Here is a 71,104-nt window from a genome sequence, read left to right as displayed (position 1 = left end):
TGTGTAGTTGTTTGTTGTCGGGCCCACCCATATGTGCGGTTCTTGGTAGCGTTGGATTCCATCTGCACGTAGGGGGAGTGGTATTGTTTGCTGTTGCTGTCCGCAACGTGTATGCCAGGCTGGTCCACATACGACCTCTGGGTGCTGTCAGGGGCACCATTGTCATTTGGCATGCCTTCATTTGCATTAGGTCCAGCTTTACTGTTGTGTATCTCATGAGTGGTCCATGTTGGGGATCGGTGGACCCTTGTGTGCTTGGGGAGGTGTAACGGCACTTGCATATGTGGCCGCATAATGGACAGTTGTGACATGCCACTGTGTGCTGGTGGGTGCCTTTGGTATGGGTGTGGGGTACAGGCAACACCATCACTTGTGCCAGGTTGGCACTGTACATTTGTATGGTGCTCGCTTTTCTTGTGTCTGTGGCGCAATATGGTGGTGACGGTGTCACAGTCTAGGTGGTCAGGGGTGTCTATCTGGTAGGACTTCTCCTAGAGCTGCCGGACATGCTGCATGTGCATGGGGGCTGCTGGGGTGGTAACGGAGGCTGCACTGGTGCTGCATGCAGGGCCTGTCCCCCCCCTCCTTCTACCCCTGTGTCTCCTCAGTGGGGGGCGTGGTGTTGTTGCAGGGGTTTGTGTGGTTGTGGCCTTGCTTGTTCGATTGGTGTCATCTTGGTGTGGGAGGGGGGTGGTGTGTGGGTGTGTTCCTTTTCTGCTGCGGCAGACTCCTGGCCTCCGTCTGTGTTGCATGTGTGCACCTGTGGCTCTGGGTCCCAATGCTCAGGGTTCTTTACTCCTTCTCTGAGATGCCTGTATGTACTCCATGCCGGTAAGGTACTTTACGGCCTTGGGGAGGCCGTAATTTACATGTGCTCCTTACTTGAGATCAGCTCCGGTTTACGCCATGCCGTTAATTTCGGCATGTTGGGGCGCGCGCGCGACCCAAGAATGTAAATTACGGCATTGTAGTTTACGGTGCCGTAATTTACGGTCTAAGGGGTCGGAATGGCATGGAGCGGAAAACCATGCCGGTAAATCATTACCGGCATGGTTTGTACCTTACCTCCATGCTCGGAATGACCCCCGTGATGGCTGAAAGGTTTAGAATTCATCTTTACCTCTTGCATTGCTCTGGACAAATCTCTAGACCATTCGCCAGAAAAGACCATCACCCTCATTACAACCCTGGCGCTAAACCATGGCGCTATTAGCACCATGGTTGGTGCCGGTGTTGTAACGAGTCCGTCATGGTGGAATGGGGAAATACCGCCCCATTCCAAGGTTGGCGGGGCGGTATTTCCCCATTTCACCATGGCCCTTCCCCATTCCCATTTTCGCCCCATAGGGCTCAATGGGACTGGGGAAGGCGCTAAGTACGGTACCGCAAATTGTGGTACTGTAATTAGCACCGAGGTCCCTTTGCGACACCCTACTTTAATGGCTGGTAAAACCAGCCGTTAAGGTCAGGTCCCGCAAAGCTACCTCGTAATCAGGCGTTAAGGGTTTAACGGCACCGACACCTTTTACGGCGCCGTTAAACCCTTAACGCCAGGGTCGTAATGACCCCCCATGTGCAAATAGGGCTTGGTCCCACACCCAAAAGGGGCAGTGCAGCCCAAAATGTTTGGTCACACCCCTTCTGCACTAGATCACAAGTATCCCCAGACATGTTTCGACCTCATTGGGCATCATCAGTGAGGAGCAGCTTGGGTCTCTAGGCTCAACAGGCTTGGGACCCATGTCTGGGCATACAAAGACTTGGGGCATGTTTATAAGGGGCAAACATTTTGGCTTTGTGTACCTGGAAAAGGCTCTCTTTCCAAATTCGGCCATCTACTAGAACCCATAGTTCATGCTCCCAGGAAAATAAAAATCCAGGTTTTGCTCTGCTGAGGCGACAAACTATTGCCTGGGGCATATTTTAGCCAAGGGCCTAAAAATGATTTTTCCCAACTAGCAGTGTGGGCAGCGATACACCTCGAATTGCTTAGACACAGAGTAGTAATCTGCATGCAAATTAACCGCTCAGAAGTAACATTTTTGATGGTCAGTAATGCAAATAATGTTTACAAGAAACTACCCACTTTTGCCATCTAACATAACTACTTCCTTAAAACCATATCTCAGAGTTCTGCAGAAACAGAGCTCCTATGCTGTGCCCTGTAGGATTTGAGATATTTTGCTGATGTTAGTGTTTTTGCTAATATCATTTTGCTTTCTTATACAATACTGCCATTTAATGTTCCCATTACTACTGCAGGACTACAAGCAGGTGGTTTGCAGAGTGATATGGGCGTGGGTGCCAGGACTGTTAGAGTGTCTTCTAAACTGAGATGGCAAAGCCTGAAGTTCTAGCAAGAGTGGGCTGAAGTCCAACAAAGCTTTTAGAATTATTACGTGGATCTGTGTAAACTCCATAGAGCCCAGGCCTTCTAGGCAACAGCCCAGTGCATTCTGGGACTTGAGGTTTTGCTTTCCCCATAAAGTTAGACACACACAGCTCCAAATGTAAAATGCTAGTGCCTAAAAAAGAGAAATATGGGCCTCTGCAGCTACTTTTGTGCCACTATAAATTCCAGACTGTGTGGAATGTAGGCAGACATGGAAGTGCTACCCACACATAGCATGGGGAAACTGGAGATGTTTATAAGCTGTCCAGTGTTCAATTATGAAAATAAAATTGATGCTTTGATCATTTGTTGACAAAGGGATTTAGCTTGCTGCACATTTTGTGAATAAATTCAGCAGTTCCACAAACAAAGTCATTTTTTGGGTTTTAGAAAATGGCACTACACGAACACATAGTTAAAAAGAAAACGAATTATTGAAATGATCGGATTTCGGCTGCACCAAAATTATGTACAGATGAAAATGATGAACATTTCAACCATTTGGTTTTCATTATAGCGAACAAGGGAAGCGTGGGTGGCGGGGGGGTCCCCACACCCTTGTATGTTATAATCGAATCAGGGCTGGCAGGGGTGTTCCCTGCATCCAAAACAACAAAGTTTTCGAAAGGAAAAAAAAGAAAAAAGAGAAAAGGACCCTGCAGCGCCATTTCCCATCCACTGAAGTAAACGGAATTGGCGCTGCAGGGACTCGGTGGCACACAGCGAAGTGTGTCGCCAAAGGTAAGTCAGTGGGTGGGGGGAGCCGGGTCTTCAAAGGCCAGTTAACTGTGGGGTGCTTATTTCGAATACGAACATTTAGAATTCGACATTTTCGTCTTCGAAATGTTCGTATTCAAAATAATCACATACATCCGCAGAAACTATACGAAGGCTTGCATGTATCTTCTTTACCTTTTGTGCCATAAATTAATCAACTGTAAAAGGGTCCCTTAAAATGACCTGGTCCTCACAGGCATTTCGCATTAATTGCTGCTTGTGGGGGGGTGGGGAGGGGCGTCGACAGACAACAGAACTGAGCAAAACATTAAGGCATTGGAGCCATAAATTGGCTCGCACTTAGCCGAACAAAGCCTTCCAAACCTAGGGTGACCAGATTTAAAAAGTAAAGAACCGGGACGTGGCAACTAACATAAAAGTAGGATTAGGGGGGTCATTCCGAGGAGTGCAGTAAGGGGTTACTGCCACCAGTAAGGATGCCGGTGGTGGTAACCCCTTACCGCCCTATTCCGAGGTTCCCTAGCGGGATGCGCTGAAAACGTCTGGTTAACGCCTTCCACATTCCCATTGAGCCCTATGGGGGCTCGAATGGGAATGGGGAATGGTATTCGGCATGGGGACTTACTGGGTCCGCATAGGTCGGAATGTCCCGGTAAATCCCCATTTCGCCTACCCGGACCCGAGTTTGGAGGAAGCCATGGTGCTTATAGCACCATGGCTTCCTCCAAACTCGGAATGACCCCCTAACTCTTGAAAGTGGCTGTCAAGGCACTGCACTTATTTAGGGGTTGGAGGAGAAGGGGGTTTAAGTGTTACTCTTCAAATAAACATATTATAATTAATGTATCACTAATTTATCACAAACTAAAACTATCATAAGTTGTAAAATGTAGCATTTCTTCTGAACGAGCTGTGCCTGCCAGCTATGAAGAAATACTACTAAAAACCGGGACCATTGCAGTTTCCAATGGAAACATTGGGCCTCATTACAACTTTAGCGGAATGGGTTAACGGGCTCCGCTAATGGAGGCGGACCCATTGAACCGTCCCGCAAAATTACGAGGTCCCCTTGCGGGACCCGGTAAAGACACCTGGCAAAATTACGAGGTCCCCTCGCGGGACCTGGTAAAGACACCTGGTAAAACCAGGCGTCTTTACCGGATCCCGCGAGAGGAAGAGGGAGCTAACAACAGGCCGGTCGTAATCGGCCCGTTGTTAGCTCCCTCTCCGATTCCCATTGAGCCCTATGGGGGCTCAGATACGAATGGGGAAGGTCCGGGCCCGGGTTCCCAGAGGGAGGAATTACCGGGCCCTCTGGACTCGGAATGGCCCGGTTATTCCCCATTCTGGGAACCTGGTAAAGGAGCCCGGTTTGGCGGCAGCCATGGAGCTAATAGCTCCATGGCTGCCACCAAACTCTTAGAGGGTAATTCATAGAAATTTGCACAAAAGTGGCGCACGCGGCTGGCGCACAGCGTGCCCGTGCGAATGTCTGCGCCAGCCGCGTGCGCGAAAATCGATTTCCGCGCACATCGTATTCATGGATTTTCGCATCCAAAACCAGCTGTGGCGCAGCGTGGCGCAGCTACCCTACAGCAGCGCCAGTTACGCCCCCAAGAACACCCCCGCGCAAGGAAAAGCCTTCAAAATCCCCAAATAATCGCAAAGGGCTGCGCTAACCCTGGACCAGTTCACAGGGCTGGCAAACAGCAAATGCCAAGCGGGGAACTTGTATTTCAGTGGTTCGCGGGAAGTTCCACATGCGATTGTCCTGTGTACGTGTGCATCAGGGGTGCGTGGGAAGTAACACACGCAAAAGCAGCAGGGTACGTGTATCTCAGGGGTGCGCGGGAAGTATCACACGCGATTCCATCAGGGTATGTGTATTCCAGGGGTGCGCGGGAAGTATCACACGCAAAAACAGCAGGGTACGTGTATCTTAGGGGTGCGCGGGAAGTATCACACGCGATTCCATCAGGGTACGTGTATTCCAGGGGTGCGTGGGAAGTATCACACGCAAAAACAGCAGGGTACGTGTATTCCAGGGGTGCACGGGAAGTATCACACGCAAAAGCAGCAGGGTACGTGTATTTCAGGGGTGCGCGGGAAGTATCACATGCAAAATCAGCAGGGTACGTGTATTTCAGGGGTGCGCGGGAAGTATCACACACGATTCCATCAGGGTACGTGTATTACAGGGGTGCACGGGGAGCACCACACGTGAATTGCACGTGTGGGTCCTCCCAGGTGTTCCCTCTACACCCTCCACGGCCCCTGCAGGTGGCCCACACCACAGGGGCCTACCCTGCACATGTCCTGCAGGCACCCCATCCACCATGGCCATGTCCGCCAGCCAACCCACATGTCACCTTGCCCTACTGCCCACCAACGCATGTCCCCCTGCACCCCCAGCCACCGGGGGCAGCCTCCACCAGGCCCCCACCCATGTATCCCATCACCCCCATCCCCCAGCCACCAGGGGCAGCCTCCACCAGGCCCCCACTCATGTCTCCCATCACCCCCACCCCCCAGCCACCAGGGGCAGCCTCCACCAGGCCCCCACTCATGTCCAACTCATGTCTCCCTGCACCCCCACCCCCCAGCCACCAGGGGCAGCCTTCACCAGGCCCCCACCCATGTCTACCACCACCCCCACCCCCCAGCAGTGCAGGGGCAGCCTCCACCAGGCCCCCACTCATGTCTACCCCCACCCCCACCCCCCAGCAGTGCAGGGGCAGCCTCCACCAGGCCCCCACTCATGTCCCCTATCACCCCCACCCCCCAGCAGTGCAGGGGCAGCAGGACCCCACCGATGTCTACCACCACCCCCACCCCCCAGCAGTGCAGGGGCAGCCTCCACCAGGCCCCCACTCATGTCCCCTATCACCCCCAGCCACCAGGGGCAGCCTCCACCAGGCCCCCACCCATGTCTACCACCACCCCCACCCCCCAGCAGTGCAGGGGCAGCCTCCACCAGGCCCCCACTCATGTCTCCCACCACCCCCACCCCCAGCAGTGCAGGGGCAGCCTCCACCAGGCCCCCACCCATGTCTCCCACCACCCCCACCCCCCAGCAGTGCAGGGGCAGCCTCCACCAGGCCCCCACTCATGTCCCCTATCACCCCCACCCCCCAGCAGTGCAGGGGCAGCCTCCACCAGGCCCCCACTCATCTCTCCCACCACCCCCACCCCCCAGCAGTGCAGGGGCAGCCTCCACCAGGCCCCCACTCATGTCCCCTACCACCCCCACCCCCCAGCCACCAGGGGCAGCCTCCACCAGGCCCTCACTCATGTCTCCCATCACCCCCACCCCCCAGCCACCAGGGGCAGCCACCACCAGGCCCCCACCCATGTCTACCACCACCCCCACCCCCCAGCAGTGCAGGGGCAGCCTCCACCAGGCCCCCACCCATGTCTCCCACCACCCCCACCCCCCAGCAGTGCAGGGGCAGCCTCCACCAGGCCCCCACCCATGTCTCCCACCACCCCCACCCCCCAACAGTGCAGGGACAGCCTCCACCAGGCCCCCACTCATGGCTCCCTGCACCCCCACCCCCCAGCCACCAGGGGCAGCCTCCACCAGGCCCCCACTCATGTCTCCCACAACCCCACCCCCAGCAGAGCAGGGTCAGCCTCCACCAGGCCCCCACTCATGTCTCCCACCACCCCCACCCCCCAGCCACCAGGGGCAGCCTCCACCAGGCCCCCACCCATGTCTCCCACCAACCCCACCCCCCAGCAGTGCAGGGGCAGCCTCCACCAGGCCCCCACTCATGTCTCCCACCACCCCCACCCCCCAGCCACCAGGGGCAGCCTCCACCAGGCCCCCACCCATGTCTACCACCACCCCCACCCCCAAGCAGTGCAGGGGCAGCCTCCACCAGGCCCCCACTCATGTCTCCCAGCCAACATGTCACCACAATGTAGATCCCTGGCCCTTATGGTCAGCCTCAAAATGGCAAACACCCACCCGAGTATTGCATCGACCCACTTAGAAATGGCAAAAACATGATAGAAGCCCAATTGCAAGTTTGGAAATGAACACATGTCCCTCACATACACCCAATGGGTGTCAGTGAATGTCAAAACCCATATCATGATATGCATGAAACCAATGAAATGATACTACACATTGAACTTTGAAGAAAAAATATGTATTAAAAGCAACATAAATTGAATCAAAAATAAACAAACAATAATAGAAATTTAAAAAAAAACAGCAGGTCCGTGAAATAATGCAAAACCACAAATCATAATGCAAAGGAAAGGTATCCAAAGTCACAGTCCACAAAAGTAAACCCAATGGAAAATTAAAATCGAAAACCATTGCTCCATGGCGAAATCATAATAAAATTTGAAAACCCAAAAGTCAACTATGTACAGATAAACAATCCAGGGTCCATGATCCCAACCGAAGAAATGAAACCTATCTAATAACACTACCTAAAAAAAATAACTATATACAAAAATGTGGCCCATTGTCCAAAAGGTCCAAAAAAAATGCTAAACCACAGGAAACCTAACATTAACTATATAACTATTTACAAGGGCAGCGGGCTAGTCCGACGGCTCACTTCGGGATGTTCCGGGCCAGGGCATCATCGAACTCCTGCTCAATGTCCCGGAGGCGCTCCTCCTCCATGGCCCCGTGGGTCCGCAGGGCCGTCCACATGTTCCCCCCAAACTCCTTGCGGATTGCCTCGAGGCACTCAGCACATCTCCGGGCCCTCCGCATGGAGTTCTCCGCCCTGACCATCGTGAGCCGTGCCTCTTCCGCCCGCTGCAGCTCCGCATCTATGGCGTGGCCTAACCGCTGCCACACGGAAGACACTTCCCGTCCTGGGTCCTCCTACCATCCGGCTGATGCCTGCCCCTCCGATGTGGAAGGGCCCGAGCCATCATGGCTCCCACCACGTTGCTGCTGCTGCTGCTGCGCCTCTGCCCGTGCACTGCCTCCTGCTGCCTGCACATCCTACGCTGGCTGGGGTGCAGTTGTTGATGTGGCCACCCCTGCTGGACGTCCGACTCCCGACTGTGGCAGGGATGCCTCCTCCACCAGCCTGGCCGCACCGTCAGAGGCAGCTCCACAGGGCACCCAGGTGACTGATGGGTGGGAAGATGGCACGGAGGACGACTGCGCATAGGGGGTTCAGTTGAGGACGGGGTCGTAGCAAGCCCCATCAAACGGAGGAATCCAGCCTGGGTGACCTGTCCCAGTAGGCCGACGCGGTCAACGAGCCATTCGAGATGACGTGCAGTCTCCTCATGAAAAGACTGCAGGTCACCTCGCATGGCCCGTTGACGCAACGCCACACCAGTAAGGGCAGGCTCAACCCGGACCCGGATAGCCACGTCCGCACGCAGAGGAAGGCCAGTTGTCGTGAGCTCATCCCCTGCCTGAAAACGGGTCTGGACGTAGGCCTCCCTGCTGGTGCAAGATGATGCAGTGACAGGATCAGGGAAAGGATTGCACACAGGCACCTCCGCGGCGACCTGTGCTGCTTCCTGTCCCTGGTCCTGCACTGCCCCACTAGCACCAGTGGAATCCCCACCTCCAGACCCCGTCTCTGTTGCTTGCACGGCCTCCTCCTCCACCAAACCCCCCACCAACCTGGATGACTCCGTGCCATCTTCCCCCGTTAGGCCCTGTGGGGTCCCAGCTGCCCCTTCTGCTGCCGAGGAGTCCAACTCCGACCTCCGCCTCTTGGACCTCCCCCCGGCAGCTGCGGCCTGGGACGCGGCACCGGACTCCTTACTCCCCGACGAGATCACAACCTGGGAGGGGAGCCGGGCCTTGCGTCTCCGGCTGGCGTTGCGATCCCCGCCGCTGTGCTCCACAGCACCTTCTCCGCCCTCTTCATCAGTTGACGCTGCAGACAGGGAGAAATAAAACACAGGCATCAGGGCACTGTACAATGGACACATACACACATGACAGTTGCACATGAGTGGCATTGGCAAACCTCAGACATGGCATCACAATCGGCAACACACATGTCATTTCAACTTGCACACATGAGCCATACCACAGCCACATCGCAACTGCCAGCACCATCCATACACATACAACAGCATGAGCAGGCAAAGGTGAGCCAGACATCACATGCAACACAGGGAGTGCACTACACATGCACGCACACCACCAACCACACTTGCATGCATGTGTACACCTCAGCCAACTGTCGCAGTGTTCCGATGGGCATCCATGTCACATCTGCCAATCAGGCTTCCACATCCCGCTGTCACATGCATCCATGTTGCCTCACTGTTGCACCCTTGTCAAATACACACACATGCAAATGTACACAGTGCTGATACATGCAGCTGAAAACAATATACATGCGTGACATCACGAACATGCCCACTTACATACACATTCATCCAAAAATGTGTGCCCACACAACTGCATTTGGCATGCAAGCCTACACACACAAGCACCATCCATGTCTCAGACATGACAGCCCTCGCATGTGTTAGCCTCACGGTCCTGTACACCCCCACCCATACTCGGCCCCATACAAACAGATGTGCAACCGGCACACTACTGGCACATCACCACACGCACAGCTTACAATCATGATGCATGTACACTTACCGCTCGACTCCAGACGGGTCTGCCTCTCAAGGACCTGGACGTGGAGCGCTGGGGATATGCGTTCCAGGACCCTTATCTGATCTTCCGACAAGTGGCCCTGGCGCCCCTTAGCATCCGCTGCCTTCAAGAGGCGCCGGGCCTTGTTCAGGGTCCTGGACCTGAAGTCCTCCCAGCGCTTCTTGACATGTTGGAAGTCGCGAACTGCCACCCCCTCCGCGTTGATGGCAGTCACGATGTCCGTCCAGATCCGAGTCCGTCCTTCCTTGTCGGCGCGCACACTTCCGCAGAGGGCATCATACTGCCCCAGGACTTGCTCCACCAGGACACCAACTTCCCTGGCACTGAAGCTGGTGCCCCTCTGCCTCTCTGGCCGGGGGTTGTCAGTGGTGCCAGATGTTGCAGTGCCCGACATGACAACCCCAGAGGCAGGAGTGGGTGGGCAACTGGGTCCTGGGGCTGGGCTGTGGAGCGATGGAATCCCAGTCGGGAGTCTTCAGTTCCAGCAGGGGTGGTCACAGCAACAGCACCCCTGGCTGATGTGCAGGCAGCAAATGGCAGGGCACGTGGGCAGCAGGCAGTCAGGCAGCAGCAGATGGCAGGTGGGAGCGTGCTCGGGGCTCTGGGGGGCAGTAATTCGGCCTTGTGGGCAGGAGCGTGGTCTTCCGTGTGCTTACGCGTGGCCAGCTTGATACAGAGTGATTTGGCACGTGAAAATCCTGCACGTCTGTGTGTAAATCGAGGAAAGGCCCTTAGCGCGTATGCACGTCAGCACGCATATGCAATTTCATTGGACCAAAGGCCCTTAGCGCGTAAGCACGTCTGTGACGTGACGCGCGCGGGTGTTTCCCTCATTACACGTGATGACAGAGCACACGTGGATTTCCACCAATCGAGTGTGAAACTTCCTGCGCACCCCAGAAATACACGTACCCAGGCCAATCGCGTGTACGCTCACTTCCCTCCGATTACACGCGATGACACTCTGACGTGCAGTTTTACCACGTGTGCTCGCATATGCGATTTCATTGGCCCAAAGGCCACCATGCGCAGCTGTGACGTCACACGCATGGCCGTAGAGAATGGCGCGTGTAAAAAAAAAGAGATACACGTCCGAGTGTCAAAGTGCGTAATTGGTGGAAATGGCCTCATCGCGTATGCGCGTCTGTGACGTGTGTATAAAAGGTACGTGTAGAACGCCATTTCCTTTTACGTGCTTTTCGTGGAGAGCGAGTGGGTGAAATCTGTACTTCTTGTCGGTTCACACGCGATTTACTTCACGGCGTTTCCAGTTCGTACTCCCTGTTACCTCTGACAGCTTTTTCTCTTTTCCTCTTTTTCCGGGGCCTGTTTCCTCAAACAGCGTTCCCTTCTACTGTTGTCCTGTCTCCTCAGACAGCGTACAATTCTTCTTTTGGCGGGGGTGTTGCCAACGCACACACGCGCCTTTTTTTCACGCTTTTGTTCCTGGCAGATGGTGAGTCGCACACGTATTTAACATCTGTGCTTGCCCCGTGTGTCGCGTACCCCTTCAGAGGTCATTCTAGGCTGCGTGTGGCACGCATATGTTCATTCTTGTGTTTCTGGGTGCCACAGCGTAGTGCAGGTTTATTTTTCCACGCATGTGGTCTAGGAGGGGTTGCGTGCACCTTACTTCCCTTTTTTGGGGTGCCTGTGCGTTGCGTGACCCGTCATCTTTCCCCAGGGGTGATATACAGCCTTGCTAGAGCACTAGGGTACGATTACCATCTGGTACCCAACCCCTTTGACCCCCAATTTCCCAGGACAATAGTTCACATCGACTCCCATACGCACAATAACATCAGTGCCATGGCTGGGCGGCGACCAAGCCGTAAGGGTGGCAAAGGTGGCCAGGCCCCAAATGGTGGCCGTGGTGTATCCGGTAGGGGACGTGGCTGTGACTTGCAGGGTGCCCCTAGCCCCCCATTTGTGGAGGAGCAGTCAGGGACACCCATGCCCCCCCCTGTTTGAGGTTAACGTGGCTGACACCATCCATGCTCAGCCCTTGTTGGACCAGCCCACTGTGGAACCAGACCTGGCACAGGGTGACTCCATGGCTGACTTCCAGGTCAGCAGGTCTAGGCCACGTGCGCCGGTGAACAGTGGTGTCATCAGGCCACGTGGATCAGGGGCAGCTAGCTCATCTGCTGCCCCGCGTAGGCAGGCTGGGGAGGCTGCAGGGGCAGCTGCGGCTCCATCCACCCCACCTCTCACACACCCAGCCAGGACAGTGTCGGTCCAAGTCCATCATGCTGACATTCCCCCTGACACCATCACACTTGAGCTAATGCCTGCACCAACTCCCATGCTGAGTGTGCAATCCCACGCTCCTGCCCCTAGTGTCCAGAGCGGTGTAGGACACTCAGGATGCCCACCACCTTCCAAGCGAAAGAGGAAGAGTGCTTGTCCTGTAGAGGCTGATGCCCCAGACACGGCTACACAGTCCGGCCCATCAAGGAAGCCAAGCTTCAATGAGGCCGAACTGAATGCACTTGTAGAGTATGTGTCCGCACATGACCGCGAAATGGTGATTGTTGCAGGATCCAAGACCACACCTGCACAACGTCAGGCACACTGGCAGACCATTGCGGACATCATAAGTGCCCTTGTAATCGTGAGGCGCACAGCTAATGAATGCTACAAGCGCTGGAATGACCTGAAGCGCAGGGCAAAGAATAAGCTGGCCTCAAGTCATGCCGCAACTCTAGTGACTGGAGGTGGGTCTCCAGCAGACGACATAGAACTCACTCCACATGAGCAGGTTGCTGGGACCTACGTCACGGAGGAACAGATCCAAGGCGTGGGAGAACTGGCAGATTACGAGGCATTGTCCGGTGAGTGCACATGCATGTGTGTGTCATCCATGTGCATGGTGTGTGTGGGAGGGCTTCTGTTTGGGTGCCAGGTGAGGGTGTTTGTGCCTGAGTGGTTCGGGTCACCCATGTGCCTCTTCCTATACATTCTTGGCGCCAGCATTTGGGTATAGCAGCATCCCTTCTGCCAACATTAGACATCCAGCCCAACACCACGTCAGTTGCCCTTGGAGTGTCATCTTGCCACAACATTGTTGCTTATTTACCTCTGTTTATTCAGGCAGATTGTTTGCATACCACCACTTTTACTCGGGATTTCTCACTCCTATTGTCACATGTCTGACATGGCTATGGTACAGTGGACTGGCTTAGTTTCCTGGACATGATTAGTTTAGACATGTCCCTGTGCTATAGGACCATTTTGGACTGGCAGCTGCAGGTTAAACATTTGAACCATTTCAATGAAAAAATCAATTATATGAGCAAACTGGACTGAATGAACAATTGGTGACCTCCTCTCCCTCTTCACTTCTTGGCTAGGGTACATGCCATCTGTGTGATGGCATGTGTATTTGACCTGCCAATCACTGGCCAATGTGTGATGCCACTGCTAGGCAGCATGCAGCAAATGTGTTCATCTTCCATCTTGGTGTCATCAATGTGTGCCATCTGCCTCCCCATCACACGCAGTGACGGTGCATGCATGGGAGGGTTTTAGTCATGTGGGACATGTGTCAATCAAGTACTGTTTCTGTAGCCTCTCTGCCCTAATTGTGTGCCATGGTGCTAATGCCTGTTTCCATTTGTTTTCTTTTATGTCTTTGCAGGGGATGACGCACTTGATACTGCTGGGGTTGTGGAGATGGTGCAGACCCAGGAGGGTCTGAGGGCCGACCGACCACCAGTGAGGGACGTGGTGTGGTGGTGGGTGAGAACCCACAACTGCTGCAGGTCGTGCTCTCAAGGGGTGTCTCTGGCTGCACCTCCCCCGAGCTGTATTCAGGTGTCGATTCGGATGATGAGACCTATGTGCCGTCGCAGGGGAGTGTTCCTGGGAGGGATTCTGTTCTGTCCGACCCACCTGCACCAGGGTTAGAACCCTCAATGGGGATATCAGTGTTGGCAGCTACGCCTTTGGTGGTTACGGATGCAGGGTCACACTCCGTGACATCTGATCCTGTTCCTGGGCCAGCAGATCAGAGGGGGAATGCAGTACTGCAGCCTTAGGCAGTGCCGGCACAGCAAGGCGCAGTTCGCCTTGCCCCAGACAGGTGTGGTGCCCGCCCACGTGGTGGCCGTCAGCCACCTGGCAATACCGCATGGGAGCAATCCATATACGGTATGGCAACCCAACAGGCAGCATCATCAGAGATAATGGCTCAGGCCATGGATAGGGTGGCCACTTCCATTGTCCCCCCTGAAAGGCTGATGGAGCGACTACAGCAGGCAACCGACTCCATCTGCCAGTCACACAGGGCGGACATGTTGGCGTCCGACAGGGACAGCCGGGTGGCACTGGCGACTCTGCAGGAAGCCATTTCCATAGAGTCCCAGGGCCACAGGGAAGCCCTGAGGGTGGAACTCCTTCACCTCAGGACAACTCTTGTTGAGCTTGAGGCTTCAACAAACAGAAGGACAGAACAGCAGCAGGAGCGTCTCACATGTACGCTCTCAGCTGAGATGCAGGCAACTAGGGCGGCTGTCCGGGCATCCCGTGAGTTGTTGCATGGGGATCTCCGCACACTTATCCTCCAGAACGAGACCTACCACACCCGCATGCTTGCAGCCATGGAGGAACAGACTAGGGCTTTGCGTGGGCTGCCTCCCATAGTGCCACCACCTCCTGATGCAGCTGCAGAGGGTGAGGAGAGCGACAGCAGTGATACTCCCACAATAGGGTAGCCGTGTAGGCCATGAGCCCATGGAGGTGTTTTTTTTTCGCAAGATCCACACAGGTGGGTTTTGGTGTGCACCCTGTCCTCGGACCTCCTGGGTGGCCCCCCCCCACCCCCCCGGGCCCATTAATGGCCATTTTTGATTTATTTTTTGTTTTTTTATTTTAATTTTTTAATTTTTTATTTGGGACAGTGTGTTGCCTTGTGTGGCTCCCGTGGGCATACGCTGCATTGTGGCTGGGCACATGCAGGCTTGTCATGAATTTGGTTCAGATGCTTGGGTTTTTGTGACACACACCCCTCCTGCTTCCCGTTTCCATGGGCTTGCAAAGGGTGTTCCCAAGTGACATTGACGTACATGGTGACATTGGACTCCCATGAGCTGTGTGGGCAGTCTGTAGTCAATACTGTGTATACATTCATAGTGCATATTGTTGTTGTATTGTACACTGCATGGTGTATTGATATGTGCCTCTGCATCCATCTCATCCTCCTAATTTGCAGGTCCATTCCTCATGTCTTCACAATGCGGTCCACCTTGGAACTGGAGTCCATGTTGTAAGCAGTGCACCTACACTCTTGCGTGGCGCTAACACTGTATACTTGGAAGTGTTCGGAGGGCTGGCATCATCAGGTAGTGAGGCTAGCACATTTTTAAGTCTGTAATGTCATGTTTAAGGTAGGTTGGATGTTGTGTAGGTGATTGGTATTCTTGGTAAGTATTTGGTAATGTGTGTTGTAGGTCCTGCATTACTGTGAGCATTTCATGTGTGGACATGTTTCCATTAGGGACACTGTAGCTGGTGACACTTGGGCATGTTGTGGGGATTAATTTCTTTCCTCTCACATTGCATGACATGCCATGGTGTGTTGTGTGGCCGTGCCGGGGAGGGGTTGGGTGACATGGCACTGTTTTCATGTAGTATTTTGTGAGTCGGTATTCATTTCTGCAGCATGGAAGTGTCTTTTGATGACACTGCATTGGTGGTGTTTGTGTAGGTAGGGATGCACACATTGTGACACTTCCACATGAACAATCTCAGGCTGCTATGGTTCTGACAGTTGACTGTCCCTTTGTTCGTCTTAATTGTCAGGTCGAGTCATCATTGCTTATCAGATGGTATGTGCCAGGCATGTGTGCACTCCACTGGGGTGTGATTTCTATGTGAAGTAATTAGCCACCAGCTGCGTACGGGCTGCCTCACCCCGTTACCTCTCCCCTCCCATGCGCAGCGGGCGTGCATGTGGTTGGGGATGTGGGGGCACCACCATGTCCACAGCCAGGCCCCGGCGTGTTGCAACATTGTGCAGGACACATGCTGTCACTATGATCCTGCACACTACTGGGGGCGCATATAACAGCTGCCCGCCAGAACGGTCAAGGGAGCGAAAGCGTGACTTGAGCACTCCGAATGTGCGCTCCACTATGCCCCGGGTTGCAATATGGGCTGTGTTGTATCTTACCTCTGGAGGCGTGATGGGGTTCCGAATTGGCGTCATCATGTGGGTGCTCAGAGGGTAGGCACTGTCCCCTGGTGAGGAGGTGATGGGTATCATTAGTGGGGTAGTGACATAACTCTGCATCTGACATGCATGCATGTGCAGTGGCATTCATACTCACCAAGCAGCCATGTATCGCCATGCCGCCCAGCTTCTAGGTCCCGGCTTAGGGTAGACATTCGGTAAATGAAGCTGTCGTGGGTGGACCCTGGATAGTTGGCATATACTGAGGTGATGATTCCCTTAGCATTACATACTACCTGCACGTTGATGGAATGCCAGTGCTTGCGGTTCCTATAGATGTGCTCAGATGCCCTGGGGGGACATAGTGCCACATGGGTGCAGTCAATGGCACCTAGCACTTTTGGGAATTGTGCCACACCGTAGAAATCGAGGGTGGCAGCCTGCCTTTCTGCAGGTGTCCTGGGCAGGTATATGTGCCTACGGACTGATGGGCGTGCAGTGATGATGTTCAAGACCTGGTGTAGGCAGCGTGACTGCGTGGCCTGTGACACCCCACCCACTATGGCACTTGTCCGCTGAAATGATCCTGTGGCCAAGAAGTGCAGTACATTGAGGACCTTCTGTAGGGGGCTGAGTGCTTCGGAGCACAGGGTGGGTGATGTGAGGTCATCCTCCCACTAACTGACCAGGTCCAGTATTATGTGTGGTGGAAACCTGTACCTCCCATACACCTGGTCATCAGGCATCCCAAAAAGGCTGGTTCTGGGAGTGAAAATTCTGGCCCTCACTATCCTCCTCCTCCTCCTCTGGTAACCCACGGCCACTGCTGCTAGGAACAGTATATTCATCCTGGCGTATGAGCTTGTTTGTTGTTTGCGCGCACTTTAATGCTGCGCGGGTCGACGTACGCCTGCTTCATGCTGGCGTACGTGTTTCAGGATTGGATCATTTATTTTTCGGCACGTCGTAGGCGAACGTGTGAATCTTCCCGCCCACCCCAGGAATACACGTAGCACGCTCTCCCAGGCCCAGTCGCGAGTAAATAATCCCGCCCACCCCTGGAATACACGTACCCCACTCTCACAGGCCCAGTCACGTGTGGAAGTTCACGCGCACCCCGAAGTACACTTACCCAGGCAAATCGCACGGCTGGGGGGTGGGGGTGATGGGCGACATGAGTGGGGGCCTGGTGGAGGCTGCCCGGGGTGGCTGGGGGGTGGGGGTGGTGGTAGACATGGGTGGGGGCCTGGTGGAGGCTGCCCCTGCACTGCTGGGGGGTGGGGGTGCAGGGGGACATGGGTGGGGGCCTGGTGGAGGCTGCCCCTGCACTGCTGGGGGGTGGGGGTGGTGGGAGACATGGGTGGGGGCCCGATGGAGGCTGCCCCTGCACTGCTGGGGGGTGGGGGTGGTGGGAGACATGGGTGGGGGCCTGGTGGAGGCTGCCCCTGCACTTCTGGGGGGTGGGGGTGGTGGTAGACATGGGTGGGGGCCTGGTGGAGGCTGCCCCTGGTGGCTAGGGGTGGGGGTGCAGGGAGACATGAGTTGGACATGAGTGGGGGCCTGGTGGAGGCTGCCCCTGGAGGCTGGGGGGTGGGGGTGCAGGGAGACATGAGTTGGACATGAGTGGGGGCCTAGTGGAGGCTACCCCTGGTGGCTGGGGGGTGGGGGTGATGGGAGACATGAGTGGGGGCCTGGTGGAGGCTGCCCCTGGTGGCTGGGGGGTAGGGGTGGTGGTAGACATGGGTGGGGGTCTGGTGGAGGCTGCCCCTGCACTGCTGGGGGGTGGGGGTGGTGGGAGACATGAGTGGGGGCCTGGTGGAGGCTGCCCCTGCACTTCTGGGGGGTGGGGGTGGTGGTAGACATGGGTGGGGGCCTGGTGGAGGCTGCCCCTGGTAGCAGGGAGGTGGGGGTGTAGGGAGACATGAGTTGGACATGGGTGGGGACCTGGTGGAGGCTGCCCCTGTACTGCTGGGGGGTGGGGGTGCAGGGGGACATGTGTGGGAGCCTGGTGGAGGCTGCCCCTGGTGGCTGGGGGGTGGGGGTGATGGGAGACATGCGTGGGGCCTGGTCGAGGCTGCCCCTACACTGCTGGGGGGTGGGGGTGATGGGAGACATGAGTGGGGGCCTGGTGGAGGCTGTGCCTGCACTGCTGGGGGGGTGGGGGTGGTGGTAGACATGGGTGGGGGCCTGGTGGAGGCTGCCCCTGGTGGCTGGGGGTGGGGGTGCAGGGAGACATGAGTGGGGGCCTGGTGGAGGCTGCCCCTGCACTGCTGGGGGCTGGGGTGGTGGGAGACATGAGTGGGGGCCTGGTGGAGGCTGCCCCTGCACTGCTGGGGGTGGGGGTGGTGGGAGACATGAGTGGGGGCCTGGTGGAGGCTGCCCCTGGTGACTGGGGGGTGGGGGTGGTGGTAGACATGTGTGGGGTCCTGGTGGAGGCTGCCCCTGCACTGCTGGGGGGTGGGAGTGCAGGGGGACATGTGTGGGAGCCTGGTGGAGGCTGCCCCTGCACTGCTGGGGGGTGGGGGTGATGGGAGACATGAGTTGGGGCCTGGTGGAGGCTGCCCCTGGTGGCTGGGGGGTGGAGGTGCAGGGGGACATGTGTGGGAGCCTGGTGGAGGCTGCCCCTGGTGGCTGCGGGGTGGGGATGATGGGAGACATGAGTGGGGGCCTGGTGGAGGCTGCCCCTGGTGGCTGGGGGTTGGGGATGGTGGTAGACATGGGTGGGGGGCTGGTGGAGGCTGCCCCTGCACTGTTGGGGGGTGGGGGTGCAGGGGGACATGCGTGGGAGCCTGGTGGAGGCTGCCCCTGCACTGCTGGGGGTGGGGGTGATGGGAGACATGAGTGGGGTGGGGGTGGTGGGAGACATGAGTGGGGGCCTGGTGGAGGCTGCCCCTGCACTGCTGGGGGGTGGGGTGGTGGGAGACATGGGTGGGGGCCTGGTGGAGGCTGCCCCTGCACTGCTGGGGGTGGGGGTGGTGGGAGACATGAGTGGGGGTCTGGTGGAGGCTGCCCCTGCACTGCTGGGGGGTGGGGGTGGTGGTAGACATGGGTAGGGGCCTGGTGGAGGCTGCCCCTGGTGGCTGGGGGGTGGGGGTGCAGGGGGACATGAGTGGGGGCCTGGTGGAGGCTGCCCCTGCACTGCTGGGGGGTGGGGGTGATGGGAGACATGAGTGGGGGCCTGGTGGAGGCTGCCCCTGCACTGCTGGGGGGTGGGGGTGATGGGAGACATGAGTGGGGGCCTGGTGGAGGCTGCCCCTGGTGGCTGGGGGGTGGGGGTGGTGGTAGACATGGGTGGGGGCCTGGTGGAGGCTGCCCCTGCACTGCTGGGGGGTGGGGGTGGTGGGAGACATGGGTGGGGGCCCGGTGGAGGCTGCCCCTGCACTGCCTGGGGGGTGGGGATGGTGGGAGACATGGGTGGGGGCCTGGTGGAGGCTACCCCTGGTGGTTGGGGGTGGGGGTGCAGGGGGACATGAGTGGGGGCCTGGTGGAGACTGACCCTGCACTGCTGGGGGGTGGATGTGGTGGTAGACATGTGTGGGGGCCTGGTGGAGGCTGCCCCTGGTGGCTGGGGGCTGGGGGTGCAGGGAGACATGAGTTGGACATGAGTGGGGGGCTGGTGGAGGCTGCCCCTGGTGGCTGGAGGGTGGGGTTGCAGGGAGACATGAGTTGGACATGAGTGGGGGCCTGGTGGAGGCTGCCCCTGGTGGCTGGGGGGTGGGGGTGCAGGGGGACATGAGTGGGGGCCTGGCAGAGGCTGCCCCTGCACTGCTGGAGGGTGGGGGTGATGGGAGACATGAGTCGGGGCCTGGTGGAGGCTGCCCCTGGTGTCTGGGGGTGGGGGTGCAGGGGGACATGTGTGGGAGCCTGGTGGAGGCTGCCCCTGGTGGCTGGGGGGTGGGGGTGGTAGTAGACATGGGTGGGGGCCTGGTGGAGGCTGCCCCTGCACTGCTGGGGGTGGGGGTCCAGGGGGACATGTGTGGGAGCCTGGTGGAGGCTGCCCCTGGTGGCTGGGGGGTGGGGGTGATGGGAGACATGAGTGGGGGCCTGGTGGAGGCTGCCCCTGGTGGCGGGGGTGGTGGGGGTGGTGGTAGACATGGGTGGGGGCCTGGTGGAGGCTGCCCCTGCACTGCTGGGGGGTGGGGGTGCAGGGGGACATGTGTGGGAGCCTGGTGGAGGCTGCCCATGGTGGTTGGGGGGTGGTGGTGTAGGGGGACATGAGTGGGGGCCTGGTGGAGGCTGCCCCTGCACTGCTGGGGGGTGGGGGTGGTGGTAGACATGTGTGGGGGCCTGGTGGAGGTTGCCCCTGGTGGCTAGGGGGTGGGGGTGCAGGGAGACATGAGTTGGGCATGAGTGGGGGCCTGGTGGAGGCTGCCGCTGGTGGCTGGGGGGAGGGGGTGCAGGGAGACATGAGTTGGGCATGAGTGGGGGCCTGGTGGAGGCTGCCTCTGGTGGCTGGGGGGTGGGTGTGCAGGGGACATGAGTGGGGGCCTGGTGGAGACTGCCCCTGCACTGCTGGGGGTGGGGGTGATGGGAGACATGAGAGGGGGCCTGGTGGAGGCTGCCCCTGGTGGCTGGGGGGTGGGGGTGCAGGGGGACATGTGTGGGAGCCTGGTGGAGGCTGCCCCTGGTGGCTGGGGGGTGGGCGTGCAGGGGGACATGAGTGGGGGCCTGGTGGAGGCTGCCCCTGCACTGCTGGGGGGTGGGGGTGGTGGTAGACATGTGTGGGGGCCTGGTGGAGGCTGCCCCTGGTGGCTGGGGGGTGGGGGTGCAGGGAGACATGAGTTGGACATGAGTGGGGGCCTGGTGGAGGCTGCCCCTGGTGGCTGGGGGGTGGGGATGCAGGGAGACATGAGTTGGAGATGAGTGGGGGCCTGGTGGAGGCTGCCCCTGCACTGCTGGGGGGTGGGGATGATGGGAGACATGAGTGGGGGCCTGGTGGAGGCTGCCCCTGGTGGCTGGGGGGTGGGGGTGCAGGGGGACATGTGTGGGAGCCTGGTGGAGGCTGCCCCTGCACTGCTGGGGGGTGGGGGTGGTGGGAGACATGGGTGGGGGCCCGGTGGAGGCTGCCCCTGCACTGCCTGGGGGGTGGGGATGGTGGGAGACATGGGTGGGGGCCTGGTGGAGGCTACCCCTGGTGGTTGGGGGTGGGGGTGCAGGGGGACATGAGTGGGGGCCTGGTGGAGGCTGACCCTGCACTGCTGGGGGGTGGGGGTGGTGGTAGACATGTGTGGGGGCCTGGTGGAGGCTGCCCCTGGTGGCTGGGGGGTGGGGGTGCAGGGAGACATGAGTTGGACATGAGTGGGGGGCTGGTGGAGGCTGCCCCTGGTGGCTGGAGGGTGGGGGTGCAGGGAGACATGAGTTGGACATGAGTGGGGGCCTGGTGGAGGCTGCCCCTGGTGGCTGGGGGGTGGGGGTGCAGGGGGACATGAGTGGGGGCCTGGCAGAGGCTGCCCCTGCACTGCTGGAGGGTGGTGGTGATGGGAGACATGAGTGGGGGCCTGGTGGAGGCTGCCCCTGGTGTCTGGGGGTGGGGGTGCAGGGGGACATGTGTGGGAGCCTGGTGGAGGCAGCCCCTGGTGGCTGGGGGGTGGGGGTGGTTGTAGACATGGGTGGGGGCCTGGTGGAGGCTGCCCCTGCACTGCTGGGGGTGGGGGTCCAGGGGGACATGTGTGGGAGCCTGGTGGAGGCTGCCCCTGGTGGCTGGGGGGTGTGGGTGATAGGAGACATGAGTGGGGGCCTGGTGGAGGCTGCCCCTGGTGGCGGGGGTGGTGGGGGTGGTGGTAGACATGGGTGGGGGGCTGGTGGAGGCTGCCCCTGCACTGCTGGGGGGTGGGGGTGCAGGGGGACATGTGTGGGAGCCTGGTGGAGGCTGCCCCTGCACTGCTGGGGGTGGGGGTGATGGGAGACATGAGTGGGGGCCTTGTGGAGGCTGCCCCTGCACTGCTGGGGGGTGGGGGTGGTGGGAGACATGAGTGGGGGCCTGGTGGAGGCTGCCCCTGCACTGCTGGGGGGTGGGGTGGTGGGAGACATGGGTGGGGGCCTGGTGGAGGCTGCCCCTGCACTGCTGGGGGTGGGGGTGGTGGGAGACATGAGTGGGGTCTGGTGGAGGCTGCCCCTGCACTGCTGGGGGGTGGGGGTGGTGGTAGACATGGGTAGGGGCCTGGTGGAGGCTGCCCCTGGTGGCTGGGGGGTGGGGGTGCAGGGGGACATGAGTGGGGGCCTGGTGGAGGCTGCCCCTGCACTGCTGGGGGGTGGGGGTGATGGGAGACATGAGTGGGGGCCTGGTGGAGGCTGCCCCTGCACTGCTGGGGGGTGGGGGTGATGGGAGACATGAGTGCGGGCCTGGTGGAGGCTGCCCCTGGTGGCTGGGGGGTGGGGGTGGTGGTAGACATGGGTGGGGGCCTGGTGGAGGCTGCCCCTGCACTGCTGGGGGGTGGGGGTGGTGGGAGACATGGGTGGGGGCCCGGTGGAGGCTGCCCCTGCACTGCCTGGGGGGTGGGGATGGTGGGAGACATGGGTGGGGGCCTGGTGGAGGCTACCCCTGGTGGTTGGGGGGTGGGGGTGCAGGGAGACATGAGTTGGACATGAGTGGGGGGCTGGTGGAGGCTGCCCCTGGTGGCTGGAGGGTGGGGGTGCAGGGAGACATGAGTTGGACATGAGTGGGGGCCTGATGGAGGCTGCCCCTGGTGGCTGGGGGGTGGGGGTGCAGGGGGACATGAGTGGGGGCCTGGCAGAGGCTGCCCCTGCACTGCTGGCGGGTGGGGGTGATGGGAGACATGAGTGGGGGCCTGGTGGAGGCTGCCCCTGGTGTCTGGGGGTGGGGGTGCAGGGGGACATGTGTGGGAGCCTGGTGGAGGCTGCCCCTGGTGGCTGGGGGGTGGGGGTGGTTGTAGACATGGGTGGGGGCCTGGTGGAGGCTGCCCCTGCACTGCTGGGGGTGGGGGTCCAGGGGGACATGTGTGGGAGCCTGGTGGAGGCTGCCCCTGGTGGCTGGGGGGTGGGGGTGATGGGAGACATGAGTGGGGGCCTGGTGGAGGCTGCCCCTGGTGGCGGGGGTGGTGGGGGTGGTGGTAGACATGTGTGGGGGCCTGGTGGAGGCTGCCCAGGGCTTTAAGTGGGCCGGGGCCTGCCGGGGCTGAGCCCCGGCAGTCTCCGAAATTTCGTTTTGAGGCGGGGCCCTGCCGGGGCCCAGTAATCTCCCCTGACAGCCCCGGCCACTACACGAAAAGGCATTTTTTTCTACAGCCTGAAGCTCTCGCTCGTGTGCGAGAGCTTCAGGCTACAGAAAAAAATGCCTTTCAGCCATAATGGTGGCGCCGCACCTGCGAGGCATCCCTTTAATCAAGAGATTCCCGTCGGCTGGCGCCACCATTATGGAGAAACGTGAGGCCGCTGGAAGCAGAGGCCTTGCTTTCTAAATACTGGAGCTCCCGCGGATTTGCGGGAGTTTCAGTATTTAGGAAAAAGGCCTCTGATTCCAGTGGCCTCACCCTTTCAGCCTTAATGGTGGTGCTGCCCCTCCCCAGCTGGCGAGGGGCAGCACCACCATTAAGGCTGAATAGGCAGGCGCTGTCCCTTGCCAGGCAAGCCTACACAAAATAAATGCAGAGGTCAGCACCCTCTCCCCCATAGGGGAGAGGGTGCTAATCTCTACAAAAGGCTGCCTGGCAGGGGAGGCAGTAGCCCATTGAGACGGGGCTCGTCAAGGGGGCGTGGCCTAACGGGCCATCAAGACCCCCGCTGTTAGGCCACGCCCCCTCGATGAGCCCCGGCTCGATTTGTAGTGCCACTTAAGGCACTGAGGCTGCCCCTGGTGGCTGGGGGGTGGGGGTGCAGGGAGACATGAGTTGGGCATGAGTGGGGGCCTGGTGGAGGCTGCCGCTGGTGGCTGGGGGGAGGGGGTGCAGGGAGACATGAGTTGGGCATGAGTGGGGGCCTGGTGGAGGCTGCCTCTGGTGGCTGGGGGGTGGGCGTGCAGGGGGACATGAGTGGGGGCCTGGTGGAGACTGCCCCTGCACTGCTGGGGGTGGGGGTGATGGGAGACATGAGAGGGGGCCTGGTGGAGGCTGCCCCTGGTGGCTGGGGGGTGGGGGTGCAGGGGGACATGTGTGCGAGCCTGGTGGAGGCTGCCCCTGGTGGCTGGGGGGTGGGCGTGCAGGGGGACATGAGTGGGGGCCTGGTGGAGGCTGCCCCTGCACTGCTGGGGGGTGGGGGTGGTGGTAGACATGTGTGGGGGCCTGGTGGAGGCTGCCCCTGGTGGCTGGGGGGTGGGGGTGCAGGGAGACATGAGTTGGACATGAGTGGGGGCCTGGTGGAGGCTGCCCCTGGTGGCTGGGGGGTGGGGATGCAGGGAGACATGAGTTGGACATGAGTGGGGGCCTGGTGGAGACTGCCCCTGCACTGCTGGGGGGTGGGGGTGGTGGGAGACATGGGTGGGGGCCCGGTGGAGGCTGCCCCTGCACTGCCTGCGGGGTGGGGATGGTGGGAGACATGGGTGGGGGCCTGGTGGAGGCTACACCTGGTGGTTGGGGGTGGGGGTGCAGGGGGACATGAGTGGGGGCCTGGTGGAGGCTGACCCTGCACTGCTGGGGGGTGGGGGTGGTGGTAGACATGTGTGGGGGCCTGGTGGAGGCTGCCCCTGGTGGCTGGGGGGTGGGGGTGCAGGGAGACATGAGTTGGACATGAGTGGGGGGCTGGTGGAGGCTGCCCCTGGTGGCTGGAGGGTGGGGGTGCAGGGAGACATGAGTTGGACATGAGTGGGGGCCTGATGGAGGCTGCCCCTGGTGGCTGGGGGGTGGGGGTGCAGGGGGACATGAGTGGGGGCCTGGCAGAGGCTGCCCCTGCACTGCTGGCAGGTGGGGGTGATGGGAGACATGAGTGGGGGCCTGGTGGAGGCTGCCCCTGGTGTCTGGGGGTTGGGGTGCAGGGGGACATGTGTGGGAGCCTAGTGGAGGCTGCCCCTGGTGGCTGGGGGGTGGGGGTGGTTGTAGACATGGGTGGGGGCCTGGTGGAGGCTGCCCCTGCACTGCTGGGGGTGGGGGTCCAGGGGGACATGTGTGGGAGCCTGGTGGAGGCTGCCCCTGGTGGCTGGGGGGTGGGGGTGATGGGAGACATGAGTGGGGGCCTGGTGGAGGCTGCCCCTGGTGGCGGGGGTGGTGGGGGTGGTGGTAGACATGTGTGGGGGCCTGGTGGAGGCTGCCCCTGGTGGCTGGGGGGTGGGGGTGCAGGGAGACATGAGTTGGGCATGAGTGGGGGCCTGGTGGAGGCTGCCGCTGGTGGCTGGGGGGAGGGGGTGCAGGGAGACATGAGTTGGGCATGAGTGGGGGCCTGGTGGAGGCTGCCTCTGGTGGCTGGGGGGTGGGTGTGCAGGGGGACATGAGTGGGGGCCTGGTGGAGACTGCCCCTGCACTGCTGGGGGTGGGGGTGATGGGAGACATGAGAGGGGGCCTGGTGGAGGCTGCCCCTGGTGGCTGGGGGGTGGGGGTGCAGTGGGACATGTGTGGGAGCCTGGTGGAGGCTGCCCCTGGTGGCTGGGGGGTGGGCGTGCAGGGGGACATGAGTGGGGGCCTGGTGGAGGCTGCCCCTGCACTGCTGGGGGGTGGGGGTGGTGGTAGACATGTGTGGGGGCCTGGTGGAGGCTGCCCCTGGTGGCTGGGGGGTGGGGGTGCAGGGAGACATGAGTTCGACATGAGTGGGGGCCTGGTGGAGGCTGCCCCTGGTGGCTGGGGGGTGGGGATGCAGGGAGACATGAGTTGGACATGAGTGGGGGCCTGGTGGAGGCTGCCCCTGCACTGCTGGGGGGTGGGGATGATGGGAGACATGAGTGGGGGCCTGGTGGAGGCTGCCCCTGGTGGCTGGGGGGTGGGGGTGCAGGGGGACATGTGTGGGAGGCTGGTGGAGGCTGCCCCTGCACTGCTGAGGGGTGGGGGTGGTGGGAGACATGGGTGGGGGCCCGGTGGAGGCTTCCCCTGCACTGCCTGGGGGTTGGTGATGGTGGGAGACATGGGTGGGGGCCTGGTGGAGGCTACCCCTGGTGGTTGGGGGTGGGGGTGCAGGTGGACATGAGTGGGGGCCTGGTGGATGCTGACCCTGCACTGCTGGGGGGTGGGGGTGGTGGTAGACATGTGTGGGGGCCTGGTGGAGGCTGCCCCTGGTGGCTGGGGGGTGGGGGTGCAGGGAGACATGAGTTGGACATGAGTGGGGGGCTGGTGGAGCTGCCCCTGGTGGCTGGAGGGTGGGGGTGCAGGGAGACATGAGTTGGACATGAGTGGGGGCCTGGTGGAGGCTGCCCCTGGTGGCTGGGGGGTGGGGGTGCAGGGGGACATGAGTGGGGGCCTGGCAGAGGCTGCCCCTGCACTGCTGGAGGGTGGGGGTGATGGGAGACATGAGTGGGGGCCTGGTGGAGGCTGCCCCTGGTGTCTGGGGGTGGGGGTGCAGGGGGACATGTGTGGGAGCCTGGTGGAGGCTGCCCCTGGTGGCTGGGGGGTGGGGGTGGTTGTAGACATGGGTGGGGGCCTGGTGGAGGCTGCCCCTGCACTGCTGGGGGTGGGGGTCCAGGGGGACATGTGTGGGAGCCTGGTGGAGGCTGCCCCTGGTGGCTGGGGGGTGGGGGTGATGGGAGACATGAGTGGGGGCCTGGTGGAGGCTGCCCCTGGTGGCGGGGGTGGTGGGGGTGGTGGTAGACATGGGTGGGGGCCTGGTGGAGGCTGCCCCTGCACTGCTGGGGGGTGGGGGTGCAGGGGGACATGTGTGGGAGCCTGGTGGAGGCTGCCCATGGTGGTTGGGGGGTGGTGGTGTAGGGGGACATGAGTGGGGGCCTGGTGGAGGCTGCCCCTGCACTGCTGGGGGGTGGGGGTGGTGGTAGACATGTGTGGTGGCCTGGTGGAGGCTGCCCCTGGTGGCTGGGGGGTGGGGGTGCAGGGAGACATGAGTTGGGCATGAGTGGGGGCCTGGTGGAGGCTGCCGCTGGTGGCTGGGGGGAGGGGGTGCAGGGAGACATGAGTTGGGCATGAGTGGGGGCCTGGTGGAGGCTGCCTCTGGTGGCTGGGGGGTGGGTGTGCAGGGGGACATGAGTGGGGGCCTGGTGGAGACTGCCCCTGCACTGCTGGGGGTGGGGGTGATGGGAGACATGAGAGGGGGCCTGGTGGAGGCTGCCCCTGGTGGCTGGGGGGTGGGGGTGCAGGGGGACATGTGTGGGAGCCTGGTGGAGGCTGCCCCTGGTGGCTGGGGGGTGGGCGTGCAGGGGGACATGAGTGGGGGCCTGGTGGAGGCTGCCCCTGCACTGCTGGGGGGTGGGGATGGTGGTAGACATGTGTGGGGGCCTGGTGGAGGCTGCCCCTGGTGGCTGGGGGGTGGGGGTGCAGGGAGACATGAGTTGGACATGAGTGGGGGCCTGGTGGAGGCTTCCCCTGGTGGCTGGGGGGTGGGGATGCAGGGAGACATGAGTTGGACATGAGTGGGGGCCTGGTGGAGGCTGCCCCTGCACTGCTGGGGGGTGGGGGTGCAGGGGGACATGTGTGGGAGCCTGGTGGAGGCTGCCCCTGGTGGCTGGGGGGTGGGGGTGGTGGTAGACGTGTGGGGGCCTGGTGGAGGCTGCCCCTGGTGGCTGGGGGGTGGGGGTGCAGGGGGACATGTGTGGGAGCCTGGTGGAGGCTGCCCCTGGTGGCTGGGGGTTGGGGGTGGTGGTAGACATGGGTGGGGGCCTGGTGGAGGCTGCCCCTGCACTGCTGGGGGTGGGGGTCCAGGGAGACATGAGTGGGGGTCTGGTGGAGGCTGCCCCTGCACTGCTGGGGGGTGGGGGTGGTGGTAGACGTGTGGGGGCCTGGTGGAGGCTGCCCCTGGTGGCTGGGGGGTGGGGGTGCAGGGGGACATGTGTGGGAGCCTGGTGGAGGCTGCCCCTGGTGGCTGGGGGTTGGGGGTGGTGGTAGACATGGGTGGGGGCCTGGTGGAGGCTGCCCCTGCACTGCTGGGGGTGGGGGTCCAGGGGGACATGTGTGGGAGCCTGGTGGAGGCTGCCCCTGGTGGAGGCTGCCCCTGGTGGCTGGGGGGTGGGGGTGATGGGAGACATGAGTGGGGGCCTGGTGGAGGCTGCCCCTGGTGGCTGGGGGGTGGGGGTGGTGGTAGACATGGGTGGGGGCCTGGTGGAGGCTGCCCCTGCACTGCTGGGGGGTGGGGGTGCAGGGGGACATGTGTGGGAGCCTGGTGGAGGCTGCCCCTGGTGGTTGGGGGGTGGCGGTGTAGGGGGACATGAGTGGGGGCCTGGTGGAGGCTGCCCCTGCACTGCTGGGGGGTGGGGGTGGTGGTAGACATGTGTGGCAGCCGGGTGGAGGCTGCCCCTGGTGGCTGGGGGGTGGGGGTGCAGGGAGACATGAGTTAGGCATGAGTGTGGGCCTGGTGGAGGCTGCCGCTGGTGGCTGGGGGGCGGGGGTGCAGGGAGACATGAGTTGGGCATGAGTGGGGGCCTGGTGGAGGCTGCCCCTGGTGGCTGGGGGGTGGGTGTGCAGGGGGACATGAGTGGGGGCCTGGTGGAGGCTGCCCCTGCACTGCTGGGGGTGGGGGTGATGGGAGACATGAGTGGGGGTCTGGTGGAGGCTGCCCCTGGTGGCTGGGGGGTGGGGGTGCAGGGGGACATGTGTGGAAGCCTGGTGGAGGCTGCCCCTGGTGGCTGGGGGGTGGGGGTGCAGGGGGACATGTGTGGGGGCCTGGTGGAGGCTGCCCCTGCACTGCTGGGGTGTGGGGGTGGTGGTAGACATGTGTGGGGGCCTGGTGGAGGCTGCCCCTGGTGGCTGGGGGGTGGGGGTGCAGGGAGACATGAGTTGGACATGAGTGGGGGCCTGGTGGAGGCTCCCCTGGTGGCTGGGGGGTGGGGATGCAGGGAGACATGAGTTGGACATGAGTGGGGGCCTGGTGGAGGCTGCCCCTGGTGGCTGGGGGGTGGGGGTGCAGGGGGACATGAGTGGGGGCCTGGTGGAGGCTGCCCCTGCACTGCTGGGGGGTGGGGATGATGGGAGACATGAGTGGGGGCCTGGTGGAGGCTGCCCCTGGTGGCTGGGGGGTGGGGGTACAGGGGGACATGTGTGGGAGCCTGGTGGAGGCTGCCCCTGGTGGCTGGGGGGTGGGGGTGCAGGGGGACATGTGTGGAAGCCTGGTGGAGGCTGCCCCTGGTGGCTGGGGGGTGGGGGTGGTGGTAGACATGGGCGGGGGCCTGGTGGAGGCTGCCCCTGCACCTCTGGGGGGTGGGGGTGCAGGGGGACATGTGTGGGAGCCTGGTGGAGGCTGCCCCTGGTGGCTGGGGGGTGGGGGTGATGGGAGACATGAGTGGGGGTCTGGTGGAGGCTGCCCCTGCACTGCTGGGGGGTGGGGGTGGTGGTAGACGTGTGGGGGCCTGGTGGAGGCTGCCCCTGTTGGCTGTGGGGGTGGGGGTGCAGGGAGACATGAGGTGGACATGAGTGGGGGCCTGGTGGAGGCTGCCCCTGGTGGCTGGGGGGTGGGGGTGCAGGGAGACATGAGTTGGACATGAGTGGGGGCCTGGTGGAGGTTGCCCCTGGTGGCTGGGGGGTGGGGGTGCAGGGGGACATGAGTGGGGGCCTGGTGGAGGCTGCCCCTGCACTGCTGGGGGGGTGGGGGTGATGGGAGACATGAGTGGGGGCCTGGTGGAGGCTGCCCCTGGTGGCTGGGGGGTGGGGGTGGTGGTAGACGTGTGGGGGCCTGGTGGAGGCTGCCCCTGGTGGCTGGGGGGTGGGGGTGCAGGGGGACATGTGTGGGAGCCTGGTGGAGGCTGCCCCTGGTGGCTGGGGGTTGGGGGTGGTGGTAGACATGGGTGGGGGCCTGGTGGAGGCTGCCCCTGCACTGCTGGGGGTGGGGGTCCAGGGGGACATGTGTGGGAGCCTGGTGGAGGCTGCCCCTGGTGGAGGCTGCCCCTGGTGGCTGGGGGGTGGGGGTGATGGGAGACATGAGTGGGGGCCTGGTGGAGGCTGCCCCTGGTGGCTGGGGGGTGGGGGTGGTGGTAGACATGGGTGGGGGCCTGGTGGAGGCTGCCCCTGCACTGCTGGGGGGTGGGGGTGCAGGGGGACATGTGTGGGAGCCTGGTGGAGGCTGCCCCTGGTGGTTGGGGGGTGGCGGTGTAGGGGGACATGAGTGGGGGCCTGGTGGAGGCTGCCCCTGCACTGCTGGGGGGTGGGGGTGGTGGTAGACATGTGTGGCAGCCGGGTGGAGGCTGCCCCTGGTGGCTGGGGGGTGGGGGTGCAGGGAGACATGAGTTAGGCATGAGTGTGGGCCTGGTGGAGGCTGCCGCTGGTGGCTGGGGGGCGGGGGTGCAGGGAGACATGAGTTGGGCATGAGTGGGGGCCTGGTGGAGGCTGCCCCTGGTGGCTGGGGGGTGGGTGTGCAGGGGGACATGAGTGGGGGCCTGGTGGAGGCTGCCCCTGCACTGCTGGGGGTGGGGGTGATGGGAGACATGAGTGGGGGTCTGGTGGAGGCTGCCCCTGGTGGCTGGGGGGTGGGGGTGTAGGGGGACATGTGTGGAAGCCTGGTGGAGGCTGCCCCTGGTGGCTGGGGGGTGGGGGTGCAGGGGGACATGTGTGGGGGCCTGGTGGAGGCTGCCCCTGCACTGCTGGGGTGTGGGGGTGGTGGTAGACATGTGTGGGGGCCTGGTGGAGGCTGCCCCTGGTGGCTGGGGGGTGGGGGTGCAGGGAGACATGAGTTGGACATGAGTGGGGGCCTGGTGGAGGCTCCCCCTGGTGGCTGGGGGGTGGGGATGCAGGGAGACATGAGTTGGACATGAGTGGGGGCCTGGTGGAGGCTGCCCCTGGTGGCTGGGGGGTGGGGGTGCAGGGGGACATGAGTGGGGGCCTGGTGGAGGCTGCCCCTGCACTGCTGGGGGGTGGGGATGATGGGAGACATGAGTGGGGGCCTGGTGGAGGCTGCCCCTGGTGGCTGGGGGGTGGGGGTACAGGGGGACATGTGTGGGAGCCTGGTGGAGGCTGCCCCTGGTGGCTGGGGGGTGGGGGTGCAGGGGGACATGTGTGGAAGCCTGGTGGAGGCTGCCCCTGGTGGCTGGGGGGTGGGGGTGGTGGTAGACATGGGCGGGGGCCTGGTGGAGGCTGCCCCTGCACCTCTGGGGGGTGGGGGTGCAGGGGGACATGTGTGGGAGCCTGGTGGAGGCTGCCCCTGGTGGCTGGGGGGTGGGGGTGATGGGAGACATGAGTGGGGGTCTGGTGGAGGCTGCCCCTGCACTGCTGGGGGGTGGGGGTGGTGGTAGACGTGTGGGGGCCTGGTGGAGGCTGCCCCTGTTGGCTGTGGGGGTGGGGGTGCAGGGAGACATGAGGTGGACATGAGTGGGGGCCTGGTGGAGGCTGCCCCTGGTGGCTGGGGGGTGGGGGTGCAGGGAGACATGAGTTGGACATGAGTGGGGGCCTGGTGGAGGTTGCCCCTGGTGGCTGGGGGGTGGGGGTGCAGGGGGACATGAGTGGGGGCCTGGTGGAGGCTGCCCCTGCACTGCTGGGGGGGTGGGGGTGATGGGAGACATGAGTGGGGGCCTGGTGGAGGCTGCCCCTGGTGGCTGGGGGTTGGGGGTGAAGGGGGACATGTGTGGGAGCCTGGTGGAGGCTGCCCCTGGTGGCTGGGGGGTGAGGGTGGTGGTAGACATGGGTGGGGGCCTGGTGGAGGGTGCCCCTGCACTGCTGGGGGTGGGGGTGCAGGGGGACATGTGTGGGAGCCTGGTCGAGGCTGCCCCTGGTGGCTCGGGGGTGGGGGTGATGGGAGACATGAGTGGGGGCCTGGTGGAGGCTACCCCTGGTGGCTGGGGGGTGGGGGTGGTGGTAGACATGGGTGGGGGCCTGGTGGAGGCTGCCCCTGCACTTCTGGGGGGTGGGGGTGATGGGAGACATGAGTGGGGGCCTGGTGGAGGCTGCCCCTGGTGGCTGGGGGGTGGGGGTTCAGGGGGACATGTGTGGGAGCCTGGTGGAGGCTGCCCCTGGTGGCTGGGGGGTGGGGGTGGTGGTAGACATGGGTGGGGGCCTGGTGGAGGCTGCCCCTGTACTGCTGTGGGTGGGGGTGCAGGGGGACATGTGTTGGAGCCTGCTGGAGGCTGCCCCTGGTGGCTGGGGGGTGAGGGTGATGGGAGACATGAGTGGGGCCTGGTGGAGGCTGCCCCTGCACTGCTGGGGGTGGGGGTGATGGGAGACATGAGTGGGGGCCTGGTGGAGGCTGCCCCTGCACTGCTGGGGGGTGGGGGTGGTGGGAGACATGAGTGGGGGACTGGTGGAGGCTGCCCCTGCACTGCTGGGGGGGTGGGGTGGTGGGAGACATGGGTGGGGGCCTGGTGGAGGCTGCCCCTGGTGGCTGGGGGGTGGGGGTGGTGGTAGACATGGGTGGGCGCCTGGTGGAGGCTGCCCCTGGTGGCTGGGGGGTGGGGGTGCAGGGGGACATGTGTGGGAGCCTGGTGGAGGCTGCCCCTGCACTGCTGGGGGGTGGGATGATGGGAGACATGAATGAGGGCCTGGTGGAGGCTGCCCCTGGTGGCTATGGGGTGGGGGTGCAGGGAGACATGAGTTGGACATGAGTAGGGGCCTGGTGGAGGCTGCCCCTGGTGGCTGGGGGGTGGGGGTGCAGGGAGACATGAGTTGGACATGAGTGGGGGCCTAGTGGAGGCTGCCCCTGGTGGCTGGGGGGTGGGGGTGATGGGTGACATGAGTGGGGGCCTGGTGGAGGCTGCCCCTGGTGGCTGGGGGGTGGGGGTTGTGGTAGACATGGGTGGTGGTCTGGTGGAGGCTGCCCCTGCACTGCTGGGGGGTGGGGGTGGTGGGAGACATGAGTGGGGGCCTGGTGGAGGCTGCCCCTGCACTTCTGGGGGGTGGGGGTGGTGGTAGACATGGGTGGGGGCCTGGTGGAGGCTGCCCCTGGTGGCTGGGAGGTGGGGGTGCAGGGAGACATGAGTTGGACATGAGTGGGGGCCTGGTGGAGGCTGCCCCTGGTGGCTGGGGGGTGGGGGTGGTGGGAGACATGAGTGGGGGCCTGGTGGAGGCTTCCCCTGCACTGCTGGGGGGTGGGGTGTTGGGAGACATGAGTTGGACATGAGTGGGGGCCTGGTGGAGGCTGCCCCTGGTGGCTGGGGGGTGGGGGTGCAGGGAGACATGAGTGGGGGCCTGGTGGAGGCTGCCAATGCACTGCTGGGGGGTGGGGTGGTGGGAGACATGAGTGGGGGCCTGGCGGAGGCTGCCCCTGCACTGCTGGGGGTGGGGGTGGTGGTAGACATGTGTGGGGGCCTGGTGGAGGCTGCCCCAGCACTGCTGGGGGGTGGGAATGCAGGGGGACATGTGTGGGAGCCTGGTGGAGGCTGCCCCTGCACTGCTGGGGGGTGGGGGTGATGGGAGACATGAGTGGGGGCCTGGTGGAGGCTGCCCCTGCACTGCTGGGGGGTGGGGGTGATGGGAGACATGAGTTGGGGCCTGGTGGAGGCTGCCCTTGGTGGCTGGGGGTGGGGGTGCAGGGGGACATGTGTGGGAGCCTGGTGGAGGCTGCCCCTGGTGGCTGGGGGTGGGGGTGAGTGGGGGCCTGGTGGAGGCTGCCCCTGCACTGCTGGGGGGTGGGGGTGCAGGGGGACATGTGTGGGAGCCTGGTGGAGGCTGCCCCTGCACTGCTGGGGGGTGGGGGTGATGGGAGACATGAGCGTGGGCCTGGTGGAGGCTGCCCCTGCACTGCTGGGGGGTGGGGGTGGTGGGAGACATGAGTGGGGGCCTGGTGGAGGCTGCCCCTGCACTGCTGGGGGGTGGGGTGTTGGGAGACATGGTTGGGGGCCTGGTGGAGGCTGCCCCTGCACTGCTGGGGGTGGGGGTGGTGGGAGACATGAGTGGGGGTCTGGTGGAGGCTGCCCCTGCACTGCTGGGGGGTGGGGGTGGTGGTAGACATGGGTGGGGGCCTGGTGGAGGCTGCCCCTGGTGGCTGGGGGGTGGGGGTGCAGGGGGACATGAGTGGGGGCCTGGTGGAGGCTGCCCCTGCACTGCTGGGGGGTGGGGATGATGGGAGACATGAGTGGGGGCCTGGTGGAGGCTGCCCCTGCACTGCTGGGGGGTGGGGGTGATGGGAGACATGAGTGGGGGCCTGGTGGAGGCTGCCCCTGGTGGCTGGGGGATGGAGGTGGTGGTAGACATGGGTTGCGGCCTGGTGGAGGCTGCCCCTGCACTGCTGGGGGGTGGGGGTGGTGGTAGACATGGGTGGGGGCCTGGTGGAGGCTGCCCCTGGTGGCTGGGGGGTGGGGGTGCAGGAGGACATGTGTGGGAGCCTGGTGGAGGCTGCCCCTGCACTGCTGGGGGGTGGGATGATGGGAGACATGAATGAGGGCCTGGTGGAGGCTGCCCCTGGTGGCTAGGGGGTGGGGGTGCAGGGAGACATGAGTTGGACATGAGTGGGGGCCTGCTGGAGGCTGCCCCTGGTGGCTGGGGGGTGGGGTGATGGGAGACATGAGTGGGGGCCTGGTGGAGGCTGCCCCTGGTGGCTGGGGGGTGGGGGTGGTGATAGACATGGGTGGGGGCCTGGTGGAGGCTGCCCCTGCACTGCTGGGGGGTGGGGTGGTGGGAGACATGAGTGGGGGCCTGGTGGAGGCTGCCCCTGCACTTCTGGGGGGTGGGGGTGGTGGTAGACATGGGTGGGGGCCTGGTGGAGGCTGCCCCTGGTGGCTGGGGGGTGGGGGTGCAGGGGGACATGAGTGGGGGCCTGGTGGAGGCTGCCCCTGCACTGCTGGGGGGTGGGGATGATGGGAGACATGAGTCGGGGCCTGGTGGAGGCTGCCCCTGGTGTCTGGGGGTGGGGGTGCAGGGGGACATGTGTGGGAGCCTGGTGGAGGCTGCCCCTGGTGGCTGGGGGGTGGGGGTGGTTGTAGACATGGGTGGGGGCCTGGTGGAGGCTGCCCCTGCACTGCTGGGGGTGGGGGTCCAGGGGGACATGTGTGGGAGCCTGGTGGAGGCTGCCCCTGGTGGCTGGGGGGTGGGGGTGATGGGAGACATGAGTGGGGGCCTGGTGGAGGCTGCCCCTGGTGGCGGGGGTGGTGGGGGTGGTGGTAGACATGGGTGGGGGCCTGGTGGAGGCTGCCCCTGCACTGCTGGGGGGTGGGGGTGCAGGGGGACATGTGTGGGAGCCTGGTGGAGGCTGCCCATGGTGGTTGGGGGGTGGTGGTGTAGGGGGACATGAGTGGGGGCCTGGTGGAGGCTGCCCCTGCACTGCTGGGGGGTGGGGGTGGTGGTAGACATGTGTGGGGGCCTGGTGGAGGTTGCCCCTGGTGGCTAGGGGGTGGGGGTGCAGGGAGACATGAGTTGGGCATGAGTGGGGGCCTGGTGGAGGCTGCCGCTGGTGGCTGGGGGGAGGGGGTGCAGGGAGACATGAGTTGGGCATGAGTGGGGGCCTGGTGGAGGCTGCCTCTGGTGGCTGGGGGGTGGGTGTGCAGGGGACATGAGTGGGGGCCTGGTGGAGACTGCCCCTGCACTGCTGGGGGTGGGGGTGATGGGAGACATGAGAGGGGGCCTGGTGGAGGCTGCCCCTGGTGGCTGGGGGGTGGGGGTGCAGGGGGACATGTGTGGGAGCCTGGTGGAGGCTGCCCCTGGTGGCTGGGGGGTGGGCGTGCAGGGGGACATGAGTGGGGGCCTGGTGGAGGCTGCCCCTGCACTGCTGGGGGGTGGGGGTGGTGGTAGACATGTGTGGGGGCCTGGTGGAGGCTGCCCCTGGTGGCTGGGGGGTGGGGGTGCAGGGAGACATGAGTTGGACATGAGTGGGGGCCTGGTGGAGGCTGCCCCTGGTGGCTGGGGGGTGGGGATGCAGGGAGACATGAGTTGGAGATGAGTGGGGGCCTGGTGGAGGCTGCCCCTGCACTGCTGGGGGGTGGGGATGATGGGAGACATGAGTGGGGGCCTGGTGGAGGCTGCCCCTGGTGGCTGGGGGGTGGGGGTGCAGGGAGACATGAGTTGGACATGAGTGGGGGCCTGGTGGAGGCTGCCCCTGGTGGCTGGGGGGTGGGGATGCAGGGAGACATGAGTTGGAGATGAGTGGGGGCCTGGTGGAGGCTGCCCCTGCACTGCTGGGGGGTGGGGATGATGGGAGACATGAGTGGGGGCCTGGTGGAGGCTGCCCCTGGTGGCTGGGGGGTGGGGGTGCAGGGGGACATGTGTGGGAGCCTGGTGGAGGCTGCCCCTGCACTGCTGGGGGGTGGGGGTGGTGGGAGACATGTGTGGGGGCCCGGTGGAGGCTGCCCCTGCACTGCCTGGGGGGTGGGGATGGTGGGAGACATGGGTGGGGGCCTGGTGGAGGCTACCCCTGGTGGTTGGGGGTGGGGGTGCAGGGGGACATGAGTGGGGGCCTGGTGGAGGCTGACCCTGCACTGCTGGGGGGTGGGGGTGGTGGTAGACATGTGTGGGGGCCTGGTGGAGGCTGCCCCTGGTGGCTGGGGGGTGGGGGTGCAGGGAGACATGAGTTGGACATGAGTGGGGGGCTGGTGGAGGCTGCCCCTGGTGGCTGGAGGGTGGGGGTGCAGGGAGACATGAGTTGGACATGAGTGGGGGCCTGGTGGAGGCTGCCCCTGGTGGCTGGGGGGTGGGGGTGCAGGGGGACATGAGTGGGGGCCTGGCAGAGGCTGCCCCTGCACTGCTGGAGGGTGGTGGTGATGGGAGACATGAGTGGGGGCCTGGTGGAGGCTGCCCCTGGTGTCTGGGGGTGGGGGTGCAGGGGGACATGTGTGGGAGCCTGGTGGAGGCAGCCCCTGGTGGCTGGGGGGTGGGGGTGGTTGTAGACATGGGTGGGGGCCTGGTGGAGGCTGCCCCTGCACTGCTGGGGGTGGGGGTCCAGGGGGACATGTGTGGGAGCCTGGTGGAGGCTGCCCCTGGTGGCTGGGGGGTGTGGGTGATGGGAGACATGAGTGGGGGCCTGGTGGAGGCTGCCCCTGGTGGCGGGGGTGGTGGGGGTGGTGGTAGACATGGGTGGGGGGCTGGTGGAGGCTGCCCCTGCACTGCTGGGGGGTGGGGGTGCAGGGGGACATGTGTGGGAGCCTGGTGGAGGCTGCCCCTGCACTGCTGGGGGTGGGGGTGATGGGAGACATGAGTGGGGGCCTGGTGGAGGCTGCCCCTGCACTGCTGGGGGGTGGGGGTGGTGGGAGACATGAGTGGGAACCTGGTGGAGGCTGCCCCTGCACTGCTGGGGGGTGGGGTGGTGGGAGACATGGGTGGGGGCCTGGTGGAGGCTGCCCCTGCACTGCTGGGGGTGGGGGTGGTGGGAGACATGAGTGGGGTCTGGTGGAGGCTGCCCCTGCACTGCTGGGGGGTGGGGGTGGTGGTAGACATGGGTAGGGGCCTGGTGGAGGCTGCCCCTGGTGGCTGGGGGGTGGGGGTGCAGGGGGACATGAGTGGGGGCCTGGTGGAGGCTGCCCCTGCACTGCTGGGGGGTGGGGGTGATGGGAGACATGAGTGGGGGCCTGGTGGAGGCTGCCCCTGCACTGCTGGGGGGTGGGGGTGATGGGAGACATGAGTGCGGGCCTGGTGGAGGCTGCCCCTGGTGGCTGGGGGGTGGGGGTGGTGGTAGACATGGGTGGGGGCCTGGTGGAGGCTGCCCCTGCACTGCTGGGGGGTGGGGGTGGTGGGAGACATGGGTGGGGGCCAGGTGGAGGCTGCCCCTGCACTGCCTGGGGGGTGGGGATGGTGGGAGACATGGGTGGGGGCCTGGTGGAGGCTACCCCTGGTGGTTGGGGGGTGGGGGTGCAGGGAGACATGAGTTGGACATGAGTGGGGGGCTGGTGGAGGCTGCCCCTGGTGGCTGGAGGGTGGGGGTGCAGGGAGACATGAGTTGGACATGAGTGGGGGCCTGATGGAGGCTGCCCCTGGTGGCTGGGGGGTGGGGGTGCAGGGGGACATGAGTGGGGGCCTGGCAGAGGCTGCCCCTGCACTGCTGGCGGGTGGGGGTGATGGGAGACATGAGTGGGGGCCTGGTGGAGGCTGCCCCTGGTGTCTGGGGGTGGGGGTGCAGGGGGACATGTGTGGGAGCCTGGTGGAGGCTGCCCCTGGTGGCTGGGGGGTGGGGGTGGTTGTAGACATGGGTGGGGGCCTGGTGGAGGCTGCCCCTGCACTGCTGGGGGTGGGGGTCCAGGGGGACATGTGTGGGAGCCTGGTGGAGGCTTCCCCTGGTGGCTGGGGGGTGGGGGTGATGGGAGACATGAGTGGGGGCCTGGTGGAGGCTGCCCCTGGTGGCGGGGGTGGTGGGGGTGGTGGTAGACATGTGTGGGGGCCTGGTGGAGGCTGCCCAGGGCTTTAAGTGGGCCGGGGCCTGCCGGGGCTGAGCCCCGGCAGTCTCCGAAATTTCGTTTTGAGGCGGGGCCCTGCCGGGGCCCAGTAATCTCCCCTGACAGCCCCGGCCACTACACGAAAAGGCATTTTTTTCTACAGCCTGAAGCTCTCGCTCGTGTGCGAGAGCTTCAGGCTACAGAAAAAAATGCCTTTCAGCCATAATGGTGGCGCCGCACCTGCGAGGCATCCCTTTAATCAAGAGATTCCCGTCGGCTGGCGCCACCATTATGGAGAAACGTGAGGCCGCTGGAAGCAGAGGCCTTGCTTTCTAAATACTGGAGCTCCCGCGGATTTGCGGGAGTTTCAGTATTTAGGAAAAAGGCCTCTGATTCCAGTGGCCTCACCCTTTCAGCCTTAATGGTGGTGCTGCCCGTCCCCAGCTGGCGAGGGGCAGCACCACCATTAAGGCTGAATAGGCAGGCGCTGTCCCTTGCCAGGCAAGCCTACACAAAATAAATGCAGAGGTCAGCACCCTCTCCCCCATAGGGGAGAGGGTGCTAATCTCTACAAAAGGCTGCCTGGCAGGGGTGGCAGTAGCCCATTGAGACGGGGCTCGTCAAGGGGGCGTGGCCTAACGGGCCATCAAGACCCCCGCTGTTAGGCCACGCCCCCTCGATGAGCCCCGGCTCGATTTGTAGTGCCACTTAAGGCACTGAGGCTGCCCCTGGTGGCTGGGGGGTGGGGGTGCAGGGAGACATGAGTTGGGCATGAGTGGGGGCCTGGTGGAGGCTGCCGCTGCTGGCTGGGGGGAGGGGGTGCAGGGAGACATGAGTTGGGCATGAGTGGGGGCCTGGTGGAGGCTGCCTCTGGTGGCTGGGGGGTGGGCGTGCAGGGGGACATGAGTGGGGGCCTGGTGGAGACTGCCCCTGCACTGCTGGGGGTGGGGGTGATGGGAGACATGAGAGGGGGCCTGGTGGAGGCTGCCCCTGGTGGCTGGGGGGTGGGGGTGCAGGGGGACATGTGTGCGAGCCTGGTGGAGGCTGCCCCTGGTGGCTGGGGGGTGGGCGTGCAGGGGGACATGAGTGGGGGCCTGGTGGAGGCTGCCCCTGCACTGCTGGGGGGTGGGGGTGGTGGTAGACATGTGTGGGGGCCTGGTGGAGGCTGCCCCTGGTGGCTGGGGGGTGGGGGTGCAGGGAGACATGAGTTGGACATGAGTGGGGGCCTGGTGGAGGCTGCCCCTGGTGGCTGGGGGGTGGGGATGCAGGGAGACATGAGTTGGACATGAGTGGGGGCCTGGTGGAGACTGCCCCTGCACTGCTGGGGGGTGGGGGTGGTGGGAGACATGGGTGGGGGCCCGGTGGAGGCTGCCCCTGCACTGCCTGCGGGGTGGGGATGGTGGGAGACATGGGTGGGGGCCTGGTGGAGGCTACACCTGGTGGTTGGGGGTGGGGGTGCAGGGGGACATGAGTGGGGGCCTGGTGGAGGCTGACCCTGCACTGCTGGGGGGTGGGGGTGGTGGTAGACATGTGTGGGGGCCTGGTGGAGGCTGCCCCTGGTGGCTGGGGGGTGGGGGTGCAGGGAGACATGAGTTGGACATGAGTGGGGGGCTGGTGGAGGCTGCCCCTGGTGGCTGGAGGGTGGGGGTGCAGGGAGACATGAGTTGGACATGAGTGGGGGCCTGATGGAGGCTGCCCCTGGTGGCTGGGGGGTGGGGGTGCAGGGGGACATGAGTGGGGGCCTGGCAGAGGCTGCCCCTGCACTGCTGGCGGGTGGGGGTGATGGGAGACATGAGTGGGGGCCTGGTGGAGGCTGCCCCTGGTGTCTGGGGGTGGGGGTGCAGGGGGACATGTGTGGGAGCCTAGTGGAGGCTGCCCCTGGTGGCTGGGGGGTGGGGGTGGTTGTAGACATGGGTGGGGGCCTGGTGGAGGCTGCCCCTGCACTGCTGGGGGTGGGGGTCCAGGGGGACATGTGTGGGAGCCTGGTGGAGGCTGCCCCTGGTGGCTGGGGGGTGGGGGTGATGGGAGACATGAGTGGGGGCCTGGTGGAGGCTGCCCCTGGTGGCGGGGGTGGTGGGGGTGGTGGTAGACATGTGTGGGGGCCTGGTGGAGGCTGCCCCTGGTGGCTGGGGGGTGGGGGTGCAGGGAGACATGAGTTGGGCATGAGTGGGGGCCTGGTGGAGGCTGCCGCTGGTGGCTGGGGGGAGGGGGTGCAGGGAGACATGAGTTGGGCATGAGTGGGGGCCTGGTGGAGGCTGCCTCTGGTGGCTGGGGGGTGGGTGTGCAGGGGGACATGAGTGGGGGCCTGGTGGAGACTGCCCCTGCACTGCTGGGGGTGGGGTGATGGGAGACATGAGAGGGGGCCTGGTGGAGGCTGCCCCTGGTGGCTGGGGGGTGGGGGTGCAGTGGGACATGTGTGGGAGCCTGGTGGAGGCTGCCCCTGGTGGCTGGGGGGTGGGCGTGCAGGGGGACATGAGTGGGGGCCTGGTGGAGGCTGCCCCTGCACTGCTGGGGGGTGGGGGTGGTGGTAGACATGTGTGGGGGCCTGGTGGAGGCTGCCCCTGGTGGCTGGGGGGTGGGGGTGCAGGGAGACATGAGTTCGACATGAGTGGGGGCCTGGTGGAGGCTGCCCCTGGTGGCTGGGGGGTGGGGATGCAGGGAGACATGAGTTGGACATGAGTGGGGGCCTGGTGGAGGCTGCCCCTGCACTGCTGGGGGGTGGGGATGATGGGAGACATGAGTGGGGGCCTGGTGGAGGCTGCCCCTGGTGGCTGGGGGGTGGGGGTGCAGGGGGACATGTGTGGGAGGCTGGTGGAGGCTGCCCCTGCACTGCTGAGGGGTGGGGGTGGTGGGAGACATGGGTGGGGGCCCGGTGGAGGCTTCCCCTGCACTGCCTGGGGGTTGGTGATGGTGGGAGACATGGGTGGGGGCCTGGTGGAGGCTACCCCTGGTGGTTGGGGGTGGGGGTGCAGGTGGACATGAGTGGGGGCCTGGTGGAGGCTGACCCTGCACTGCTGGGGGGTGGGGGTGGTGGTAGACATGTGTGGGGGCCTGGTGGAGGCTGCCCCTGGTGGCTGGGGGGTGGGGGTGCAGGGAGACATGAGTTGGACATGAGTGGGGGGCTGGTGGAGCTGCCCCTGGTGGCTGGAGGGTGGGGGTGCAGGGAGACATGAGTTGGACATGAGTGGGGGCCTGGTGGAGGCTGCCCCTGGTGGCTGGGGGTGGGGGTGCAGGGGGACATGAGTGGGGGCCTGGCAGAGGCTGCCCCTGCACTGCTGGAGGGTGGGGGTGATGGGAGACATGAGTGGGGGCCTGGTGGAGGCTGCCCCTGGTGTCTGGGGGTGGGGGTGCAGGGGGACATGTGTGGGAGCCTGGTGGAGGCTGCCCCTGGTGGCTGGGGGGTGGGGGTGGTTGTAGACATGGGTGGGGGCCTGGTGGAGGCTGCCCCTGCACTGCTGGGGGTGGGGGTCCAGGGGGACATGTGTGGGAGCCTGGTGGAGGCTGCCCCTGGTGGCTGGGGGGTGGGGGTGATGGGAGACATGAGTGGGGGCCTGGTGGAGGCTGCCCCTGGTGGCGGGGGTGGTGGGGGTGGTGGTAGACATGGGTGGGGGCCTGGTGGAGGCTGCCCCTGCACTGCTGGGGGGTGGGGGTGCAGGGGGACATGTGTGGGAGCCTGGTGGAGGCTGCCCATGGTGGTTGGGGGGTGGTGGTGTAGGGGGACATGAGTGGGGGCCTGGTGGAGGCTGCCCCTGCACTGCTGGGGGGTGGGGGTGGTGGTAGACATGTGTGGTGGCCTGGTGGAGGCTGCCCCTGGTGGCTGGGGGGTGGGGGTGCAGGGAGACATGAGTTGGGCATGAGTGGGGGCCTGGTGGAGGCTGCCGCTGGTGGCTGGGGGGAGGGGGTGCAGGGAGACATGAGTTGGGCATGAGTGGGGGCCTGGTGGAGGCTGCCTCTGGTGGCTGGGGGGTGGGTGTGCAGGGGGACATGAGTGGGGGCCTGGTGGAGACTGCCCCTGCACTGCTGGGGGTGGGGGTGATGGGAGACATGAGAGGGGGCCTGGTGGAGGCTGCCCCTGGTGGCTGGGGGGTGGGGGTGCAGGGGGACATGTGTGGGAGCCTGGTGGAGGCTGCCCCTGGTGGCTGGGGGGTGGGCGTGCAGGGGGACATGAGTGGGGGCCTGGTGGAGGCTGCCCCTGCACTGCTGGGGGGTGGGGATGGTGGTAGACATGTGTGGGGGCCTGGTGGAGGCTGCCCCTGGTGGCTGGGGGGTGGGGGTGCAGGGAGACATGAGTTGGACATGAGTGGGGGCCTGGTGGAGGCTTCCCCTGGTGGCTGGGGGGTGGGGATGCAGGGAGACATGAGTTGGACATGAGTGGGGGCCTGGTGGAGGCTGCCCCTGCACTGCTGGGGGGTGGGGATGATGGGAGACATGAGTGGGGGCCTGGTGGAGGCTGCCCCTGGTGGCTGGGGGGTGGGGGTGCAGGGGGACATGTGTGGGAGCCTGGTGGAGGCTGCCCCTGGTGGCTGGGGGGTGGGGGTGGTGGTAGACATGGGCGGGGGCCTGGTGGAGGCTGCCCCTGCACTGCTGGGGGGTGGGGTGCAGGGGGACATGTGTGGGAGCCTGGTGGAGGCTGCCCCTGGTGGCTGGGGAGTGGGGGTGATGGGAGACATGAGTGGGGGTCTGGTGGAGGCTGCCCCTGCACTGCTGGGGGGTGGGGGTGGTGGTAGACGTGTGGGGGCCTGGTGGAGGCTGCCCCTGGTGGCTGGGGGGTGGGGGTGCAGGGGGACATGTGTGGGAGCCTGGTGGAGGCTGCCCCTGGTGGCTGGGGGTTGGGGGTGGTGGTAGACATGGGTGGGGGCCTGGTGGAGGCTGCCCCTGCACTGCTGGGGGTGGGGGTCCAGGGGGACATGTGTGGGAGCCTGGTGGAGGCTGCCCCTGGTGGAGGCTGCCCCTGGTGGCTGGGGGGTGGGGGTGATGGGAGACATGAGTGGGGGCCTGGTGGAGGCTGCCCCTGGTGGCTGGGGGGTGGGGGTGGTGGTAGACATGGGTGGGGGCCTGGTGGAGGCTGCCCCTGCACTGCTGGGGGGTGGGGGTGCAGAGGGACATGTGTGGGAGCCTGGTGGAGGCTGCCCCTGGTGGTTGGGGGGTGGCGGTGTAGGGGGACATGAGTGGGGGCCTGGTGGAGGCTGCCCCTGCACTGCTGGGGGGTGGGGGTGGTGGTAGACATGTGTGGCAGCCGGGTGGAGGCTGCCCCTGGTGGCTGGGGGGTGGGGGTGCAGGGAGACATGAGTTAGGCATGAGTGTGGGCCTGGTGGAGGCTGCCGCTGGTGGCTGGGGGGCGGGGGTGCAGGGAGACATGAGTTGGGCATGAGTGGGGGCCTGGTGGAGGCTGCCCCTGGTGGCTGGGGGGTGGGTGTGCAGGGGGACATGAGTGGGGGCCTGGTGGAGGCTGCCCCTGCACTGCTGGGGGTGGGGGTGATGGGAGACATGAGTGGGGGTCTGGTGGAGGCTGCCCCTGGTGGCTGGGGGGTGGGGGTGCAGGGGGACATGTGTGGAAGCCTGGTGGAGGCTGCCCCTGGTGGCTGGGGGGTGGGGGTGCAGGGGGACATGTGTGGGGGCCTGGTGGAGGCTGCCCCTGCACTGCTGGGGTGTGGGGGTGGTGGTAGACATGTGTGGGGGCCTGGTGGAGGCTGCCCCTGGTGGCTGGGGGGTGGGGGTGCAGGGAGACATGAGTTGGGCATGAGTGGGGGCCTGGTGGAGGCTCCCCCTGGTGGCTGGGGGGTGGGGATGCAGGGAGACATGAGTTGGACATGAGTGGGGGCCTGGTGGAGGCTGCCCCTGGTGGCTGGGGGGTGGGGGTGCAGGGGGACATGAGTGGGGGCCTGGTGGAGGCTGCCCCTGCACTGCTGGGGGGTGGGGATGATGGGAGACATGAGTGGGGGCCTGGTGGAGGCTGCCCCTGGTGGCTGGGGGGTGGGGGTACAGGGGGACATGTGTGGGAGCCTGGTGGAGGCTGCCCCTGGTGGCTGGGGGGTGGGGGTGCAGGGGGACATGTGTGGAAGCCTGGTGGAGGCTGCCCCTGGTGGCTGGGGGGTGGGGGTGGTGGTAGACATGGGCGGGGGCCTGGTGGAGGCTGCCCCTGCACCTCTGGGGGGTGGGGGTGCAGGGGGACATGTGTGGGAGCCTGGTGGAGGCTGCCCCTGGTGGCTGGGGGGTGGGGGTGATGGGAGACATGAGTGGGGGTCTGGTGGAGGCTGCCCCTGCACTGCTGGGGGGTGGGGGTGGTGGTAGACGTGTGGGGGCCTGGTGGAGGCTGCCCCTGTTGACTGTGGGGGTGGGGGTGCAGGGAGACATGAGGTGGACATGAGTGGGGGCCTGGTGGAGGCTGCCCCTGGTGGCTGGGGGGTGGGGGTGCAGGGAGACATGAGTTGGACATGAGTGGGGGCCTGGTGGAGGTTGCCCCTGGTGGCTGGGGGGTGGGGGTGCAGGGGGACATGAGTGGGGGCCTGGTGGAGGCTGCCCCTGCACTGCTGGGGGGGTGGGGGTGATGGGAGACATGAGTGGGGGCCTGGTGGAGGCTGCCCCTGGTGGCTGGGGGTTGGGGGTGAAGGGGGACATGTGTGGGAGCCTGGTGGAGGCTGCCCCTGGTGGCTGGGGGGTGAGGGTGGTGGTAGACATGGGTGGGGGCCTGGTGGAGGGTGCCCCTGCACTGCTGGGGGTGGGGGTGCAGGGGGACATGTGTGGGAGCCTGGTCGAGGCTGCCCCTGGTGGCTCGGGGGTGGGGGTGATGGGAGACATGAGTGGGGGCCTGGTGGAGGCTACCCCTGGTGGCTGGGGGGTGGGGGTGGTGGTAGACATGGGTGGGGGCCTGGTGGAGGCTGCCCCTGCACTGCTGGGGGGTGGGGGTGATGGGAGACATGAGTGGGGGCCTGGTGGAGGCTGCCCCTGGTGGCTGGGGGGTGGGGGTTCAGGGGGACATGTGTGGGAGCCTGGTGGAGGCTGCCCCTGGTGGCTGGGAGGTGGGGGTGGTGGTAGACATGGGTGGGGGCCTGGTGGAGGCTGCCCCTGTACTGCTGTGGGTGGGGGTGCAGGGGGACATGTGTTGGAGCCTGCTGGAGGCTGCCCCTGGTGGCTGGGGGGTGGGGGTGATGGGAGACATGAGTGGGGCCTGGTGGAGGCTGCCCCTGCACTGCTGGGGGTGGGGGTGATGGGAGACATGAGTGGGGGCCTGGTGGAGGCTGCCCCTGCACTGCTGGGGGGTGGGGGTGGTGGGAGACATGAGTGGGGGACTGGTGGAGGCTGCCCCTGCACTGCTGGGGGGGTGGGGTGGTGGGAGACATGGGTGGGGGCCTGGTGGAGGCTGCCCCTGGTGGCTGGGGGGTGGGGGTGGTGGTAGACATGGGTGGGCGCCTGGTGGAGGCTGCCCCTGGTGGCTGGGGGGTGGGGGTGCAGGGGGACATGTGTGGGAGCCTGGTGGAGGCTGCCCCTGCACTGCTGGGGGGTGGGATGATGGGAGACATGAATGAGGGCCTGGTGGAGGCTGCCCCTGGTGGCTATGGGGTGGGGGTGCAGGGAGACATGAGTTGGACATGAGTAGGGGCCTGGTGGAGGCTGCCCCTGGTGGCTGGGGGGTGGGGGTGCAGGGAGACATGAGTTGGACATGAGTGGGGGCCTAGTGGAGGCTGCCCCTGGTGGCTGGGGGGTGGGGGTGATGGGTGACATGAGTGGGGGCCTGGTGGAGGCTGCCCCTGGTGGCTGGGGGGTGGGGGTTGTGGTAGACATGGGTGGTGGTCTGGTGGAGGCTGCCCCTGCACTGCTGGGGGGTGGGGGTGGTGGGAGACATGAGTGGGGGCCTGGTGGAGGCTGCCCCTGCACTTCTGGGGGGTGGGGGTGGTGGTAGACATGGGTGGGGGCCTGGTGGAGGCTGCCCCTGGTGGCTGGGAGGTGGGGGTGCAGGGAGACATGAGTTGGACATGAGTGGGGGCCTGGTGGAGGCTGCCCCTGGTGGCTGGGGGGTGGGGGTGGTGGGAGACATGAGTGGGGGCCTGGTGGAGGCTTCCCCTGCACTGCTGGGGGGTGGGGTGTTGGGAGACATGAGTTGGACATGAGTGGGGGCCTGGTGGAGGCTGCCCCTGGTGGCTGGGGGGTGGGGGTGCAGGGAGACATGAGTGGGGGCCTGGTGGAGGCTGCCAATGCACTGCTGGGGGGTGGGGTGGTGGGAGACATGAGTGGGGGCCTGGCGGAGGCTGCCCCTGCACTGCTGGGGGTGGGGGTGGTGGTAGACATGTGTGGGGGCCTGGTGGAGGCTGCCCCAGCACTGCTGGGGGGTGGGAATGCAGGGGGACATGTGTGGGAGCCTGGTGGAGGCTGCCCCTGCACTGCTGGGGGGTGGGGGTGATGGGAGACATGAGTGGGGGCCTGGTGGAGGCTGCCCCTGCACTGCTGGGGGGTGGGGGTGATGGGAGACATGAGTTGGGGCCTGGTGGAGGCTGCCCTTGGTGGCTGGGGGTGGGGGTGCAGGGGGACATGTGTGGGAGCCTGGTGGAGGCTGCCCCTGGTGGCTGGGGGTGGGGGTGAGTGGGGGCCTGGTGGAGGCTGCCCCTGCACTGCTGGGGGGTGGGGGTGCAGGGGGACATGTGTGGGAGCCTGGTGGAGGCTGCCCCTGCACTGCTGGGGGGTGGGGGTGATGGGAGACATGAGCGTGGGCCTGGTGGAGGCTGCCCCTGCACTGCTGGGGGGTGGGGGTGGTGGGAGACATGAGTGGGGGCCTGGTGGAGGCTGCCCCTGCACTGCTGGGGGGTGGGGTGTTGGGAGACATGGTTGGGGGCCTGGTGGAGGCTGCCCCTGCACTGCTGGGGGTGGGGGTGGTGGGAGACATGAGTGGGGGTCTGGTGGAGGCTGCCCCTGCACTGCTGGGGGGTGGGGGTGGTGGTAGACATGGGTGGGGGCCTGGTGGAGGCTGCCCCTGGTGGCTGGGGGGTGGGGGTGCAGGGGGACATGAGTGGGGGCCTGGTGGAGGCTGCCCCTGCACTGCTGGGGGGTGGGGATGATGGGAGACATGAGTGGGGGCCTGGTGGAGGCTGCCCCTGCACTGCTGGGGGGTGGGGGTGATGGGAGACATGAGTGGGGGCCTGGTGGAGGCTGCCCCTGGTGGCTGGGGGATGGAGGTGGTGGTAGACATGGGTGGCGGCCTGGTGGAGGCTGCCCCTGCACTGCTGGGGGGTGGGGGTGGTGGTAGACATGGGTGGGGGCCTGGTGGAGGCTGCCCCTGGTGGCTGGGGGGTGGGGGTGCAGGAGGACATGTGTGGGAGCCTGGTGGAGGCTGCCCCTGCACTGCTGGGGGGTGGGATGATGGGAGACATGAATGAGGGCCTGGTGGAGGCTGCCCCTGGTGGCTAGGGGGTGGGGGTGCAGGGAGACATGAGTTGGACATGAGTGGGGGCCTGCTGGAGGCTGCCCCTGGTGGCTGGGGGGTGGGGTGATGGGAGACATGAGTGGGGGCCTGGTGGAGGCTGCCCCTGGTGGCTGGGGGGTGGGGGTGGTGATAGACATGGGTGGGGGCCTGGTGGAGGCTGCCCCTGCACTGCTGGGGGGTGGGGTGGTGGGAGACATGAGTGGGGGCCTGGTGGAGGCTGCCCCTGCACTTCTGGGGGGTGGGGGTGGTGGTAGACATGGGTGGGGGCCTGGTGGAGGCTGCCCCTGGTGGCTGGGGGGTGGGGGTGCAGGGGGACATGAGTGGGGGCCTGGTGGAGGCTGCCCCTGCACTGCTGCGGGGTGGGGATGATGGGAGACATGAGTGGGGGCCTGGTGGAGGCTGCCCCTGCACTGCTGGGGGGTGGGGTGATGGGAGACATGAGTGGGGGCCTGGTGGAGGCTGCCCCTGGTGGCTGGGGGATGGGGGTGGTGGTAGACATGGGTGGCGGCCTGGTGGAGGCTGCCCCTGCACTGCTGGGGGGTGGGGGTGGTGGTAGACATGGGTGGGGGCCTGGTGGAGGCTGCCCCTGGTGGCTGGGGGGTGGGGGTGCAGGGGGACATGTGTGGGAGCCTGGTGGAGGCTGCCCCTGCACTGCTGGGGGGTGGGATGATGGGAGACATGAATGAGGGCCTGGTGGAGGCTGCCCCTGGTGGCTAGGGGGTGGGGGTGCAGGGAGACATGAGTTGGACATGAGTGGGGGCCTGCTGGAGGCTGCCCCTGGTTGCTGGGGGGTGGGGTGATGGGAGACATGAGTGGGGGCCTGGTGGAGGCTGCCCCTGGTGGCTGGGGGGTGGGGGTGGTGATAGACATGGGTGGGGGCCTGGTGGAGGCTGCCCCTGCACTGCTGGGGGGTGGGGGTGGTGGGAGACATGAGTGGGGGCCTGGTGGAGGCTGCCCCTGCACTTCTGGGTGGTGGGGGTGGTAGTAGACATGGGTGGGGGCCTGGTGGAGGCTGCCCCTGGTGGCTGGGGGGTGGGGGTGCAGGGAGACATGAGTTGGACATGAGTGGGGACCTGGTGGAGGCTGCCCCTGGTGGCTGGGGGGTGGGGGTGGTGGGAGACATGAGTGGGGGCCTGGTGGAGGCTGCCCCTGCACTGCTGGGGGGTGGGGGTGGTGGTAGACATGGGTGGGGGCCTGGTGGAGGCTGCCCCTGGTGGCTGGGGGGTGGGGGTGCAGGGAGACATGAGTTGGGGCCTGGTGGAGGCTGCCCCTGCACTGCTGCGGGGTGGGGTGGTTGGAGACATGAGTGGGGGCCTGGTGGAGGCTGCCCCTGCACTGCTGGGGGTGGGGGTGGTGGGAGACATGAGTGGGGGCCTGGTGGAGGCTGCCCCTGGTGGCTGGGGGGTGGGGTGGTGGTAGACATGTGTGGGGGCCTGGTGGAGGCTGCCCCTGCACTGCTGGGGGGTGGGAGTGCAGGGGGACATGTGTGGGAGCCTGGTGGAGGCTGCCCCTGCACTGCTGGGGGGTGGGGGTGATGGGAGACATGAGTGGGGGCCTGGTGGAGGCTGCCCCTGCACTGCTGGGGGGTGGGGGTGATGGGAGACATGAGTTGGGGCCTGGTGGAGGCTGCCCCTGGTGGCTGGGGGGTGGGGGTGCAGGGGGACATGTGTGGGAGCCTGGTGGAGGCTGCCCCTGGTGGCTGGCGGGTGGGGGTGATGGGAGACATGAGTGGGGGCCTGGTGGAGGCTGCCCCTGGTGGCTGGGGGGTGGGGATGGTGGTAGACATGGGTGGGGCCTGGTCGAGGCTGCCTCTGCACTGGTGGGGGGTGGGGGTGCAGGGGGACATGTGTGGGAGCCTGGTGGAGGCTGCCCCTGCACTGCTGGGGGGTGGGGGTGATGGGAGACATGAGTGGGGGCCTGGTGGAGGCTGTCCCTGCACTGCTGGGGGGTGGGGGTGGTGGTAGAGATGGGTGGGGGCCTGGTGGAGGCTGCCCGTGGTGGCTGGGGGGTGGGGGTAATAGGGGACATGAGTGGGGGCCTGGTGGAGGCTGCCCCTGCACTGCTGGGGAGGGGGGTGGTGGGAGACATGAGTGGGGGCCTGGTGGAGGCTGCCCCTGGTGGCTGGGGGGTGGGAGTGATGGGAGACATGTGTTGGTGATCAGTAGTGCAAGGTGACATGTGGGTTGGCTGGTGGGCATGGCCATGGTGGATGGGTTGCCTGTGGGACATGAGCAGGGGTACATGGTAGTACCCTGTGGTGTGGGCTGCCTGCAGGGGCCGTGGAGGGTGTAGAGGGAACACCTGGGAGGACCCACATGGCCAAATCACGTGTAGCATTCCCCGGCACCACCGAAATACACGTAACCTGCTGAAATCGCGTGTGAATCTTCCCGCGCACCTCGGAATACACGTACCCAGGCCAATCGCGTTTGGAACTTCCCGCGCACCCCGAAGTACACGTACCCAGGCCAATCGTGTGTGGAACTTCCCGCGCACCCCGAAGTACACCTACCCAGGCCAATCGCGTGTGGAACTTCCCGCGCACCCCGTAGTACACGTACCTAGGCTAATCACGTGTGGAACTTCCCGCGCACCCTGAAGCACACGTACCCAGGCCAATCGCGTGTGGAACTTCCCGCGCACCCAGGAACACGTGCACACGCTATTTTTCAAACAGCGGGTGTCCGTGTTTGTCGGTGCCCCTTTGCACCTCATTTGTCCTAGAGGGCCACTGTATGGCCCTTTCATCATGGCTGTATATGGGTGCTTTTTGTTAGCGCACATTTTGGCGCACATTTTTTTCAGTCGCAGGGGCGCTACCGCCTGCTTTCTTGTGGCGTACTTGTTTGGCTCTGTGCTCGTCTTTGACCGTGCGCTGGTTTGCCCTATTCGATTCCATGAATACGGGTTGTAGGCGTGCGTGTGGGCGTTCCGCGCACTTGCCTCCTGTAATTCCCCCGTGACGCCCATATTTTCAAGCGTTGTTCCCCATTCCGAGTGTTACGCCCTGTGTTCCGCCTACTTTTGTGATGTGCGCCGCGCTATGTGCGATTTCGCAGTGGCCGTGGCGCACGCTGTTGGATGACCTGTGCGCCGACGTGCGCGGCGCACTTTTTTAGCGCACATCCAATGTTTTTCTCGCGCACGGACTTCCATGAATCGATGTGCGCTGGTTTCCCTGCGATTTTCGCACTTGCACTGCGATTTTCGCACTTTTACTGCGATTCGCATGTTTTGGCACCTCTGCGCGGGAATTTTCGGCGCACATTATTTCCATGAATCGACCCCTTAATGAGGCCCATAATCTTGACAAAGGGATTTGCGGGACAGTCTTTGCAAAACCGTGACTCTGGTCACCCTATCCAAACCCAAATGAGCATCAGAAATGCAAATGTGCTACACAATTGTAGGGGGTGTGACACCCGAAAAAAACTCCTTCACCCTTTAGTATCGGGAGATTGGGAGCAATGGGAGAGAGCGTAGGGGAAAGCCAGGTTTGGGAAAAAACTCAGGGATAAATGAGACAGTGAGAACCAATGGAAAGGCAGGGTTTAAAGAAAGACCAAATGGGGAAGCAAGGTGTGTTTGAGGCATGGAGAAAGAAAGGGTTTAATGGTGTGTCAAGTTACAGAAACAGAGGAGGAGGGGGGAGATTCATTTGTAAAGGGATGGCTGGGCAAATTCGAAACTGAATGCAAGGCAAACATTCCAGTCAACGAATTGCCAAACCACAGGTTCCTACTCCCGTTTCTGTTCTCCTTTCATTAACTCTCCTTCCTGAGGGTTTTTTATTTCTTATTTGTCACACCTGTATGTCCCGTTTGAAAATATTTGCTTGTGCATGTCAGGTATCCCTTCCCGGAGGATTTTGGTCTCTGATGTTATTGTGATATGCAGTAGGGTGTGGTTTCAATGTTGTGGCAATTTACTTATTGGTATCTTGACAATGACTAATAAGGTGTGAGAATGTGCCATTTTCGGTGATGTATGCTACATTCGCAATTGATCCTCTGTATATTATAGACATTGAACAGGCACTAGCTATGGACATTAGCACAATACTGGCCAGTGGCCACAATCTTTGACTGTGCGCACTATATATTCTAACCTATAAATGGGCCTCTAGCCATGGCCTTTGACCTTCAGCAGTCTGTACATCTTTTGGCGATGTCCGGTGTACATTTTAAAATAAAAAATGCAATAAGCAATGGCATTCGCAAGTGTCCACTGTGTATTACACAACATTAACCAGCCACTAGCTATGGCCTTCAACTGTGCTCACTGTATATTATATACACTAACCAGCCACTAGCCATGGTCTTCAACACAATGCTAGCCAGTGGCAACACACTTTTGCTGTGCCAACTGTATATTCAGACATATTAATAGACACTGGCTATGGCCTTTAGCCATGGCCACTGACTACAGCTTTCAACATAGCCTACTGTGTATTTTAAAACAGTGACAGGCTACTAAGCATGGCTTTTAACCATGCACATTGGTATTTTTGAACACTAACAGACCACTAGCTATGGCCACCGACCTCAGCCTATGTCATAGCCAAGTCTACAGCCTAAATATTTATTATGGTATTCAACGTTTTCACAAGCTAATTTATAAATGATCTTATGTCTAATCCCATTATTGATGTAATATACAATGCAATCAGTGTTGTCACCAGTGATGGCATCAGTGATGTGATTTGTATTGTCATCATTGTTCTCATATAACCTGTAATTAGTGATGTTATCAGTGATGTGATCTGTGATGTCATCATTGTGGTCATAGTCTGCGCAACCGGGGCGCGAAGTTAAGCTGGCTTTAGCTGAATTTTCAGGGTTTTGTTGCATTATGTTCTCACATTAACTTCCCTGCAACTAAAGTTTTTTCCTTGAATTTCAAGGGTTTTGTTATTCCATACTCAAAGTTGCACATTTTTTAATATTATTATTTGTAGCCACAGCTGTAGCATCAGCCAATGAATTGCAGGATTTTACGTGCAAAGCTAACACGAGCAACGACTGAAGATCTTTTATTCACAGGTAAACTACTGCACCAGTTAACAGTGTAACCACAGAAACAAACAATTGGGAGATCGGAATTACTGAAACTGCATAAAATAATTTACAATAGATATTGTAATATATTTTTGCAGTCAGTGTTCAATTTTATCTATTTTTGTAACTTAAAAGGCGACCCTTAAAAGGGCCATTTGGGGGGATGGAAAGAGAACAATGGAATAGTGGAGGAAAACACATAAGAATGGAACATCTAAAAAAGGTCATTAAAATAAAAAGCAACATATATATATTCTTTCATTTTCCTTTTAGAAAAAAGGGGGGAACTGCCACTTAGAACAAGAAATAAGAATTTCAGGTAATCATGTATTCAGCGATTAACTTCTACCATTCCTCAAATGTAGCACCTCCCTTGAATACCCATTTAAGACATCATCTACACAACAATGCTCATGTACTTACATGAAATAACTGAACAATAATAAAAATATGTAACAATAAACTATGTAGGCTAATATTCCACAGACACACAATATAAAACCATAATTGAAAATACACACCTTAAAATACATTCTATTGTACATCTAAAATGACACTACAATTCCTCCTTTTCATATTCATTTTGTTAACCTATTTTCTTCTATTTGTCTCCAACCTCTCACATGCTCAAAAGTCTGAAAACACACATCCAAATTAAAAAAGACTTCTAATACCTACCAAGTCTCTGACCATGGCCTTTTGCCATGGCCAGGGAGTTTTCACCCCTGACGAGACTATACCTAAACAAAGAACTTTCAATAAAATATAAAACACCTACACCCAAACTATATAGCCATGCATACCGAAGTACACATACCTGTGGATATCTGTAGTCTTTTGTAGCCTCATATATAGCAGTGAATATCGTCAAAGCAGCAGAAATAAATGCTTCCCTGCACCCAAGGCCCTCACCAATTGCCCCTTTCATCTGTGCCAGCTCCCCCAGAATCCAGACAGCCTCCTCACCTCCTCTGCCCCCTCCCTTGCACCCCAGAACACACGCTGCTTCTGTGACGCAGTTTGCATAGCGATGTTGGCTATTTGCTATTTGGCTATAGCCGAGGCTACGGAAAACTTTGTGCTGTAAACTCGGTCCCTACGGCCCCTCCAGCTCCCAAATTTCACTCAATGCCCTCTGGCCATTCCCCCACCTCTACCCTGATGACATTTCTATGTTTTTTGACCTACAAAAAGCTTTTTACTGCGTTTCATTATCTTAAAACCTTGGCTATAGCCCAAATATCTCTCGCATCGAGATAAAAACAAGATAGCGGTCATTTCATTTCTGAAAACCATGATCCTGCAATGCACCATGGGAGATATAACTATAATGTTTGTGGGGATGGAGGCACCCCCTTCTCCGTCAAATAATAAAATAACCACTACATGCAAGGATTATGAGTCAATGCATTGTGCCCAAGTTGTTTCAGACCTGATCCAAATCTGTCCAGTGGTTTAGGATGTGCGCTTTGGTATAAATTGACATTTTTGTCTATGGGAAAATTAATGGGAAGTAGGCTGCACTTTCGGAGAAAAAAATAAAATGACACTTAATTACTTTTTCATTTTTTAACAAATCTTTACGAAACTTTGTAGCCTGGGGGAGGAGGGGACGCAGAGTTTAATCACTTCCGAAATTTCGGCCAAATCTGTTACTCAAATCAAAGGTTATTAAGAACAGTGATCGAAGTGAGCGGGAACGGTCGCGAGCAGTGTTCCACTACTTTTATTTTTGTTCAGTTTGCCATTCCTCTACTTTTTGCAACCATATTCACCATTCTATATAGAGGACTTGTCCATTCATGTCTCTGTGCAAGTGTAAAGTTGTAATAGGAGCCTAGTTATCAGTCACTTAGACTATTGCAATGTCCAGGCTGCAACATCTTGTCACATGTTGCACCATGCTTTTGCCTACCTACTTCCCTGCCCAGACCACAGTCACACTACTTTTTTCGGTACACTTCTACCATTGATTAAGAATAGAATATTGAGGGATTCCTATGCGTCTCCAACACACCTTTACTATAGGGCAGCTATCACCACCCTATAATATATATATTTCCTTCTTTCAGCGCAAAGGAACACAAAATGTCGAGATGCATGCCCAAGCACTGCTGTCTAATAGCACACTGCCAGAAAAATACAGAGGCACCTTCCAAAAATAGACCTTTATTTATTTAAAATATACGTTCCCAAAATTTCACCACCAGATCTGGCTGCATTATTCGTTTCGCTACGATCCTGTAGCCTTTTCCCTTCAAAGCACTCATATTCGGATTAGCTTCAGCCCAACAATATTTACTGTGCTTTAGAACGCTTTAGTGAGTAGCCTTCAGGAACAAGGTATTCACACATTTCTGTATTTGGATGACTGACTAATTTTGTTTCTTCGTTATGTAAGGTGAATTTGCACCCGGGGAAGCGTGCTCAGCCAATCAAGTGACTGGAACAGCAGGCAACAATGCACTACGTACTGCCTGTTGTTTCCAGCCACCTGAGTCCCGGTGGCACCATCTTGATTGTGGGGAGGCAACAGGGAGCATCTCAGGGTGTCCAGCGTGTCAGAGAAGTAGCAGGGAGTGCATCAGGCCCATTCAATGCTATGGTGAAATTGTCCTGCGAGGTAAACACCTAGATCCTGAATTTCTCATTTTACTTAAAACACTGAGCTTCACAGTAGAAGGCAATGATAGAGAGGGTGAACAACTGAACGGTAGGTACTGGGGCATTTTACAAGTTAGGGGCATTTTGCTAATGACGAGCACCACAGTCTGAGGGGACTGTGATCCACTGACACTGCACTTTGGGGTCACTGTGCATACTGGGGACTGGAAGAATGTTGCAAGGTGATGAATGAGACAATGTGCAGTCTGTGGCATTGTGCAATATGGGCACTTGGCATCTTGCATTTGAGGGATCTGCAAAATATGGTTGCATGTGTAGCGAAAGTAACAGTGGGTATCAGGGCTTTTGCTCTTAATTGCAGTCTACATGGTTAATTAATGAGTATTTAAATAATTTCTTCGGAGCTTAGTGTTATAAACGAGATATACACGAAGGGCAGTGGCCTCCCATAATTTAGAAGACAGTTAACTGACAGACCTGCTAGTGCTGAGTGATTTCGACACACATTGAATGGCTAGTAGAGAGGTTTGAACAAACCACAGTAAGCTGCTTGGGATACAATGGGAGAGGCGCTTTTTATATGAATTGCGGATTCCATCCTGTATGGATTTTTTCTGGGTCGCCAAAGCCCTGCCCCTTCCGTCCATATACAGAGATATAGACTGTGAAGTTACATCCAAGTAAAGGATGACAAAGCAATCACTTTGCATTTATTATCCAAGTTGAACTGTTTCTCCTCTGGACTCAATATAACATAGCTCCTTGGGCCCTCTCCCCTGACCCTCTTGTGGGGCAAAAAACCTTGGGGTCATCTTCGACTCCACTCTCTCCTTCTCTCCCCACATCACGGACCGTGCCAAGAAGGCTCACTCCAAGCTGCACCTCCTCAGAGGTATTCTCCCTTTTCTTACTTTCTCGCAGAAGCTGTCTCCAGAGCTCTGGTTCTCTCTAGATTGGGCTTTTATAACAGCCTCTTTCTCAATCTGCCTAACTCTACTCTTCGCCCTCTTCAACTCATCCAGAACAGGACCGCAAGATTTATCCTTGGCCTCAAGACCAAGGACCGCATCTCTCTGGCCGTGACCTCCCTCCACTGGCTACCTGTGGCAAGGATCAAGTTCAAGACCGTCTGCTTTCTGGAGCTGTGGCCTTCACTTTTTTCAACTATCTCTTCCTATATACCTTCCTTCTAGAGCCCTCCGCTTGTCTACCTCTAATTCTCTAAGGGTTAGTCGCTTCCACAAGCAGAGAACGGCTGGTAGATATTGCTCCTCTGCAGATGGCTCCCTCTGGAATGGCTTTGCTGCCTGTCTACGCCTTGAGCCGGATCTCCTTAAGTTCCAGAAGCTCCGCAAGACCTTCATTTACTCCTCCTCTTTCTCGCTCCCTCTCCCCTGCTAACCCACCCTTGCTCCTTCATCCATCTTCTGACTGGCTGCTTGGTGTCCTTACAGGGCACCAGCCTCCCCAGACCAGTACCCCTTCACTTGACGCCTGGCCCACCTTGCACTGTTGCCTGGTTTACCTTTCACTACCTGGCTGGGTTGCTCCCTGCAGCCCCAGCCTTCCTTGCACTTAACTCAGAGCCCTGCTGCTCTGGTTGCACTTGCCCCTGTTCCCTCTCCCCTGCACTTTTATTTGCGCACTTGCGTGATCTAAATGACACTAGGCCTAATAAAATTGTTTTTCTTGTCTTCCGCTTGTTCCCCCTCCCTTGCCTTGTTACACCTGGAAATACTTGTGTATAGGAGCATAATAAATAACAAATCAATCAATCAATAGCTTGATTATTTATTCCACATATAGATCAACTGTTGTGCAATTGTAAGCTGCAACTCGGCTGCCTAAGATAATCGTTTCTCCCCTAGATTACCTGTGGAATAGGTGGACTCATGGTTGGATGAGTACATTATGTTTGGCATGGCTAGACCTATTTCTACAGTGCTAAATCAATTGCTGTCCAAGAGTAGTGTAGCTAGGTCTAGTGCAGCGCTGCTAGTTTAATTGCAATTCAATCACACTTCCCTCTCTAGTTGAGCCGGATTATCCGTTTCATCTCTGGACTAATTGTGGTATAGCTAGATCTGTTTCTGCTTAGCTAGAATAATTGTTGTCCAGGTGTGACACTGTGATGTGTCACTTATATTACAGTCTAGCTACATTAATGTGTTGCATAGCCTCGTCATTATTGCATAAGCAGATGCAATGTTTCATAGCTAGATCTATTATTGCTCTCCTAGACTAATCACTGCCCAATTCTACTACACCATGCTTATTGTTCTGCCTCTAAATTAATCGTTCAACTGCCAGATTTAACTCTGTCCAACTGCACTTCGCTCTTTGCTCACACCTAGACTAATGATTACACCACTAGAGTGTGCATTCCATTGCTAAATTGTTTATTGCAATGTTGGATTTTTTTGTCTCCAACTTCGTGTTGTTCTTTGACTGCCCACATGAATGGTTGAACCTTGTCGCAGATGGCTTGAATAATATATCAGTGCTCTGAGACAGTTGAAGGGTTTTTATTGAACTTCTGAGTGGACCTATAGCTGCCTCTCTCTCTCTCATTTAAAAAGCACTGTCAACGCTAACCCAGGTATCCCTACACGCCAGTTTTGTATATTCAGTGAAATTTCCCCCTACTGTCTATGTATTACTTATCCTAGGCGTGGAGACCTAAATGCGGGTTGCCTTCTCTAGCGGAACTCCCTGGGCAGACAATCCCTGAGTGGCTTCCTAACTTTCCCTACACTATGCAGTGGTTAGTTTTCTAAAGGGATTACTGGGATGTTCCGCACAAACACTATGCACAACGTGGTCTCTTTTCTTTCACAGACACCCACTTCTCCACCAAACTTACTCCGTCTACTCCCTCCTCTTTCCGTATCTATCGTTTCTGATGTCTATCACTCCTTTCTAAGCTTCGCCTCCACCCTCTGATTATAGGTCTTCTTCCTTCACATCCCCACAACTCCTCCCTCAATTCTACAACTGCTCCTCTACTCTGCAACTTCGTCCTAAACACTACAGTTTCCTCATACACATTACAACCCCCTCCTCCACACAACCTCCACACCACAACTCCCACCTCCACTCTACAGCTCCCACCTCTGCACTACACCTACCACTACTTCTCATGCATACTTCTTTCACTTACACAATCCCTTCACACTCACTCCCTACTCTTGTTCTCCTAACCACACTTGCCATTGTTACACACACTCACAATGCAGTACCACTCACACTCACTAACCAATACCTCACATTCTCAAGCGATTGCCTCCACACTGCTGTTCTTTCATTCCTCCTGCTGGTCTCTTGGTCTGCCACTCCTCCTCCTTTGATCTAACCTGAACCACCCACCCTTTCCATTTTCCTGCTGTCCTATTTTTTCACCCCCTCCATTGAATCACTGACCTTGGCCAAACTTGTTCTGTGTTTCACGCTAGGAGTGTTTGCGAAAGAGAAAAGACAGAAAGATTCTAGCGAGTATTTTGTTCCCAAGGCATGCATTCTGCCCTAGTAGTCCTCCCACCCCTGGCTGAAAGGGGATCCCATCCCCCCTTGACAAGGCCAGGGTACTGTAAGCAGGAGCTGACAGGGTAAATGTCTGCCAGCAGAACTCCCGCCACAGAGCTGCTCACTGGCGGATGCGGCTGAGAAGGTCAACCACTATCAATCTTCAAGAGAACACTGAACCCACAATGATTCATTAGAAACAACCAAGCTTCAATTGGAAACAGCACAGAGGATCTTAGGGCTCTTTCCTCTCACTCAGGCTCTGAGATTGTCTCCCCAACCACCTCTGCACAATAGAGGACCACCTGAACTTGTGAAAATAGCTACAAACCTGGCTTTTCAACCATCATCAGCATGAGACCAGCACTGACACCTAGCCTGTGGCTAGCACAACATCAGCACTGAAACCTCAACTAATTATACACCTAGTCACTGCTCTTGGGCACATTGGAAGGTGCCCCTTACATTTTATAGACATACCAGGACACCACACACAACTCCCTGATAACGGCTATTGAAGAACATGCTCATTCAGATCATACTACTCACATGACATAAATTAAAATAAAATGAACAATTGGTTCCACAAACATCTAATGGCCATCTCTGATAATTTCCCTAGATTATGGCCAATTATTTTGCTCCTGCGTGGCGTCAAATACTTCCCCATCCCCTTGTCCCCTTTGTTTTTCTACTCCCCTCTTCTCACTGATTAACTGACTGACTCCCCTCTAAAATCTCCTGTCAACGCACGGGCGCGCGCGCGCAGGCACACACACACACACACACACACACACACACACACACACACACACACACACACACACTTTTACATTTAAGTAAATGTGGAAAGCTACTAGCTGCACTGCATTATGCTGCTTGTCCGCTTACATTTATAAAATTAAGCAGGAATGTAAAATGACATGTGCTATGAATGCCAGGACTTAAAAAACATGATTTGAGAGTTATGTTTCAACCTATGTGTTATGAAACAAGAATACAAATCAAGTAATTAGCTGGGAAAAGTGAGCAGTGGTTTGTATGCATACATTTGTATATGAATATGTATAATATAGCTTAAACATATTTACTAAGTAACAGAGCACCGTACACAACAGGGTGGTGAATACAGGGCGAGAACATTGAGGAGAGCCATGTGGTGGGAGAATAATGTATATGTTAATCCTCTTTGGCTATGTGCACAATCTGTGATATCTGTGGGTAACCTGTATGCATATGTACACATTCTGGCAGGGGATTTTCTGTCTTTCAATATTGCATTGAAATGATGCAATTAAAGAGCAGTGTTTTTGCTAAGAATTGGGCAAAACACCACACAATTTACAAGTAATTCCCTAACACATGGAATATTCCAATAGATGCCTTGTCACCAACAATGCATTGACATTTCCGGCACTGTTCCAGCACTGCCACTGGAAAACCCATGTTGATAGAATTGCAAACAATACGTCATAAATGCCATTTTAAACAATTTTGTGATGCTGGGGCCCACAATATATCTGGGAGAGCTGTACATGCAAGCTAGGCATGGCCCATTGGTCATGCACCAGAATTACCTGCATGGTTCCTTCAAGGAGAGGCAGTGATCCTGTGAGCTGTTCTCTGTGATACTGCCTACTTCATAAACGGCTGATGGTTGACAGGTCAGCACCCATTATGAATAAGTCATTCCCCACTACAACCATTGCTCAAAATGTTGATATAATGATTCATTTATTGTCTGGTTGGGTTGTTATTTGAGTTGTGCACATTTCAAGTCATCACTATAAACTGGAATTTTTCTTTAGCGTGTGATTTACACTTTTTTTTCCACATGTTCATTTCTTCAATTTTGCCAATTATTTTGACATAACAACTTTGAAGAGTAGTCAACAAAGTAGGCTTTGGCTTACATTTCCTTGGCTGGATTATGTAACCTGGCATATGAGCAATTTGCATGAATTGGCATATGATAAACTGTGAGAGGTTTTTATTTTTTGATAAAGCAGAAGGTGGTATAGAGGAGGTCCCAGATATGGCCTGCACTGCAGCCACCCATTTTGAAGCACCAGGAACGTACACACCAAGATATGTGACGTATGATGAGCAAATAAACCAGCAGAGAGCTACGCTAGGGCTTTGCCCAGTATCCATCGGAAGAGCAATACCTGTTGAAGTGCCAATAACCAGACAACCATGGGCAGCACAGTACCCATTGAGACAACCGTACCAGCAGCTGACACGGCATGAATACTACTTTCAAACTATCCCAGAAGAGACCCAAAAGGCCTTAATCGAAGGCAAATGGTGACGACAAAGGGCCTGGACAGACGTACAGATAAAGGAAACAACAACCAAAAGATGACACACTAAGGAAACACCATGGATAAAGATATCATAGACATAGAAGAATAGACAATGTTGAAATATACAGGAACATAACTGTAAAGCAGGATGAAAGTATGCAACCTGCTAACGCCTGTACATTGGCTTGTAACGCAAGAAGCTAAGAAAACAGTGTGGCTTGCTTTGCTTAGTAGAAGAATAGAGCAGCAAGCACCAACCATATATATATGTACCTCAATGAAGCACATTATATAAGTGCAGTCCACTTTATACAAAAATAGAATTAAGGCCGGGATGGTAGGGGCCAAACAGGCCAGGATTCATATACCAGCACAAAGCCAGACGAAAAAGCGGAATCAAAACCTAGCAAGAAGCAGCTCATGCCTGGGAGTTCAAGGTCAACCCACGGAAGGAAGGAGAGCGGCAACTTCGAAGAAACGAAACTAAAGAGCATAGCAGCCTGCCCAGTGAAGGTCGAGATAAGGAGGCCCAGGCAGGTAGGTAGCGAGGCTGAAGGGAGAATGAAATACGCAAATAGATGGAAAATGAAGCAGCTTCACAGTGTACTAGCACGTGACCAGCCAGGCGCAAAGAGGTACCAATGTCTGATGTCACCCAAAACCAGAGGATGCCATAACTTTTCCTGATAAGAAGCAACAGTTTCAAGGCCATCCTAAGCCAACTAATTGACACATAGCCCAAAAGTACTGATTGATGGAAGGGAGGCAGGGTGAATCTTGGGGTATACAGCATCTGGGTGACTATTCTGCATGCTGAGATTTATGTCTAGGGATGTAACCGACCCAATCACAATGGGCCAAATAATCTAGGGTCCTATAGCTAGTAGAACCTATGAGATGTCGTACTTTTAGTGATGTTTGGTACGAGTGATGTAGAGGGATGGGAATAGACGCCCACCCGATAAGAGTTAGCCAATCCTCACACCCCATTACCCTATACAGATATAGCACCTATACTTAAGTTACCTTTTCCAACCAATAGACTTGCATGACAAACTTTTGAGTGTTACACGTCAATGATGATGATTTTTTGCCTATAAGAATTGCTGTTTGAATGAAGATTTTAGAAGTTGAAGCGAGACGGGCGATCGCAACACTGTTGATTCCCATGTTTCCCTGTTTTTTGTACTTGTCATTAAACAGACTTCCTTTTGCCAAACCATTGAGTGGTCCTTATTTGATTGGTGTTGGAGTAAGAGAATCCTGCACCCCATCCACCTCAAGGTGCAGCTATCTCGTCTTAAGGTACTCGAGGGTGAGCCCTGATCCCATGGGCCTATCAGAGGTCGCTCCGCCCTCCTGTACACTTGGTAGAGGAGAGGATGGTTATGACCATCAATTATTGATTATTGATTAAATTAAGACACCTATTGACCGTCGACACGAAGTAACTCTAGGTCTTCGGCAATATCACGAGTCCTTCGCCATTCGGCCGAGTAGACTGTGAAGCTTCCCGTGGACAATGATAGTTTAAATCAATACAAAACTGCAGTGGGCCTGAAGGGACCCATTTTAAAAACATAACCCTTCCATTCCTACGGGCAGCGGATCAGGCGAGCGACTGAAGGAGGCAGTAACGGAGGCGGTGATCCTGAGGGTCCAGAGAGGAACGATGAGAACGGTGAGTGATAGTGGGATAATGACTCGAGAATAATTGAGATATTAAAGATACCAGGGCAGACACCTGAGATATTAAAGAATACCAGGGTAGATACCTGAGATATTAAAGAATACCAGGGTAGACACCTGAGAAATTAGAGAATACCAGAGTGGACCCCTGAGAAGTTAGAGAATACCAGGGCGGCCACCTGAGGAGAGAGAGGATACACCTTATTTCTGTGCTTTAATATAGCGGTCAGAAGAAACGTGAACTCAGAGCCCCACATAATAGGGGACGAATAGGCCACTACCACGTTTAAAGACGTTGTAAAAGGGGTTTGTTTAAACTCCCTTGTCGGGGTATAAATTAGAGGCAGAGATATTTGTGTCCAGCTGGTGTCTGTCTAGTCTTTCAAGTGTCTGTCGTATGTCGTATGTGTTCTGTTGTGTGTTACATGTAAGGAATTTTGTTGTTTGCTGATTAGAATTGAAGTAGGAGTTTGTGCGATTCGATAGTTGAATGGGAATCGCACACAAATTGATGTGTTGAGTAAATTGGTGACAAAGTTGTGGCGGGAAAAAATTGGATTGGCGCTTGCAGTGTTTGGTGCTCGCTCATATTGTTGACAGTGTTAAAGTTGCATGGAAGCATTGAAAAGTGGTGTTTAAAAGGAAAGTAGACCAGATTTAAGCATGGAAGTAATTACACTATTAGCACATTTATGAAAGCAACTGCCGAAACATGCACCCAAGCTTAAGAAATATAGCACTGAGTGGGTTAAGGGTACCGCCCACAAGATGTTTATGCCGTGGCCACAAAATGGGTCCTTATCCAAAGCCGTCTTACAGCATATGATGACTTACTTGCATGCCACATATTCAGGCAAGAAGCTACAAAAATTCCTTGCTGTTCTAGAACTTTGAAAATGTTTGAACAGTTGAAGGAGGGAGAGCCACCTGCAGACTGGATATTAAATGTATGCACGGAGGGGGGTGAGACACCTACCGCCACACCAGCCGCGCCTGAAACAAAAACTGAGGGAAGTAACCCAGAGGGACTCTACCCATTAAGGGAGCTTAAAGCAGCCACAGGGTACAGCAACCCCGCATATGAGTCACCTACTTACAGTAGTGATGAAAACCGAGGGAAGGATCAGAACCAGAATTTTACCTCCGCAGTCCCAAGGGAAGAGGAGAGACGCAATGATGAAAGGAAGGATCAGGCACAGACTAGTGCATCTCTCGATAAGGAGAGAGAGGGAAAGAAATGGAAAAGAAGTGAAGACAGAACTGATGAGATAGCATTTACAAAAGATGAATGGATGGGAGGACAAATCTTATTGAAATTCGATGGGAAAGGAAATGATGATGTGAGACCTAAAGAGAGGCTAGATGAGGCACAGAGAAAGGAGAAAGAAGAGGAGGTAAGGGATGAAAGGATGAGATGGAAGGATAGACTGAGGCATGAACAGCTATATCGCGAAGAGCAAGAAAAGCAGCTCGATCGCAAACAGAGAGCAGTCTATTCCTTAGACAGACAGAAACAGCAAAGTTTAGAAGAAGAGAAAAGGGTACGTGACAAGAAGATAAGGAGACGAAGGGATGAGGAAGTTCGAAGGGAAAATGAATGTAGAAATGAAAGGAGAAATGAATAAGATAAGGTCAGAGAAGAGGAGAGGAAGCGCAAAGAATTTGAGGATGATATTGAACGTAAGCATAGACATAGGGCACGCAATCTTGAATATTCGGAGAGGGAAGTTAAAAAACCCGATCCTGTTGTAGAATGGGAAGACATTGAAGAATTCTTTCCTGCGTACGACTCAGTACCGGGCACGACTAGGGCAAATATTGAAGATGACTTCCACACCAGAAGCATCGGGGAAACGATTGATAAGATATATGATGAAATGGAGCTAGAACAAACATCCCAAGAAGAGAGGGAAGATGAGCGCTTGGAAAGCACTCAGCTGTATGATACTGAGGATGTCACCCGAAGTAGTGGGAGCAGGAAACTGTCCCTGGACAGATTGGAAATCAGTAAAAACGATGATGACACTAGGAGTTGCGTGAATTGGGAACAATCAATGTCCAACTCCGGAGAGAAGATGGAGTGCGAGACAAATAAAGAAGGGAGACGGCGCAGAAAGCGGCTCCCAAGGGACAAAGGGGTATGATGGTCAGACGCTAGCGAGTCCGCACCGAGGACATCAGAGTCTGCCGCAGAGTCTGACCGGCATGAAAGAACAGCCCATGGTCAGAGGGGGGTGTCGTCACCAGCCTATATAGACAGACTAAGGACATTGCCAGGTAGACGGCGATGCAGGAATATCACCCCTGCGATAGACAGAAGAGCTATGAGAGGAGAGAAAGAAGGCTCTGCATTCCAATTTCCGCTACTAGAAAAGGGTGGAGCAAGACCGCAATATATCCCATGGCCACACATGGACCGAGAAAACCTGAAAAATAAGCTTCCAATGCTGACATCGGGAGCTGGGAAGTGGATACATGAGTTAGAAAAAATGACAGGGGGAGTCACGCTAGCTATAGGGAACATTTAAAGCTCTCCTGATCGCCATACTAGGTGAGAGAGCAGACGATGTGTGGATACGGGCTGGGTACCCTGGTGTAACCATAATTAACACTGCACACGACAGAGCGCCATTTATTAATTGCAGAGCAGCAGTATGGAAAGCACTACGAGTGCTTTACCCAGACACTTCCGATATGGGAGCCATAATGACTCGAAAAATGAAGGAGTCAGAAGATCCGTTGATTTATATCCAAAATTTCCAAGACGCATGGGTGCTCGAAACGCAAGAATCTTGGACGAAATCTATACTGGTGTTCTATCCCATATTGTGCCAAGGGCTGCCTGAACCAGTGCAGAAACAGCTCAAGAAATTGGTAGGGGTTGAGGCTAAACCTTGGGCAGAAACACAGCTGACTATCGCACATTACTGTAGATTGTTGCAAGACAAGAATAGAAAAAAAGAGGCAACTCGAAAGGGTGAGGAAGCGAAGCTGGTGCAAAAGAAATTATCAAAGTATGCTCTTGAAGGAGCCATGCTAACTAACCCAGCTGAACAGAACATACAACAGGTGGCCAACCCACAGCAGAACAACCAGGGTAACATAGGACTGTATCCAGGGGGAAGAGGAAGAGGATGGCAGAGTAATCAAGGAGGTTTCCAAGGTAATCAAAGAGGCTTTCAAAACGTGCAAATGGGCAACCCAGATATGTCAAATGGAAAAATAATCCGACCACCTCCGGTATGTTGGCTTTGTGGAATGACAGGGAATTTGGCTCGCACATGCAGAAGTCAAGACGTGTGGCAAAATAACCAAGGAATGGGAGCAGGCACAGCGAATCACCCTGCAGTCACACAGGGCGGTGCACAGAATCATGCGGTGCAGCAGCAAGCACTAGGGGTGCAGCAAGGTGCGCAACAAGGGTTCATCTACCGAACATGGGAAATTTGTCACAAGGGCAATCCCAACAGGTACCGCCACAACCGTTTCAGGGCACAAACTCCGGAAGGGGAGGCAACCCAGGGAATGGAGAGAATCCACAAGTGTACAGTGGACCGAATTTATACATGAACTAGGACAGCTCACTGGGAACCCTGATGTGCTCTATCCTATCAGTGACACCAGACCCTAACAGGGAACCTAGGGTGAATGTCATCATAGGGGGTAAAGAATATTCCTTCTTAGTTGACACGGGTGCAACACACTCGTGCATACGTGAAAGCAAGTTTTCCTTGTCCAGCGAGGCCATAGATACTCAGAGTTTTACAGGAGCTCACTGTCGAGTTCCCTTTACAGATGCACTCCCAGTCTCTGTAGGAGAGTGCCAAATGAATGTACCTTTATTACATTCACGGCAGACCCCAGTAAACATTTTGGGTTGACACTTAATGACAAAATTGAACATGACAATCTCGTTCACGGAGGCGGGCATAGTGTGCTCCACCCCAGGAATGCATTATTCAAACGTGTGCGATATGATCAGAACATATTCAGGACACATAGCCATGAGAGCTATACCGCTGGAGCCGGAAGGTTTCGCATGTGGCATGCGTGTGCTCATGGCAGGATTGCCAGGCCTCGCAGATAGGACCATGAGAGCCCCTGATGAATTTTTATTCAGGCATAGAATACCAATGCATGAATAGGAGGGACAAGCATTTCCCTTGAAAATACATGCTGCAGCAGTACGAGGGAAAGTAGCACTGGTCGAAGGCTACGATGATGAAGGAAGACAAGGTGCGCGATTATCGCCATTGAAGAAGGGTATCGAGTGACTGATGTCACCAATGATGATCTGTTCGAAGAGCAACCAGACTTAGAAGAGACAAGGGTGGAAGTGAGTCTCATATTTTGGGTAAAAATGATCAAAAGAGAAGTGCCTCAGAGAATGATGTTGGCTCTGATGCGTCCAGAATACTTTGATGACGACATGACTCAGGTGCCTGCCTCAGTATGGACTACAGGACCTTATGACATAGGCCTCCTGAAGGGGGTGGGAGAAGTGAAAATTAAACTGAAACCAGGAGCAACTTTATTGAGAGCATGACAATATCCCATGTCCAGAGAGGTGGATGAAGGGATCACGAAGACAATTTCCTCCATGATGGACCAGGGTATCTTAGTGACGTCACAGTCACCCTATAACACAGTGATTTATCCCTGTAACACAGTGATTTATCCCGTCAAGAAATCAAAGGGAGGGTCTTGGCGTTTAGTCCAAGATTTAGGAGCATTAAACGATATTGTTGAAGCCGAGTTCCCTCTAGTCCCTAATCCATCTACAATCCTATGTAACATACCAATTGAGGCAAAATATTTCAAAGTGATTGACTTGAAAAATGCCTTTTTCTATATCCCGTTGCACCGTGACTCTCAAGATCTGACGTCATTCACATACAGACAAATGCGTCTGAAAAGCACGAAGTTGCCACAGGGGTACTGTGAGTCCCCGTCCATTTTCAACAGAGTCCTACAGATGGACCTAAGTAATATGGCATTAGAAAGTGTTGTCTTGCAGTATGTGGACGACATCTTAATCTGCAGCACCACCGAGGAGCAATGCAGGTGCGATTCTGGTCAGCTACTGACTATACTGGCTGATAAGGGCTATAAGGTTGACAAGGAATTGTTACAATATTGTCAACAGGAGGTGTTGTACATAGGCCAGCTTATTTCATATGAAGGTAAAAAGGTGACCCCAGAAAGGGCTGAGGCCATTATGAACACGGCTAAGCCACTCACGATAAAGCAAATGCAGAGCTTTTTAGGCCTGTGCAATTATGTTAGAGCATGGGTCTTCGATTACAGCTCATATACCAAGCCTTTGCTTCAGGCTCTAAAGAAAGCCCAGGTGACAAAGGAAAGGGTTGAATGGTCTGAGGCAATGGAAAAGGGGTTTGAAGAACTTAAGAGAGCGATTTGTACAGCTCCAGTTCTCGGGATTCCTAATTATGCAGAGGAATTCTACCTGTTCTCGCACACAGATGGCAGCGTTATGACGGCAGTGCTCACTCAAAGAACCTTGTTGGGGTACAAGCCTCTGGCATATTACAGTGAGAACCTGGACCCAGTGATGAGAGGCCACTTTCCATGCGAACAAAGTTTAGCTGCCGCAGCGTTCGCCATAGAAAAGGCAACAACTATTGTGATGGTATGTTCCATGACGTTATACGTCGAACATTCACTATTCGCTATTTTAGAGAAACCTAAAGGCACGTTGACGTCTCAGAGAGCTTCTGCATATGAAGTGATCATATCTAATCCATCGATCAAAATAGTTTGATGTAAAACAGTGAACCCAGCTACATTCATAGCAGAGCCAGTCACTGAAGGAGAACCGATACATGACTGTGTAAACTATGAAGAATTCTATGATGAAATCCCCAGGGTGAAAGAAAATGCACATGAATACCATCTCACTATTCAGCACAGGCTGCAGAATTATTGGCGCTGATACTCGCTATTGAGAATCACGCAGACCAGGAAGTTACGGTGTACAGTGACTCCGCCTATGTGATGTCCACAGTGCATGCAGGTTTAGCACGCTGGAAAAGGAGGGGCCTCCGAGCAGACGGCACACCAGTGCAACATGCAGCCTTATTGGACAGGCTGATTAAGGCACTACAGCTCCCAGTGGGCATAGCGGTCGTGAAATGCACCGCCCACACCAAAGGGACAGATTTTGTGTCACGCAGAAATCATGCAGCAGACACGGAAGCCAATCGTATGGCCTTCAAAAGTGAGATGATCATGGAAGTGGAAGTGGTGTGCACCCATGAAAGGATGATGGTGGCACGTACCACACCTGAAGCCTATAGTAATCTGGGGGGAGACACAACTAATGGAGCTTCAAGGGGAAGCACCGCAGGACGAAAAAAACCTGTGGAAACGTCGAGGGTGTTCTTTAAACCCCTTTGATGGATTGTGGTGGCAAGTCAGCACTGGTAAACCAGTAATGCCTGTAGCCCTACTAAAGATAGCATTGGAGCAATTACATTACCCGTTACACATGTCAAAGAGAATCTAGCAGCAACGCTCGCAGAAGACTGGTTTATACCGAATTTAGCGGACCATGTTGCATTCCTTATGGTGAACTGCTTAATCTGCCAGCAATTCACCGCTGGGCACACATTAAAAGTAATGAGAGGAGTCATCCCCCGGCCAAATGGGCCTTTTCAGCACTTACATATCGACTATGTTGACATGATTCAAGTGTGTAACAGGTACAGATACTTAATTGTAGTTGTGTGTCCATTCTCTAGATGGATAGAAGCAGCTCCATGTACACACCCAGACTCTACCTGTGCAGCCAAATTCCTAGTGAGGGAAGTGTTCCCTAGGTGGGGGCGGGGAGGTGTGAAGAAATGAGATCAGATAATGGGGCTCATTTTGTAAATGCAGTCTTTAAACAGATTAGCTTGTTATAAAGCACAAATTCTCGTCGGCGTATCATCCGGAAGAATGGTATTTGTGAGAGGCTCAACGGCTTGTCAAAGGAAAGGATAGCCAAGTTGAAGCTTACTCTAAAGAGGGTATGGTTGCACTGCCTTCCACTGGCATTGTATGCTCTCCGGAACCAACCAGGCTTCGACAATCATCTTACGCCACACGAGATAGTCACAGGAAGGAGAATGAATACTCCCCTAACCCCTCGAGACAGAGCTAGCTGTGATGCCCAGCCAGCCCGAGAGGCCCTGGGTTCATAATTGCAAAAATATCTGAACTGCATGACATTCAGTCTTACTGTAATTTCAGACAAACTGCAGCGACGACGAAGAGGGTGCAGCACAGCAGGAAACGCAGCAGGAGACACTACAACAGACCCAGCTCAAGGTCTATGTGTTCCACTCATTTTCCCTGGGGATGCTGTGTTGGTGAAGAACCACACGAGGAAAAAGTAGGATGAGCCGAGATTCAATGGTCTTTTCATTGTTGAGGACTGCACACCATCAGCTGTGAAACTGCAGGGCAGGAGAGCATGGATTTTTCTCAATGACATTAAGCCCAATATCAGAGAAAGTTCTCTAGCTGCACCCCACCGCAAAGAAACTACAGACAACGGGGAAGAACCTCAGCACGTGCAGACAAGATCCATGATGAGGAAGAAGGATGCATGAGCAACAAAGCCAAGAAAAAAAAGAACCCTTGTGCAAATTGTGGCTTAAATTGAACAATTCCTCTAAGCAAAAGGGGAATAAGGACATAAAATGGACACTCTGTGCATCATAGTTGCAGGGTGAAGAAGAATATTGCGCATGTAAGCCACAACACGTTTGTTGACACAAACTTGTAAACCAAGCCACATGTAAGCATTGTTAGGAAACAAGAATCTATCAGACAGTGATCAAGGACGTTTACTTTAAGGGCAAAATACAGCATCCTGAATCATCCAATACCAACACTTTGTTTGGCAGCACTTATGGTGTCCCCCAGTAGAGACATGACAAAGGACGTGCTTAACTACTTCCATTTAGTGTTGGTATCGTATCCGTCGCTGGAGGGGACAGTCAGCAGTGTCACAGACTTTATCCAAAATCCTGCCAACAAGAAATTAATCTGGAAACTACTTACAGTCATCGCGGAAGCCTTCATTGTACTACCTGAATACAGTGATAAGGACACAAATGCTTCCACCACAGGCGATTCTAGATGAACTCATCAATACACTTTTCTTGCGCATAATCGAAGAGTGCCCAGCTATTGTCAGAAGAAATACTGACATGCTGACTTTTATTCGAGATCCGGCAAACGCTGAACATTTGTGCCACCTGTGGAACAAACAAAGCTATTTGGTCGCAATCCACGCGTCCGGAAAGTGCAAGCA

This window comes from Ambystoma mexicanum, chromosome 3q, assembly GCF_040938575.1.
Source record: "Ambystoma mexicanum isolate Mex_15411 chromosome 3q, UKY_AmexF1_1, whole genome shotgun sequence".
In the NCBI taxonomy this organism is placed as follows: Eukaryota; Metazoa; Chordata; class Amphibia; order Caudata; family Ambystomatidae; genus Ambystoma; species Ambystoma mexicanum.
This window is presented reverse-complemented; position numbering follows the sequence as displayed.